General features: G+C 49.5%; 1 protein-coding gene across 1 annotated transcript; it reads left to right on the top strand.

Annotated features, from left to right (window-relative positions):
• Positions 1 to 24,044: 24,044 nt before the first annotated feature.
• On the top strand, positions 24,045 to 57,525 carry LOC130493995 (serine/threonine-protein kinase PLK2-like). The gene is made up of 15 exons (XM_056867626.1): positions 24,045 to 24,158; positions 32,062 to 32,169; positions 34,566 to 34,682; positions 36,154 to 36,283; positions 38,809 to 38,896; positions 40,351 to 40,446; positions 42,016 to 42,214; positions 44,974 to 45,112; positions 46,877 to 46,956; positions 50,337 to 50,433; positions 51,480 to 51,560; positions 52,637 to 52,799; positions 54,858 to 54,987; positions 56,261 to 56,371; positions 57,340 to 57,525. The coding sequence occupies exons 1-15, from the start codon at positions 24,045 to 24,047 to the stop codon at positions 57,523 to 57,525; spliced, it is 1,839 nt and encodes a 612-aa protein (XP_056723604.1).
• The last annotated feature ends 13,669 nt before the right edge of the window (positions 57,526 to 71,194 follow it).

Raw genomic sequence — 71,194 nt, 5'->3', positions numbered from 1 at the left:
GCAACCGGCAGGAGATTTTGGGGGCGGAGCCTGAAGAGGGCAGGGTTTGGGAAGGGGAGGGACTTCAATGCCATAGAGTTCAATTGCCAAAGCAGCCATTTTTCTCCAGGCGATCTGATCTCTATCGGCTGGAGATCAGTTGAATTAGCAGGAGTTCCTGACTACTGTCTAGTGACTAGTGGAGTTCCTCAGGGATCTGTGCTGGGCCCTGTGTTGTTCAACATCTTTATAAATGATTTGGATGAAGGAATAGAGGGGATGCTTATTAAATTTGCAGATGACACTAAATTGGGAGGGGTAGCAAATACGGTAGAAGACAGAGCCAAGATGCAGGATGATCTTGACAGGCTGGAGAAATGGGCTAGAACTAATAAAATGCACTTCAACAAAGACAAATGTAAAGTTCTGCATTTAGGTAGGAAAAATCAAATGCATAATTATAGGATGGGGGAGACTTGTCTGAGCAGTACTGTGTGTGAAAAGGATCTTGGGGTCTTAGTAGACCAAACACTGAACATGAGTCAGCAGTGTAATGCAGTAGCTAAAAAGGCAAATGCAGTCTTGGGCTGCATCAACAGAAGTATACTGTCCAGATCACGCAAAGTGATGGTATCGTTTTACTCCGCTATGGTTAGACCTCAACTAGAGTACTGCGTTCAGTTTTGGGCACCACAATTACAAAAAGATGTAGACAAGCTGGAACGTGTCCAGAGGAGGGCAACAAAGCTGGTGAGGGGTCTGGAGACCAAGTCCTATGAGGAAAGGTTGAAGGAGCTGGGTATGTTTAGCCTGAAGAGGAGAAGACTGAGAGGGGATATGATAACCATTTTCAAGTACTTGAGGGGCTGTCATATTGAGGATGGTCCCGAGTTGTTTTCTGTTGCCCAAGAAGGTCAGACCAGAACCAACGGGTTGAAATTAAATCAAAAGAGTTTCCGTCTAGACATTAGGAAGAATTTTCTAACAGAGCGGTTCCTCAGTGGAACAGGCTTCCTCGGGAGGTGGTAAGCGCTCCTTCTCTGGAGGTTTTTAAGAAGAGGTTAGATGGGCATCTGTCAGCAATGCTGATTCTGTGACCTTAGGCAGATGATGAGAGGGAGGGCATCTTGGCCATCTTCTGGTCACTAGGTGTGGGGGGGGAGGTAGTTTTGAATTCCCTGCATTGTGCAGGGGGTTGGATTTGATGACCCTGGTGGTCCCTTCCAACTCTATGATAAGGTGAACTGATCTTTATCGGGTGGAGATCAGTTGTAATAGCAGGAGATCTCCAGCTATTACCTGGAGGTTGGAAACTACATGGAGTCCAATTGCCTAAGCGGCCATTTTCTCCAGGAGAACTGATTTCTATTGCCTGGAGATCCATTGTAATAGCGGAAGATCTCCAGCTACCACCTGGAGGTTGGCAAGCCACGAACTGGGGTGTGCTGTTGCCTCTTGCCCTGCCTGCAGGCTTCTGAGATGTTTCTGGCTGAAAATAGGATGCTGGATGATCCAGCCGGGCTTTTCTTTCGCTTCACAGTCTCCGCTGTGGGACAGAAAAGCACAGCCACCCAACTGACATTCTGGAACAAGAGAATTAATCCTTGAAAACAACAGATGCTAGTACTTAGATGCTGGGCACAGGGAGGGTCAGCATCCAGAGTTTTGCTTTCAAGTTCCCCCGTGAGCACAGCTCATTCTCCAAATTTGGTCCCATCAGAAACCCAGAATGCGTCACTCTCCGGCCCTGGATGCTTCCTTCTGGGAAAGGCAATGGAGTTGTACAGAGCCAAGTTCCCATTGCTGCCCCTGGGGCTACAAACAGAGTGAACTCTTTGCTTCCCAGAGAGAGCTCGGATGGCTTGGATGCAGGAAATGGGTGGGGACTCTGCCGCTTGGGGAGAAACAGAGAGAGTAAATCCAGGCAGGCTTGGCGAGTAGGCACAAGGCCAAAGAGTAGGGTCGCCAACCTCCAGGTACTAGCTGGAGATCTCCTGCTATTACAACTGATCTCCAGCCAATAGAGATCAGTTCGCCTGGAGAAAGTGGCCGCTTTGGCAACTGGACTCTATGGCATTGGAAGTCCCTCCCCAAACCCTGCCCTCCTCAGGCTCTGCCCCAAAAACCTCCTGCCAGTGGTGAAGAGGGACCTGGCAACCCTACCAAAGAGGTGTATTTATTTCTTGATCAATGGGTGAGGGAGCATGCTTTAACACAGGATTCTCAAGAGGGAAACCGTTGCAAAAGACAGGGCAGCACAACAGCACTGAAGCTGAAAATGAAAAGGATGAGTTCCCATCTTAAGAAACAAATTAGGTGCAAATGGAAGGTGAGGGAAGACTCTCCAGAACCTCTTGAAAAGGGCCTGGCTCCCAAAAGCACCAACACTTGATGGCATATCTTGGGGAGGGTTTCCACAGCAAACAGTCTTTCTTCAGTGGCCATCAGCCTTATGGATGATGAGGCTTACAGATGCTCCTCCCAGTGTCCCCAGGACCAGAATTCAGAGGGCTTTCTAGGTAAGTGTGAGCATTTTGAACTGAGCCCTGAAGCAATTGGACAACCAAAAGAGTTCCAATAGTTGGCATTTTGATCTCCCTGCCTAATGGAATGAAAGTAATTTAACGGCCTGTATATAACTACGGTTGCCAACCTCCAGGTACTAACAACAAAACAAAGCAGCCCGCAGGCTCTATCTAAACACTGTATAGGCACACAATGAAATCCTAAATGACGTATACATAAGAGAAGGTGGAGTGACTATAAACAAACATGAGCAAACATGAATGCTAACAAACACATACAAATAAATAGTACATTCATAAATTGCGTAAACACGCTTGTAACATCTGGCTAGTGATAACAGCCCCGAAACAACATGCGGGTGCAAAGTTCAAGGGAACAAATATAAGGTCCGCCACGCATTCGTTTGGAAATTAACAGTTGGAACCCTCGGAGGTCTAATCAAATGAGACTGATATAGAGACAGTTTTTGTACCATTTCATCTTGTAAACGGACAGCTGAAGAAGATTACCGAAACGCTGGAAAATATCTAGAATCCGCGTCTTCCTCTTTTGGATTGGATCTGCGTGGCAGACCTTATATTTGTTCCGTTGAACTTTGCACCCGCATGTTGTTTCGGGGCTGTTATCACTAGCCGGATGTTACAAGCGTGTTTACACAATTTATGAATGTACTATTTATTTGTATGTGTTTATTAGCATTCAGGTTTGTTCATGTTTGTTTATAGTCACTCCACCTTCCCTGATGTATACGTCATTTAGGATTTTATTGTGTGTCTATACAGTGTTTAGATAGAGCCTATGTGCTGCTTTGTTTTGTTGTTAGCTTGGCTGGTGCAGAATTGTTTGTTTTTGTTGGGTTGCCAACCTCCAGCTACTAGCTGGAGATCTCCTGCTATTACAACTGATCTCCATCCGATAGAGATCAGTTCACCTGGAGAAAATGGCCACTTTGGCAATTGGACTCTATGGCATTGAAGTCCCTCCTCTCCACAAACCCCGCCCTCCTTAGGCTCTGCCCCAAAAACCTCCCGCTGGTGGCAAAGAGGGACCTGGCAACCCAAGCTACATCCCATTAATGAGATTTCCCACTGCTCCTTGAAAAAGAGTTGTCTTGCAATTAGAATAAACTTTGCAAGAGCTGAGCTGCAGCAGCTTCTGCCCTCCTTGCAAGAGCTCAGTTCTTCTTTGGGTTATGATAAACAAGGAGCTCATTTCTGTGTCCACCAGCTGAAAACAAAAAAAAAAGACACAACGGGGCCGGAGTGGAGTATAACGCCTTTTGTCCAAATAGAGGTGGCGAAGACAGGGCCTTTGTAGTGACATAAACTTGGCAAGAGTTCAGCGGCTAGTCAGTGAAGCTTTGAATCCGCAGAGCTGAACGCGGCAGCGGGGCAGGGGGAAGCGTTGACTGTTGTACGTGTCGGCAAATGGCAATAACATGCTGCAGGTTTCTGTGAGATCCAGATCAAAAACGCGTGAGGTCGATTTCTTTGCAGGGCACGGCGATGGGGGATTTCTAGGTCAAAGGGAAGGCGCCGGCAACCGCTCCGTCCTCTGCGTTTCCAAACGGCGACCTGCAGATCTGGATCTCCCTCCAGGTTCTTCAGCCGCCGTAGGCAGAGTTTCCACGAGCCACCAGCCCCCCTGAATCTGATCCCCACAGATACTCTCCATTGTTGTCTCAGCATCCCTGGTTACCTGTCCCCGTCCCCCCCCCGCCAAGGAGAAGATGAGGGAACATACAGCCCTGAGGAAAGAGAAACAAAAAGGGTGGTTTTGGGTTGTGGGGTGGGGGGAGGCAGCCATGACAGGGAGTGTCTTGATTCATTTCCAGTCCTTCGTGAAAGAGTCCAGGAACTTGACAGAACCGCTGCCAGATAAGATATTGGTGTGTTTTTTTTGGCTTGGGCTGGTGATAAAGAAGATGAAAAGAGACAGGAGAGGGGTGGTTGGGGCCTCCGGCACTTTCTGAGAAACAGGCCAGGGAGCACCTGTAGGCCTCAAAATCCACCCCCCCCCGGGGGTCGTTTCTTCAGGAATCAAACAGAAAGGGAAACTGAGGGATGCAGGGGGGCAGGAGAGAGAGGATGCACCCCAGTCTCATGAGGGAAGAGGAGCAGAGAGGGAAGCACTGGGAGGAGACCCAGGCCATTTTTGCATGGTAACTAGCAGCGCGTCCCAGACTGAATTGCCACTGGGTTTTGTTTTGTTTTTGCACGCTGAACCGTCACTCTGGAAGTGACTGCGAAGCCGCGCTTACCTGCTTCGCATTACAAAAGAGCCCGTTTAACGCAACGTTTGGTGTTTGCCGCGAAGAAACCCCCTCAAGGAACAATGCAAAACAACAGAGGCGCGTTAGCTCTGCATATGCTAATGGCTATGCAATCAAGGAGCCGGCGAGCGGGGGAGAGTGGAACTTCTCCTTGCAGCGTCGGGACATTTTGAAAGTCGCATTTTAAAAAAGAGCTTTGAGCGAGCGTCAAAATTGACCATGCAAAAATGGCCCCAGAGTCGATCTCTAGCTAGTGGAGTTAGAGACTGGTGGTCCAGGATCTAGCCCTAAAAGGCAGGGAGGGGCTGTCCCAGGGGAGCTGGCACATGGCAACATCATCTAGAGTGGAGTCCTCAGGGGCAGGTCCATCAACTCGGCCCATCTTTGTATTTAAACATCCAGAACTGCTGTGGTATGTCTAAGCTGGTCCCCGATCCAACAAAGTTGAGAGTGTAAAATACGACGACACGGACAATAAATGGGCCGTGCATTCTTAAGCAGGCCAGCTACAATCCTGCATCAGCACTTCGGTGATCACAGCCCCTACATCACATGGATAATGCTCAGCGTTTGCTGTACCATGGCTCTTTTTCCACACAAGAAGAAGAAGAGTTGGTTTTTATATGCTGAATTTCTCTACATTTTAAAGAGAACCAAACGGCTTACAGTCTTCTTCCCTTCCTCTCCCCACAACAGATACCTTGTGAGGTAAGCGAGGCTAAGAGAGTTCAGAGAGAACTGTGACTAGCCCACTGGCTTCATGTGGAATCACAGAATCATAGAGTTGAAAGGGCCACACAGGCCATCTAGTCCAACCCCCTGCTCAATGCAGGATCAGACTAGAGCAGGGGTAGGGAACGTCAGGCCTGGGGGCAGTTTAAGGCCCTCGAAATCATTTGGTCTGGCCCTTCGTGGGTCCTGGCAGATCTCTAGCTCTGGCTGGGGGTGGAAGTGGTGACAATGGAGGGGTTAAAGGGGGCAGAGCCCCAACCATGCGGAACAGGCACAACTCCGGCGTGCGGCTGGACGGCTACGCCTGGCTGGCGCAACAGACCATCCTACGCCACCAGGTGGCAAGCGCGCCACTAGTTGGATGCCTGCCTGCTTGCCCGCGCAGGGGGGTGTCATCTGGGGCAGCTGCCTGCTTGGGGCTTGGTCGGCTAATTTTTAAATGGATAATTTTGTATGGCCCACGAATGATGTTATAAACATCCAAATGGCCCTTAACAGAAAAAAGGTTCCCCACCCCTGGCCTAGAGCATCCCTGACAAATGATGAAGGAAGTCGTCGGCCAGGCAGGTGAGGAGTAGGGATACAAACCCGGTTCTCCAGATTAGAGTCCACAACTCTTAACCACTACACCACGCCGGTCCCCGGTCCCTTTAAAAGTGGGAACAGAGCTCCATATTCTGCAGAAAAAGAAGCATCTGCGCATGTATGCTTATGCCGAAAATACAAAATGGACACAAGGTAAACATCCCATTAAAAAATTATGTTGATTTGCCAAATGTATATAATTTAATCCAGCTGCACCCTCTCTGTTAGGGCCGCCTTGGGTTTTCCAACACACAGGCAATCTGTCAGGGTGGAAGGCATCCAGCCATTCTGCAGCAAAATATAAACATACGCCCAGATAATATGGTTTGGGGGTGTAGGATTCTGCGGGGGGTGCGGGCCTCTGAAGCACGATCAACTCGGGTTAGAAGACAGAAGCCCCACCTAGCAGCAAGGATCCTGACAGCTCCAAAGAGGACAGAACCTCTTTAAAAGGGGGGAAAGAAAACCAAACCAACCCTCCAGCATTTTTTTTCCAGCTTCTAAGGCTGCAAGGATAGGTCCGAAAGATCAGGAGGGCAGCTTAAAAAGGACTAGAGCTTTTGCTCGATTGCAAATATACAGGTCAGGGAGTACAGCGTGGTGTAGTGGTTAAGAGCAGTGGTGTAGTGGTTAAGAGCGGTGGTTGGAGCGGTGGACTCTGATCTGGAGAACCGGGTTTGATTCCCCCACTCCTCCACATGAGCGGTGGAGGCTAATCTGGAGAACCGGGTTTGTTTCCCCACTCCTCCACATGAAGCCAGCTGGGTGACCTTGGGCCAGTCACAGCTCTATTAAGAGCTCTCTCAGCCCCACCTACCTCACAGGGTGTCTGCTGTGGGGAGGGGAAGGCGATTGTAAGCCGATTTGAGCCTTAAGTGGTAGAGAAAGTCGGCATATAAAAACCAACTTTTCTTTTTCTATACCCGCCATCTTGTAGCTTCCCCCTGGGGGTTCCTCTGGGGCATCCATGGGGGGAAAACTGGTTCAGAAGGCCCACATCCCGCCAAGCTTCTCCGCGAGCTCTTTACAAAGGCAACATCTGGTCTGGATGCTGATGGAAAGAAGTCCTGGAGCCGGAGAGGCCTGACTGTCCAGACAGACAGAAGGTCTGGCATTCATGACTTGTCTGGCATCCAATAGACATTTTCTTTGGCGCAGGGGAACAGTTTGGGTTTGCAAAAAAAAAAAAAAATGGCACCTGTGTTGCAAGGGACAAAGCAAAACAACTCCCCCTCCAAACCACACAATAATTGTGCGGGAAGGAATTCGTCTACAGATCAGAAAGGTTCCCTTTTTCTGCTCTGCAAAGCAGAACCTGCATCTCCAATGCTTATGATTGCGTGAGAACATGTGTCCTGGATCGGATCACATTTGGTCCATCCAGTCCAGCATCCGGTTTCCCACAATGGCCAGCCAGATGCCCGGGAGGCACCCACAAGCGGGGGCACAGAGGCCAAAGCCTCTCTCTTGTGTTGCCCCCGCGCCAGCAACTGGTATTCATAGGGTTGCCAACCTCCAGGTACTAGCTGGATATCTCCTGCTATTACAACTGATCTCCAGCCAATAGAGATAAGTTCACCTGGAGAAATGGGCGCTTTGGAATTGGACTCTATGGCATTGAAGTCCCTCCCCAAACCCCGCCCTCCTCAGGCTCCGCCCCAAAAATTCCCACCGGTGGCGAAGAGGGACCTGTAAACCCTAGGTACTCAGAGGTATATTACCTCTAAACATGGAGGGCCTGTTTAGGTATCATCGATGATAGCTGTTGATGAATTTGTCCTCCTCCATGAATTTGACTAAAGCCACTACTGCATCCCACGAAAGTGAGTCCTGCAACTTGGCATTTGGATACAGCAACAAAGTTTGACTGAAACTCACAACTTACAATGCAATCCTAAATGGAATTGCAACCTTCCAAGCCTATTGAGGCCAGTGGATTTACAAAGGTGTAATTCTGTTTAGGATCACACAGTTTATCATGCACTGTGTGAAGCAGGACTTCCGTCAGATTCAGTGGGCGACCCCAAGTTTGAGTATGATGAGAGAGGGAGAAAAGGTTCTCTCTGTCCACTTTCTTCACAACATGCAAAAGTGGTGAGAGCCAGTGTGGTATAAGAACATAAGAAAGGCCATGCTGGGTCAGACCAAGGTCCATCAAGTCCAGCAGTCTGTTCACACAGTGGCCAACCAGGTGCCTCTAGGAAGCCCACAAACAAGACAACTGCAGCAGCATTATCCTGCCTGTGTTCCACAGCACCTAAGATAATAGGCATGCTCCTCTGATACTGCAGAGAATAAGGATGCATCATGACTAGTATCCATTTTTTATAGTAGCTATGAATAGCCCTCTCCTGCATGAACATGTCCACCTCCCCTCTTAAAGCCTTCCAAGTTGGCAGCCATCACCACATCCTGGGGCAGGGAGTTCCACAGTTTAACTATGTGTTGTGCGAAGAAATACTTCCTTTTATCGGTTTTGAATCTCTCACCCTCCAGCTTCAGCAGATGACCTCATGTTCTGGTATTATGAGAGAGGGAGAAAAGCTTCTCCTTGTCCACTCTCTCCATACCATGCATCATTTTATAGACCTCTAACACGTCTCCCCTTAACCGCCTTCTTTCCCAAGCTAAACAGCCCTAAGTGTTTTAACTGCTCCTCATAGGGCCGTTGCTTTAGTCCCCTGATCATTTTTGGTCGCTCTTTTCTGCACCTTCTCAAGCTCTGCAATATCCTTTTTGAGGCGTGGTGACCAGAACTGTACACAGTATTCAAGCGTGGTCTCACCATAGATTTGTACAAGGGCAGTATGATAGCAGCAGTTTTATTCTCTGAATTGTAGTTAGAGTGTAAGACTAGAATCTAGGAAGATCTCAGTTCAAATCCCCTCTCTGCCATGGAAGCTTGCTGGGTGATCTTGACCAGTCACACATCCCACCTAAGCTACCTCACATGGTTTGCTGTTGTGAGGATAACATGGAGGAGAATGATTTAAGCCGCCCGGGGTCCTCAATGAGGAGAAAGGTGGGGTATAAATGAAGTAAATAAATAAATAACCCAATCTTTGTATGGTCAACCCCTCTGTCCCTCATGTAAACTGGAAAGCGTTTCCTTGCAGGGAAGGCACCCCAACCCACCCTCGGTCTTTTCTGTTGCCCTTTTCTGTCCCTTTCCCAGCTCTACAAACTCCTTTAGGGATGGACTGGAATGATAAAACAGTCCTGGGACAAGGTGTGCTAACTGGCCCCAGCTAGGGTTGCCAACCTCCAGGTACTAGCTGGAGATCTCCTGCTATTACAACTGATCTCCAGCCAACAGAGGTCAGTTCACCTGGAGGAAATGGTTCAATTCCCTACTCCTTCACATGAGCGGCGGATTCTAATCTGGAGAACTGGGTTTGATTCCCCCACTCGTACACAGGTAAAGGTAGAGAAAATCAGTATATAAAAACCGAACTCTTCTTCTTGTGTGGCCTCAGCACTTTAGCCTAGTTTCTGAGCTAACCACCTAGGTGTTACCTGCAATGTTGTCATTTGGCAAAGGGGTCCCTCATCCTGTTGAGCTGAACCTAACTGTGCTGTTACAGTTCCCCTTCTCCCCACCCCGCTCTCCCCCCATATCTATGCCAAATTGAACACTTTATTCTGGACCAAACCACTTATGGGGTCTGGAGGCATCCCAATGGGATCTGGAAGAAAAACCTGAGGCGATAGAACCACGCAAAAAAAGCCAGGAACGCCACTATGCAGATGGAAACCTCCCGAACGCAGCTGAAGGAGAGTTTTCTTTGTGTGGGGAAAAAGCCAGTGGTGCAGCTGCACAGGGTCAAAACAGGCCTGGAAATGCAGCTCAGGTCTCAGGTCAGCCTGAGGAAAGAGGGCCAAGGAAGCTGGACAGGAGGACTAAAAATATAATCACCCCAAACAGCCTGGGGTCTGGAGACCTTAAGGATCGTCCTGTACTCTACGCACAAAGATCAGAAAACCCCTTTCTGTATTCCACCGGGGCAAATATAAGTGTGCTTGCAATACCCCAGTTCTTGTACCAAGGTTCGCCTCCGAAGAAGCTTTTCTCCCTAATAATACCAGTATGCGGGGTCATCTGCTGAAGCTGGAGGGTGAGAGATTCAAAACAGATAAAAGGAAGTATTTTTTCACACAGCACATAGTTAAATTGTGGAACTCCCTGCCCCAGGATGTGGTGATGGCTGCCAACTTGCAAGGCTTGAAGAGGGGAGTGGACATGTGCATGGAGGAGAGGGCTATCGATGGCTACTAGTCAAAATAGATACTAGTCATGACGCATACCTATTCTCTCCAGGATCAGAGGAGCAGGCCTATTACATTCAGTGCAGTGGCAGGACAATGCTGCTGCAGTCGTCTTGTTTGTGGGCTTCCTAGAAGCACCTGGTTGACCACTGTGTGAACAGACTGCTGGACTTGATGGACCTTGGTCTGACCCAGCATGGTCTTTCTTATGTTTTTATGGAGTCGTTCCCTCCCCTACCCCCAGCAATTGCTGAATACTCCAGGCAGCAAAATTTCATTCTGCAATAGTCAGTCTTTCATGCATTGAAAAGCCAAGAGGGTGTTTTGTTCTTTTGGCTAAAGATATGCTAGAAAAACAACTGTCCGCACATGTGCATTCACCGTTGCGGCCCCCACCTTTTGGAACGGCCTGCCTGAGGTCAGGAAGGCTCCCACTCTCCTGGCTTTCTGCATACTATGCAAAACTATTCAAGCAGACTTCACTACACAGATGTTAAGGCTGTACTGTAACAAAATGGTTTAGAAAATACTTGGGTAAAGAGTTAGGGACTATGGCAGGGGTGGGGAACCTTGTTTCCACCAAGTGCCATTAGGATATTTATAACATCATTTGCGGGCCATACAAAATTATTAACTTAAAAATTAGCCGACCAAGCCCCAAGCAGGCAGCTGTCCCAGATGACCCCCCTCATGCAGGCAAGCAGGCAGGCATTCAACTGGTGGCGCACTTGCCCACCTGGTGGCACAGAATGGTCTGTTGCACCAGCCAGGTGTAGCCATCCAGCCACAAGCTGGAGTTGCTCCTGCTCCACATGGTTGGGGCCGGATTCTACAGCCGGCTCCGGCTACCTCCGCCTGCAGGGATGAAATGAGGACACACTGGCTAAGAACTCCCCGCATCCGCGCATTCTGGCCCTGCCCCCTTTAACCCCTCCACTGTCGCCACTTCCACCCCCAGCCCTCTTGTAGTATGTTTCTTGTAGTATGGGAATGTTTCTCCATGGCCCGGGTGGGAAAGGGTTAACACAGTTTCTTGGGCAGTCCTAGCAGCTCCCTAGCTAACGACTCCTCTGCAAGGGAGAAAAAGGGTTCCTTTTCTCAGCAAAACAAACTCACATCCGCCTTGAATAGAGGCTATTCCTGTCATGAGTTTACACACAAGTTGCCACTCTTACTTGGTCCCCATGGAGAATCTGTGAAAAAGTAACATACAGCTTGACCCTGAATATGACCCTAGGGGCATATAGTCACTCCCTGAGGAGGAGGAGGAAGAGGAAGAGGAAGATGAGGAGGAGGGGAGGAGAAGAAGAGGTGGTGGAGGAGTAGGAGTTGGTTTTTATATGCCAACATTCTCTACCACTTAAGGAAGAAACAAACCGGCTTACGATCACCTTCCCTTCCCCTCCTCACAACAGACACCCTGTGAAGTAGTTGGGGCTGAAAGAGTGTGACTAGCCCAAGATCAACGAGCTGGCTTTGTGTGTAGGGGTGGGGAAACAAATCCAGTTCACCAGATTAGCTTCTGCCGCTCATGTGGAGGAGTGAGGAATCAAACCCGGTTCTCCAGATCAATGCCCACCGCTCCAAACCACCGCTCTTAACCACTACACCACACTGGCTCTCCTGAGACCATCTTACGTCAGGAAAATGGCAGAGGGGGTGGGTTAATTATTTCTTTCCATATGCCAGGGTCCTAATCCGAATCACACGTCCGCATGCCTAGGAATGAGTTCCAATCAGAAAACTACAGACACTGCATCTGTTCATATTCCACGCGTCAAAGTGATCTCTGGGTACATAAATCCACTCTTTATCTCCCTACCAAAGGGCAGAGCCCTTCCTTTTAAACCTCTCCCATCCCCACCCACATTCCCTCGTGGATGGAAGGTTACTACCCAGACATCAAATAGTTGGGCGTCACATGGAAAAGTGCCATTCCTTTGCTAGCTATCTTACACCCCTGCATGAATCCGTGGTCTCCTGCTGACTTTAACGGACTGTAGACAAGGCAGCAGGGAAAGAGGAAGACCCAACAAGAGATGGATGGACTGTATAAAGGAAGCCATGGCCCTCAGTTTGCAAGACCTGAGCAAGGCTATTAGGGATAGGACGTTTTGGAGGACATTGATTCATAGTGTCGCCATGAGTCGGAAACAACTTGATGGCACTTAACACACACACAGAGAGACAAGGAAGACAAGGATCTGTTTGGGCCACCTAGGAAGGTTGTTTTTTCTTAATAAATTTCTGCTTGAGGATAAAAATTCCGCTATATCTTATGAGGTAGCTAAATTTTGTTGGAAGCCATTACCAAAAGGAATGTACAAAACAAAAAGGGTTATATTATTTGTGATGCATCAGATGATGAGTGATGGGTGAACCAAGGTATAATGTTTATTTTTTATTTTTTGGGTGTTTTTTTACTGGTATTTTAATATGTTGATAAAATTATTTTAACATGTCCTTTTTAGGATATCTTATTCTATTCTCTCTGCTTTCACTTAATGGTATATATGTTCCTGCACTGTTTTGTAATTGTATGCTTGCCATGTCATAGAGTCCAGTTGCCAAAGCAGCCATTTTCTCCAGGGGAACTAGGGTTGCCTTCGGCGAGAGGTTTCCACAGAGCTCTTGTATGTGTCTGTGCATGTCGGCACACGCCGATGCAGCACTTCCGGTTGTAAACTGGAAGTGCTGCCTCGCAAGGAGCCTTAGACCACTCAAACTCTTAGTTTGCATACAGAAGGGCTAGGGTTTCCAACCTGCACGTAGTGGCTGGAGATCTCCCGCTATGACAACTGATCTCCAGGTGACAGAGATCAGTTTCCCTTAGGGTTGCCAGGTGCCTGCTGGTGGCGGGCAAACCCCCGGTAATGTGCCCCTCTGCCCACCGACCAGCTGAGGGCCAGCGGGCAATCGTGCACGCGCGCCGACCCTCATGGTTCGATGAGATTGCCCCAAGGTTCTGACTACCTGGGCAAAGCCACTGATTCGGAAGAAGGTCTCGTGTACTGTTTTGGGTAGTGCTGAATAAGTAGAATTGGGTAGGCAAGTAAATCACGCTGAAGCATAAATGCTCGATTTGCATTAATTTGTGATGACGGCAGAACAAGGAGTCATCTGCTTACACGGTTTGGCCAGGCGGGGGGCACGAGACTCGCACAGATTGCTGGAGTCCTGCAGTTGAGTTCTCTCTGTACTCCGCCTACCAAAAATGTTGTTTTGGACCTTTGAGGGGCCTGACCCACCAATAGTTAATATTTAATAAGACCCCCCTCTTGGGAGATGAGGCAGGGGCTGCCTTTCAAGCACAGCTGTCCATAAGCCCCTGTTTTGGCTGCATGCCAAGACTGCGATCATCTCACTCCCCAGCTGCTGTGACATCAATTCCCAGAGGAAAACCACTTGGGAGAAAAGGGGACCTCTTTCCTTGCCTGGATATTTCTTTGGGGGTATCCCACACTGTCCACCCCTAGCTTTAGGCTGCAAAATATTAATAGATGTTCTAGGAGTCCCAGATGCGAGACACATTTTGCATAGGGCTGCCAACCTCCAAGTGGTGGCTGGAGATCTCCTGCTTACAGCTGCTCTCCAGGTGACAGAGGTCAATGCACCTGGAGAAAATGGTCACTTTGGAAGGTGTACTCTACGGCATTGCACTAGGGTTGCCAACCTCCAGGTACTAGCTAGAGATCTTTTGCTGCTACAACTGATCACCAGCCGATAGAGATCAGTTCACCTGGAGAAAATGGCCGCTTTGGCAATTGAACTCTGTGGCATTGAAGCCCTCCCCAAACCCCGCCCTCCTCAGACTCCACCCCAATAACCTCCTGCCAGTGGTGAAGAGGGACCTGGCAACCCTACATTGCACCTGCCAACTCCAGGTTGGGATATGCCTGGAGATTTTTGGGATGGAGTCAGAGGATGGCAGGGTTTGGGGAGGGGAGGGACTTCAATGCCATAGAGTCCAATTGCCAAAGCAGCCATTTTCTCCAGGTGAACTGATCCCTGTTGCCTGGAGATCAGTTGTAATAGCAGGAGATCTCCAGCTAGTACCTGGAGGTGGTCAACCCTATTCACACCCCAGGTTTGTACACAAAAGAGTCCAGACCAAATCTCTGGCATCTCTATAGTTAGATTTATGCAGAGGTGGCAGGCATCTGCATTGCCACCTTCACCAATGCTAGATTTATCAGCTACAACGGGGGGGGGGGGGGTTTCCGCACTAATTATTTGTAATGTTCAATGAAATGTCATCTTTTTTTGTGTCCGCACCAGTTCCTCTCTGGTTTGCATCTCTGGTGAAACAGTGACCCCTAGAGGAGTTCATGCTGTACTCCTGCCAGGTAGTCATTACACTGGATCCAAAGGTCCCCTGCCTATATCGTTATTTTTATTTACTTACTTTATTGATACCCCCCACTTTGCTCCTCAGTCGGGACCTTAAATGGCTTACAACATTCTTCTGTCTCCATTTTATCCTTACAACAACCCTGTGAAGTAGGTTAGGCTGAGAGTGTGTGTGACTGGTCACTGGCCCAGGGTCACTCCCCCCACCCCGTGGCAGAATGGGGATTACGATTGCCAGGTCCCTCTTTGCCCTTGGCGGGAGGTTTTTGGGGCAGAGCCTAAGGAGGGCGAGGTTTGGGGGGGAGGGACTTCAATGCCATAGAGTCCAATTGCCAAAGCGGCCATTTTCTCCAGGGGAACTGATCCCAATTGGCTTGATATCAGTTGTAATAGTGGGAGATCTCCAGTTGGTACCTGGAGGTTGGCAACCCTAATGTGTATTCACACATGGGTCTCCCGGAAACCCGGCCGACACCCTAACCACTACACCACAATGTCTCTCAGCCACACTAGCCTTTGTCCGTGCACACTCCCAAGAGTAGTTACAATCTAGTTCCACTCCCAGAGCAAGATCTGTGGAAATAGCTTTGTTTCAGTCTGGCCTTCCTCCTGTCCTACATTTTGATCGAACTGATTCTCACCCGCACCAATTCTCCCTCCTGCACTTCATGCGGAGAAAGGGGAGAGGGAAAAGATCTGCTTTCTCACATGCAAGCTTGACCCGCAATAAAGGTCTTCTGCAGAGGAGAGGCTGAGGCAGCAGGGATCATACATTCAAAGTCATCCCTTGCTCGGCAACAACTGACGCCCGAGTGGACCCTAATCTACAAAAACATCTGCCACTTCTGAGTGCCACTTTAAAAAAATAATTCTTTATTTTAAGTTTGGCTTATAACAACAACAACAAAATAAAAAATCAACAACAGTAGGTTAAACATACTAGTACAGTCAAGATATCTTCCAATAAAGGTTATCCAGACTGCTTGGGACCAGAAGTGGTCCGTATTTCGGATCTTTCTGTATTTTGGAATATTTTGGAATTTTTGCATATAAATAAAAAGAGATTTTGGGTATGGGACCCAAGTCTAAACATGAAATTTATGTTTTATATATACTTTATACATGCAGCCTGAATGTAATTTTAAACAATATTTTAAAATAATTTTGTGTACATTGAACCATTAGTGGCGCTGCTGAGGGCCCGTAAGTAATGCCCGTAAGTAATGTCGGCTCAAAAGGTCCGGTTTTCGGATCAGTCCGGATTTTGGATGTCCAGAGAAGTGATACTTACATTGTCTATTATACATTAATATTTTTACATACCATTTGTTGCTTTCACTTAGCAGAACTTAGTAAATACAAAATCATGCAATAGTTTTGTGAGCACTGTTTATTTCGTGATGCTTCCTTCTCCACATATTTGGGGAGGGGCCGTGGCTCAGTGGCAGAGCATCTGCTTGGCATGCAGAAGGTCCCAGGTTCAATCCCCGGTATCTCTAGTTAAAGGGACTAGGCAAGTAGGTGATGTGAAAGACCTCTGCCTGAGACCCTGGAGAGCTGCTGCCTGTCTGAGTAGACAATACTGACTTTGATGGACCGAGAGTCTGATTCAGTATAAGGCAGCTTCATGCGTTCATATGTGTTATTCTGGAAAAGGTAGCCATCTGTTTTAAAGTTTGTAGAGTAAGATAAGTTGCTACGTTAAGTTGTGATGATATCTAAAATTAGAAGGCTCCACACCTTCTCATACCACTGCCCAATGAAAGGTATCCTAGCTTTTTTTCCAGTATGAGGCAATCAGAAATGTTGCTGCCAGTAGCAATATCAAAATCAGTTCCCTGTCATTTTTGGGTTTGTCCTCTACAAACTCAGTAACCTTTCCCCCCGGAATTAGTCAGACAGCCTAGTAATACAGCAAGGTAAACGTCCCCTGTGCAAGCACTGGGTCACATCCCGACATTTACTAGGCAAACTTTTGTTTTACGGGATGGTTTTCCAGTGCCTTCCCCAGTCATCTTCCCTTTACCCCCAGCAAGCTGGGTACTCATCTGACCGACCTTGGAAGGATGGAAGGCTCAGTCAACCTTGAGCTGGCTACCTGAAACCGACTTCCGTTGGGATCGAACTCAGGTCGTGAGCAGAGCTTGGACTGCAGTACTGCAGTTTACCACTCTGTGCTACAGGGCTACTAATACAGCAAGAGACCCACCTAAAAGTCATGCTGGCTGGCCCTCTTGCAGTTTCCCTTTAGACCCCCACTGAGGCCATTTATGCTTGGTAATTAGCAGCGCGTTCCAGGCTGAAGTGCCCCACAGCTTCTTTTGAGTTTTTCACACTGAACCGTCATTCAGGAAGTAACTGAGAAGCCAGTGCATACCTGCTTCGCATTTCTTAAGAACCCCTTTAATGCGACCTTTTGTGTTTGCTCCGCCCCCGCCGCAAAGAATCCCCTCAAGGAAGCATGCAAAATTCACAGCCGCGTATGCAAACGGAGGTTGCTAGTGGAAGGAATGAAGGAGCAGGCGAGTGGGGGTGGTGGCATTTCTCCTTTTGCATCGGGACAGTGAATAAGCATTTTAAAGGTCGCACTTAGAAAAAGAGCTTTGAATGAGCATCAAAACTGACCCTGCATAAATGGCCTGAGAAAGCCAGCGTGGTGTAGTGGTTAAGAGCAACACACTCTAATCTGGAGAACCCTGTTTGATTCCCCAACTCCTCCACGTGAGGGGCGGACTCTAATCTGGTGAACCTGGACACCTTTTAAAAGCATGTCATAGCTCAAGTCCAGGACAAACAAACATGACCGACCACACCATCAAATGTTGCTGACCTTTCCCCCCCACTGCCCCTCAGGTTGGTTGTTGAGTCGCCTGCTTTCTCTCTGAATCAGAGATTTCTTTGGAGATCTACAGCAAATGGGTTAAAAGCTTTGTTTAATTGCATCCTTTGTTAGTATTCTCAAGAATGTGACCTCAAATCATACGATGACAAATGTGTTTTAATCCAGCAGCTTTACTATGAGGGTTTGGATCATTCTGCTGAGGTCCTAGCCGAGGGCAGCCTGTTATAGTCAGACCAAGGAGATCTGGTTCAAATCCTCAGGCAGTAAGCTCAGGAGGGAACCTATGGCCAGTCAATAAAAGGGGGTTAGTGCTATGATTAGGTTAATTCATGCCATTGTATTCCCTATTACTATGTATGGGTGTGAAAGCTGGACAATGAAGAAAGCCGACAGGAAGAAAGTAGACTTCTTTGAAATGTGGTGTTGGAGGAGAGTGTTGCGGATACCGTGGACTGCCAAAAAACCAATCAGTGGGTTATAGATCAAATCAAACCTGATCTGACCCTAGAAGCTAAAATGACTAAACTGAGGCTGTCGTATTTTGGTCACATTATGAGAAGGCAAGAGTCACTAGAAAAGACAATCATGCTAGGAAAAGTTGAGGGCAGCAGGAAAAAGGAAGACCCAACAAGAGATGGATCAACTCTATAAAGGAAGCCAGAGCCTTCCGTTTGCAAGATCTGAGCAAGGCTGTCAAAGATAGGACATTTTGGAGGACTTTCATTCATAGGGTCGCCATGAGTCGGAAGCGACTTGACGGCACTTAACACACACCCAGACACAGTGCTATGATTCCACTGGTGAAGCACCCTCACTCAAAAAATCCAGACTTTTAAAGTAACGTTTGCAAGAAAACAACAACACAACAACTGGAAAAATGTTGAGGGAGGGCAGATGTGCAGAGGTCTTGGGCTCCACGATTTTGAGGACTACAGATCAACTGCTAAGAAAAGCAGGAATAAGTTGCGTGTGCGGACTTATTCCCACCCTTTCTCTCAGTCTAACCTACTTCCCAGGGGTGTTATGAGGATAAAACGGAGAAGAGAGACAGAGTATGCTCCAAGGAGCTGGGCAGGGCAAAAATGTGATAATCTTGTGTGCGTGTGAACCACTGGATCATTCGTTGGGAGGTGTATTTATTTGTTCATTCCGAGGAAGGGATTTTGAAAATGCATCGTTGTGTCTATAAAAAATTGATTTGAAAACTAAGTAAAAACAGAGGGTTCTTTTTGTTAAAATGGAGTAATGATCTTCCTGCCCTTCGTCCATAGCTCCCTAGCACTGCCACTGAGGCCAGAGCCCCTGAGACAGGCGGAATATGGGGGACAAAATGTTGGGGAGGGGAAAGGAAAATAACCCACTTGCTTCTTTAGGGGGTAATATCCCAGCACTGACCAGGTGCAGAATATTCCCCCTCTTTAACAGCAGAGTCCTCAAACAGCTGACTCTACGGATGTGGAGGAATTCTGAACAGCACACGTTATCAAATGTTCAAGAAAAAACCGTTTTAATAAACATTCATAGAGCCACTCAAAACAAACATCCTTTTTCTCCGGAGGCTTTTGTAACTTTTACCTCATTGTGACAAAAACAGTGTAAGAGCTTGAGAGAGTGAGCTAGAGAGTGTCTGTACAGGATCGAACGCACGTTTGGAGAAACACATGCGTTCGATCCTGGCTGAATCCTGGCTGAAACAGGGAATAAAGGAGGCTACAGCGACCGTGCGGTTTTGTCCAGCGTCAGTCAGTTATAACTGTCAGCAGAAGGGAGGGGCTAATTCCTGAGGAAGGAAGAACCCTCTGTCACTCAAATTAGGCTCCAGAGATAGAATCATAGAATCATAGTTGGACAGGACCACCAGGGTCATCTAGTCCAACCCCCTGCACAATGCAGGAAATTCACAACTACCTCCCCCACACACCCCCAGTAACCCCCTACTCCATGCCCAGAAGATGGCCAAGATGCCCTCCCTCTCATCATCTGCTTAAGGTCATAGAATCAGCATTGCTGACAGATGGCCATCTAACCTCTTCTTAAAAACCTCCAGGGAAGGAGCGTTCACCACCTCTCGAGGAAGCCTGTTCCACTGAGGAACCACTCGAACTGTTAGAAAATCCTTCCTGATGTCTAGACGGAAACTCTTTTGATTTAATTTCAACCCGTTGGTTCTGGTCCAACACAAAATTCTGGGGGGCCATGACATTGGTCAAGTCATGTGTTTTTTTAAATATGCAATTGGGCTGGGCCTGAGAGGTCAGAAGGAGCCCAGAAGGAATCTTTCCTTGGGGGCCCTTGAGAATGCTAGGCAACCCAGAGGGAGAGACAGCTCAAGCCAAGCTATGGAAAGGAAGGAATGCCTGGAAATCCTACTCTAGAGCTAGACGAATGGAACTTCCATGCACAGCATTGTCCTGGTAACAGGGGCACCTGGGCAGTCACCCCTGGACTACCAGTTGGCTTGGCTGGACTCTGCCTAAAGTTTGCCTGACACCCTCTCCTCCCACATGATGTCTAGGGTTGTCTGCCTCCAGGTGGTGGCTGGAGCTCCCATTATTACAACTGATCTCCAGGAGACAGAGATCAGTCCCCCTGGAGAAAATGGCCGCTTTGGCAATTGGACTCTATGGCATTGAAGTCCCTCCCCTCTTCAAACCCTGCCTTCCTCAGGCTCAACCCCCAAAATCTCCAAGTATTTCCCAACCCAGAGCTGGCAACCCTAATGAATGGCCCATATCATGCAAGGCTTTGCACACCGCAGCTGCGCATGGCTTTCTTCGAAACTGGTGCAAAAGCTGTTCACTTTTGGCCTTGCAAAGCTGCTCACATATCTGGACTCTGATGCATGTCCGTGGATTCTCCATCTATCCCTATTTACCACGGACTGTCCCTCGTTTCTGTTCCCTGCCCCTTGAAGCAGCAGGCAGTGGAAGAGAGGAACAGCAGCATGCTAAGCAACCACAGACAGATGAGGCTTCCCCGTATCTACAACCGCCTGGCAAAGGGGACATACCTGTGTTAAAGGGCCAGCCGCAGGCACCGTCACCAGAGAGCCCCCCAACGCTGCTGCAGCAGAGGTGCCAAAGGCTTAGAGCAATACTACACAATTGTAGGAGTGCTAGACTGCAAGCCCAGCGAAGAACACTCCCTGCTGACAGTGATGAGGCTAATGAGCTCCACCAGGCAGGGGATGCTGAGAAAGAGGAACAAGCAACAGCTGGTTCACCATAGACTTATTTAAGCAGGCACTTGCATCCTGGCCAGTGTGGGAATAATGTGTTACCACCACTCTGTGCTTTCTTTGGACTTTGATCACTCATGAGACTCTTGTGGCCTTGACCTTGGAATGGATCTTGACCTAGCATTTGGACTTCGCCTCTGATACTGAAACTCTCATGGCCTTGACCTCAGAATGGACTTTGACTTGGCTTTTGGACTTCGCTTCTGATACTGACCCTTGAGATATTGACCCTCAGACCACTATCTGACTATGCTACCCACCTGTTGCCCTCAGATCTGACAGCAGTCAGGATAGGCGGTGAGGCTCTGCAGTTGGCGCTAAGTGTCCTCGTTAATATTCAGGGTGTTCAAGATAACTCCTTTCACCTTGGCATAGTCCACAGTATCGGTGACTGGCAGTGCGTCTGCCAATTCTTGGGCTGGACCCGTCAGGTAAGGGGTCAGAATCAGGACCCAATGACCAGGGCCCCAACCTGCTGCCTGGGCAACCCTTTCGACCGTATAGAGGAAGACTCTGGATCGTCACCCAATGCTACCTGGGCCATCATCTCAACCGTATGGAGGGAGGCCTCTGGATCGTCACCCAATGCTGCCTGGGCAACCCTCTCAAATGTATGGGGGAAGACCTCTGGATTGTCATCTGACTCCATTTTGGCCAACTTTGGGTGAAGGCCAGGTGCTGCTCCTGGTGGCCCTGGGGTGGCTTCTGTGGGTCCGGGCCATCTGTTGCTCAGGGGCACCCCACCATTGCCTTTGGGCCTCTTGTTGACTGATGCCTGTTCCAGCGCCTCCTGCTGCTCGCCCATCTGCTACTCAGCAAGTCCTGCTTCAGCCACCCCAACTGTACCTGCTGAGGCCCTACCAGTTTCCATGGGTGAAGTCCCCAACACCTCCCCCACTGTGGTAGCCAGGTCCTTGTCGGGCCCTGCCCAAGAAAGGGGTGGTAGGGTGGGCGTACGCAGCAGGCTGGGGAGTGGTCCGTCCTTCCATGACATCCCTCATGAGAACCAGTGTGGTGTAGTGGTTAAGAGCTGTGGTTTGGAGCGGTGGACTCTGATCTGGAGAACCGGGTTTGATTCCCCACTCCTCCACATGAGCGGCAAATGCTAATCTGGTGAACTGGATTTGTTTCCCCACTCCTACACATGAAGCCAGCTGGGTGACCTTGGGCTAGTCACAGCTCTCTTAGAGCTCTCTCAGCCTCACCTACCTCACAGGGTGTCTGTTATGGGGAGGGGAAGGTGATTGTAAGCCAGTTTGAGTCTTCCTTAAGTGGTAGAGAAAGTCGGCATATAAAAACCAACTCTTCTTCTTCTTCAAGGACCAGAGGCGGTAGGTAAAGCAAACTCACGACGTTTATTCCTGAGCACTGCCCCAGTTCCTGTCTCATAGGAGAGTTGCGCCACTACCTGCACCACACCTGGTTCCCTCATCTGCCACATGCCATCGGGGACATGTGTCACAGTGAAGAAGAAGAGTTAGTTTTTATATGCTGACTTTCTCTACCTTTTAAGGAGAATCAAACCGGCTTACAATCTCCTTCCCTTCCCCTCACCACAACAGACACCTTGCGAGGAAGGTGGGCATGGGACTGAGAGAGTTCAGAGAGAACTGTGTCTAGCCCAAGGTCACCCAGCAGGCTTCATGCGGAGGAGTGGGGAAACCAACCCGGTTCCCCAGATTAGAGTCTGCTGCTCATGTGGAGGAGTGGGGAATCAAACCCGGATCTCCAGATTAGAGTCCACCACTCTTAACCACTACACCACGCTGGCTATACTTGAGTCACTATCCAAAGGGTTCCAGTCCTTTTCCAGGATCTCTAGAACAGGAATCTTAAGAGTAAGGACTGGCTGCATCTCCTTTAGCATGCGCACATGAATATGAATGCTAAGGCAATCTGCGGCACACCTCCTGCAGTTTCACAAGCATTTTTTAATTTAATATATTTTGAACTCCCAGTAACAGATTATCGAACCATCCCATTTTCCTAATGCATATTGAAGCGAGCTGATGGCACTTAACTCACACACACACACACACACACACATTTAACTAGAGTCAGCATGGTGTAGTGGTTAAGAGCAGTGGACTCTAATCTGGAGAACCGGGTTAGATTCCCTACTCCTTCACATGAACCTTGGGCCAGTCACAGTTCTCTCACAACTCTCTCAGCCCAAGCCGAAAGCAGGCCATGGCAAACCACCTCCAAACGTCTCTTGCCTTGAAAACCCAACGGGGGTTGCCATAAGTCAGCTGTGACTTGAGGGCTATCAATGGCTACTAGTAAAAATGGATAATAGTCATGATGCATACCTATTCTCTACAATATCAGAGAAGCATGCCTATTATATTAGGTGCTGTGGAACACAGCAGGACAATGCTGCTGCACTCGTCTTGCTTGTGGGCTTCCTAGAGGCCCCTGGTTGGCAGCTGTGTGAACAGACTGCTGGACTTGATGGACCTTGGTCTGATCCAGCATGGCTTTTCTTATGTTCTTATGATGGTACGCACACACCTGCACACACACATTTAATTACCTAACGCACATTCTTCCAGATTTTAAATAAAAGTGCCTATTGCAGAGTGCCTGAATGCAAAAGGCAGAACTGAGCCTGCAGCATAGTTGGTGGTAGGGTTGCCAGCTCCAGGTTGGGAAATACCTGGAGATTTTGGGGGTGGAGCCTGAGGAGGGCAGGGTTTGGCGAGGGGAGGGACTTCAATGCCACAGAGTCCAATAGATGCCAAAGTGGCCATTCTCCAGGGGAACTGATCTCTGTCGCCTGGAGATCAGTTGTAATAGTGGGAGATCTCCAGCCACCACCTGGAGGCTGGCAACCCTAGTTGGTGGTGGTGTCGGGCATCCCTGTTATAGGAAGAGATCTGTTCCTTCCCTGTTCCTGTACAGAGGGGAAGGAGCACAAATAGTCATTCCAAGAGGGGAAAACAGACTTTGCTTCTTCAGTCTTCCATTCTGGCCACTGCAAAGCCATTGCGGTCCCCGCTGCTACAGTGCGCCCCAGCCTCCGGTCCCCAGCCTGCATTTCTCGCTGTCCCATTGGCAAGGCCCGGCCAGAGGAGGATCTTGCAATCCCCACGCCCTGTCTTGATAAGGAGCCCTGGCAGGGGCTGGCTGGGTCAGACTCTCCTCAGCAGCTGGAGAGAGCGGGGCAGGGGAAGGGGGGGGCTGGGAACGCGCTGGGAAGAGGGCGGGTACCCGCTTGGCTTTTGCATTGGAGGTTTTGCCCAGGGCTGGCCATGGGGCAGACGGAGTATACATCCTGGAAGAAAGCCGAGCGGGAGAGCCTGAAGTACTTCATTGAGGATCCCGGCACGGGCACGCTTTACAAGAGAGGCCAACTTCTGGGAAAGGTAAATCGACGTTCTGGTTTGTTGGTTTTTGTCCTGGCTGAAACTGCGGTCTTTAGAGGACGACAGCTCCTGATGATTCTGAGCTAGTGTAGGTAGCACCCCCTCTAACCCCACACGAACATCCCCTCCCAAAGCGAGAGGACTGGCTTTGGGGTACAGAGATGATGCTCGGTGGAGATGCTGCCTGGTGTGGACCAGAGACTCGGTGAGCGCAAAGAGACTTTCTTGGCGATCATGGTTCGAAGGGGTCGCCTGGTTGGGTTCTGCTGCAGCAAAATCAGGAGCCCAGGAGAACCATGAAAGACTAACCCTTTACGGAGGGAATACATTGCATGCATATTTAAGGTGCTACTGGATTCCTGTTCAGTTTCTCCGCAAGCGATATTAAGGCGTCCCTGCTGTGCCAAGAGGCGCCAGCAAATGCCCCATTCCTGTAGAACCCCAGAGGGGAAACTGAGGCACAAGTCGAAGGGGCTGTTCAAGGTCACTGGCAGATCAAGCCCCCCTCCCCCCAGTCTTCCAAGGCCCCTCTTCTGCTAGAGCTGCCTCCTGCATCCTGCTAGCCCTACCTTAACCAACGCTTTTTGGAGAGTTTTGCACCCCGCTCTGCCGAAAGAAAACCTAAAAGAATGGGAGAGGAGGGAAATTCGAGCCTGCCTCCTGGTCACTTAGGGACCTTGCCCCCCCCCCCCGCAAAGCATGTTTCCCCTGCTAAATCTTTGCATGCATTATTATGAACGTATTGATAAAGCGCCAAACCTGTACACGGGTCCTTGCAAAATTGAGAATTCCCGACGAGCTTCCCATGTAAAAATAAGCACCTGGGGGACTGGGAGGAGCACAGAAGGAAGGGAGAGAGAAATGGGGAGGGTGTGAATTCCCATAAAATTTGTTTTTAATGTGGATTCTGGGCTGGTGTTGCATTTGGTGGCCGATGAACTGAGTCTGCTTTTCGGGACCGTTTGCAAAAAAAGAAAAAAAAAGTTTATTCCCCAGGAATTCCGAAGGGGTTTTAATCGATGCAATGTCCCGTTTTGAAACAACGGCTCTTTTGGTCGAGTCTGCATTTGCCAGACGACGTGAGCTGCCAGGAAAACAAGCAGGGCGAACCCCTTAATATATAACACGAAATCCTGCGTATTTTGCAAGGGTTGGGCCACTACTGAGCAAAAATAAGCTTTATTTTATAAAGCAGAGCAAAAAGCTAGGAGATGGGCCGCGCTTACAGTAAAAGGAGCAACCTTTGCCCAAAGAATGCAAACCTCCCCCGAAAAAAAGTTACAATTGACATTACTCTGGGTTCGTATGGTTACCAGGTCCCTGGCGGGAGGTTTTTTTGGGTGGAGCCTGAGGAGGGCGCGGTTTGGGGAGGGGAGGGACTTCCATGCCGTAGAGTCCAATGGCCAAAGTGGCCATTTTCTCCAGGGGAACTGATCCCTGTCGGCTGGAGATCAGCTGTACTAGCAGGCGATCTCTAGCTACTGCCTGGAGGTTGGCAACCCTCGTTAGCTGCGGTAGAGCGCGCGTGACTGTTTGGAGCGAGCTCGCCTTGCACGGTGTTCCCCACCAGTGTTCTACCCCCTCCCTGCCAAGAGGGACAGCATCCGAGGCATGCTTACTCAGGAGTAAGCCTCTTGAGTCCCACGGGTCACCGCAAAAGAGCGGAGGGCTTCCAGCCTTCGAAAGAGAAGCCAGCGAGGAGAGGCTCCCTCCTTAAGGCGAGTCCTGAGCCCCCGTTTCTTTGGGGGGGGGACGTCCAGTGTCACGCCCCGCCTGTACCTAAGGAGCCAATCTGACCGCGGCCCCCAAACTCGGCACGTGAGAACCCTGCCCTCTTCCTCGGATCTGCACAGACACGTCCCGGGATCTTGCAAACATGCCCGGGCTAGTGACAGGTGGGAGAGGGGCGCTCCGCCCATTGGGCCGGCCGGCCAATCCTCAGGGAGCCGTTCGCGGGTTCTGAACCAAGGGGCTGACGTCATCGGGGGCTTTGGGGAAGGGTTCGATACCCGCCTGCGCCCAAGAAGCGGGCAGCTCGGGCAACAGATAATAGGCGCCGTAGCTAAAAGGGAACCTCCAGGCGTGGACGCATTGTATCTCTGAGTGGGGAGGGGCCGTGGCTCAGTGGCAGAGCATCTGCTTGGCATGCAGACGGTCCCAGGTTCAAAACCCGGCATTTCTAGTTAAAGGGACTAAGCAAGTAGGTGATGTGAAAGACCCCTGCCTGAGACCCTGGAGAGCTGCTGCCAGTCTGAGTAGGCAATACTGACTTGGATGGACCCAGGGGGGTCTGGTTCAGTATAAGGCAGCTTCGTCTGTTCCTGTCTTATGCTGGAGGCCAGCGGCCAGGGAGAGCCCCAGCCTCTCTGCCCTGCTTGTGGGCTTTCTAGAAACCACTGGCTCTCCCCTGTTTAGGGTTGCCAAAATCTTAAGTCATGGCTGGAGATCTCCCACTATTACAACCAATCTCCAGTCGACAGAGATCAGGTCCCCTGGAGAAAATGGCTGCTTTGGCAATTGGACTCTATGGCATTGAAGTCCCTCCTCTCCCAACACCCCACCCTCCTCAGGCTCCGCCCCCAAAATCTCCAGGTGTTTCTCAACCTGGATCTGGCAACCCTACCCCTGTTGGAAAAAGGAAGCTGGACTAAGTGGATCTCAGGTTTGACCCAGTCTCTGTTAATGCCCTTATATTAAGAAGAGACTGGTTACATTGGTGGAGGAAACACTTACCAAGAACTAGGAGAGTGAAATGGAACCTCCATGTTAAGAGGCAATCTACCTCTGATTACTAGAAAGACTCACAACAGGGGAGATCTGTTGCCTTCCTGCCCCTGGTTGTGGGCTTGGTGCAATGGGCTGAAAAGAGATGTGGACCATACAGACCCAACTTGGGCTATGAGGTTCCTAACTGCCTTGCTCCCGTGCATTCAACAATAGTCCAACAAGCAGAAATCCAACAGGGGAAGCACTTTCCATCCTTGAATCTCTATGCTGGGAAAAGCTGTCCATCTTTGCGTGTTCCCTGTGGCTACTAAAGCTGCAAGATCCTTATGAGGAACAAAAGACATTAAAGTGGGGTAGAGCGGACCAGGATCTGGGAGACCCAGGTTCAAATCCCCTTCAGGATTGCTTTGGGTCCCCATATGGGAAGAAAAGCAGGGTATAAATCAGGGAACCTTCTATGCACCATCCCTGCTCAGCTGCCTCTGCTCTTGAATACGTTGTGAGGGTGAAATCACCCAAAGCCCCTTGGAAGGAGGGGCTATGGCTCAGTGGTAGAGCATCTGCTTGGCATGCAGAAGGTCCCAGGTTCAATCCCTGGCATCTCCAGTTAAAGGCAAGTAGGTGATGTGAAAGACCTCTGTCCGAGACCCTGGAGAGCTGCTGCCAGTCTGAGCAGACAATACTGAATTGATGGACCAAGGGTCTGATTTAGTATAAGGCAGCTTCATGTGTTCATGTGCCCTTAAACACTTTTTGATGCAGGATGCACACGGTTTCAGAAAACCTTGCCTTTTTCCTACCTGCGGTAGGTGGGACCATTTCCTCCCAGCAGCGGCTGCTCCAGAAGCTGTGACTTTCCACCCTCATCTTAGGAAGCTCCGGCTGAGCTTTTCGATTTCCACTTGAAAATATCTGGGACGCTCAGCCACCTCCTGGCTTCTCTTCGCTTCTGCTGAAGCAGCACCTTGCTTAGCCAGAACACGGGACTCTAACACTGCCTTCCCGATAAACACGCGAGAGCCGCATCCTTTCTGCTGTTCCTTCCAGGTGTGAGAGTCACCTGCTGGTACCTAGAGGGAAGATGATATTCCTCTGATCGGGAACTGGCCGAGTCTCAATTTCTGTGGCCTTTTATGTAGGGATGTTTCCCCGCAGTCACCCCGCCGACTGCTTCGGGGCTTCTTTTTGATTAGGCATGCCTTTTCCGCCCATCAGAGGTCACCCCACTCTCCCTGTGCGTTTTGCCTGCATTTTCCAGATTCTTGCTAAAACAGCATCTGGAAAACACAGGAAAATGAACGGGGAGAGTCTGGCGACCTCTGACAGACAGAAAAGGCATGCATAATCAAAAGGAAGCCCCAAAGCAGTCAGTGGGGGTGACTGCAGGGAAATAGCCCTGCATAAAAGGCCTGTGTCTGACTTTTGTGAATGATCTTGCTGTTCTCTTTCATACAGTCAAGGTGTGCATGGAATATCATCTGCTGGACAATTGGCATACTGGCCCCACTCCAGACAATGCTCTTAGCTGAGGATGCACACATCATAAGAACATAAGAAAGGCCATGCTGGATCAGACCAAGGCCCATCAAGTCCAGCAGTCTGTTCACACACTGGCCAACCAGGTGCCTCTAGGAAGCCCACAAGGAAGACGACTGCAGCAGCACCATCCTGCCTGTGTTCCACAGCACCTAATGTAATAGGCATGCTCCTCTGAGACTGTAGAGAACAGGGATGCATCATGACTAGTATCCATTTTGACTAGTAGCCATGGATAGCCCTCTCCTCCATGAACATGTCCACTCCCCTCTTAAAGCCTTCCAAGTTGGCAGCCATCACCACATCCTGGGGCAGGGAGTTCCACAATTTAACTATGCGTTGTGTGAAGAAATACTTCCTTTTATCAGTTTTGAATCTCTCACCTTCCAGCTTCAGCAGATGAGCCTGTGTTCTAGTATTATGAGGCAGGGAGAAAAGCTTCCCCCTGTCCACTCTCTCTATACCATGCATAATTTTATAGACCTCTATCATGCAGCTAATGAAGTGTGCTTCAGTCCACACAAGTACCCGCACCCACATACACAAATCTCTGAGTCCTCAGAGGTGCCACAAAATTTTGGCTGCACCAGATAAATGCTTTCATTACAATATACTTTCAATGCACCTTAGTGATCATTTGCAAGTGGATTTTCCGCTTCATGCAGGAAAATCCACTTTCAAACTATCACTAAAGTGCATTGTCCTGGAATTAGTATATATGCCAATGGATGGTGCCTAAAAAGAACATGTTAGCGGAGGTTGTAAAATTGCCATCTTTTAACAGGTATTCCTGTTCAAATGCATTAATGTTCATAACAAGACCCAATTCTGGGGTGGGAACATGGGTACATAGTTTATGGGTACGGTTGCCAGGTCCCCCTTTGCCACCAGTGGGAGGTTTTTGGGGCGAAGCCTGAGGAGGGTGGGGTTTGGGGAGGGGAGGGGCTTCAATGCCATAGAGTCCAATTGCCAAAGCAGCCATTTTCTCCAGGTGAACTGATCTCTATCAGCTGGAGATCGGTTGTAATAGCAGGAGAGCTCCAGCTAGTACCTGGAGGTTGGCAACCCTATTTTGGGGGGTCCAAGATGGGGAGCCACCCAGAGCCGCAAGCCTGGTACAATGACTTGGTCTATTGATTACATTTGGAAATTAAATGGATTTAAAATACCAAGACCACGGGCACACAAACCGGATAACCTTCAAGAACCAATAAATGGATTTATTTCATACTTGCATGACTGTATGAATCCGATGGGATTGGAGAGGGGGCGGAGAATGGACGTTTGGGCCCTCTGCACGTATGCCAGAACTGAGCCCTACAGCACCCCTTGAGAACTGCTTTGGAGAGGGGGGTCAGCCAGGGCGGCCCCCAGTTCAGCAGTCTTTAAGTGATGCAGTACCCCTGGTTCAAAATCCCTGGTTCAGCAGTCTTTAAGTGATGCAGTACCCCAAACCTTCCCAAGTGGACCCTGTTCTGTAACACAGAACCATCCGGATCTAGTCTCCAAGCTCAGAAAGGGGTGGCGCGGTTCGTGCTGTGGAAAGCCGCTTACGGGGCAAAGAGCAACCTTGTGCGAGTTCTCCGAGTCACGGAAGAAGATTACAAACTGCTCTCTTTCCAATCACTGCTTTCCTCCCCAGACACTCCCCTTTCTTCAGCGTCTAACTAGATATTACAAACTGCGTGTTCACTATGGGGGCCAGCAGCTGTACTGTAGCTGCTAGTTCAGGGGCGGGGAACCTTTTTTTTCCACCAAGGGCCATTTGGATATTTATAACATCATTTGCGGGCCATACAAAATTATCAACTTAAAAATTAGCCGACCAAGCCCCAAGCAGGCAACTGTCCCAGATGACCCCCCTAATGCAGGCAAGCAGGCAGGCATTCAACTGGTGGCACACTTGCCCACCTGGTGGCACAGAATGGTCTGTTGCACCAGCCAGGTGTAGCCATCCAGACACACGCCGGAGTTACTCCTGCGCCGCAAGGTCAGGGCCGGATTCTACAGCCGGCTCCTGCTACCTCCGCCTGCTGGGATGAAATGAGGACATACTGGCTAAGAACTCGCCCCCCCTACCCACCGCATTCTGGCCCTGCCCCCTTTAACCCCTCCATTGTCGCCCCTTCTGCCCCCAGCCCTCTTGTGGTACAGAGGGAATACGTTTCTCCATGGTCCAGGTGGGAAAGGGTTAACACAGTTTCTTGGGCAGTCCTAGCAGCTCCATAGCTAAGGACTCTTCTGCAAGGGGGAAAAAAGGTTCCTTTTCTCGGCAAAACAAACTCACATCCGCCTTGAATAGAGGCAAATCCTGTCCGTGGGAGGGGGTGGATTGCCAGTCTTAGATCCTTCTGAGCTAGAGATCTGCCAGGACCCATGAAGGGCCAGACCAAATGATTTTGCGGGCCTTAAACGGCCCCCGGGCCTGACGTTCCCCACCCCTGTGCTAGTTCTTGGTGGCAACACAGCAGGGCCCGATTCAGATTGGGACCACTGCACAGGAGAGGGAGGGATTCCTGCCTTCGCCCCTTTGCTCTTTGCGGTCGCTGAAACACCCCGGGGAATGAAGAAATGAAGATCGTTTCAGACAGTAGCCATGTTAGCAGGGATGCCAGCCTCCGGTGGATTCCTGGGGATCCCTTAGAATTACACTTTATCTCCAGACAACAGAGATCAGTTCCCCTGGAGAAAATGGATGCTGTGGAGGGTGGGGCTCGGTGACATAGTACCCCACTGACGTTTCTGTCCTCCGCAGGATCCGATCCCCAAATCTCCAGGAGTTTTCCAACCTGGATCTGGTAACCGTACCACCCCCCCATCCCCCACCATTGGCCAGGGGGGACCTGGCAACCCTACGTGTTGGTCTGCCATAGAACAGCTAGAGGAGAACCGTAAAGACCAACAAAATTTCCTGTCTAATCCCTCCTCTCTTTTTTTATGAGATCTGATGAAGGGTTAGTTTTGCCAACCTCCAGGTAGTAGCTGGAGATCTCCTGCTATTACAACTGATCTCCTGCTGATAGAGATCAGTTCCCCTGGAGAAAATGGCCACTTTGGCAATTGGACTCTATGGTATTGAAGTCCTGCCCATCTCCAAACCCTGCTCTCCTCAGGCTCTGCCCCCAAAATCTCCAGGTATTTCCCAACCCGGAGCTGGTAACCCTACGAAGGGAGCTTTGACTCTCAAAAGCTTATAACCCTTAAAATCTTGTTGGTTTCTAAAGTGCCTCTGGACTCGAAACTAAATGAAGAAATGAGTATGTTTTCATTGAAGTAATTTTTTGGTAATCATCTTAGGTTGTGTGAGTTTTGGAGTATCACAGAAGTATTCATAACAGTTTTCTGCCTAGCAAAAGCATTCTGTGAAACCACAAAACTTGCACAACCGATTATGGCTGTAACTGGTGAGTGCAGTTAAGGGCATTCTGGTTTTTTGCAGGCAACCCCTATTCCAGTTTTTAATCTCCGCTACATCTTTATCTTTTGTATTACCAGTTCAAAACTATTTATGTATATATTTAATTACAATTTTTTGGGATATTTGATGGTCTATGAATACAAATAAAGTCTGATTCAGTCCACCCCTGCTTCCCAACAGAAGCCTGATTCCTGCCTAACCCCCCTTCCCTTTTTTTCACAGGGGGCATTTGGAAGATGCTACAAGTTCACTGACACATCTACCAACAAAGTCTATGCGGTGAAGGTCGTCTCCCAATCCCGGGTCTCCAGACTGGACAACAGGGGGAAGGTGAGCTGATTTTTGAGGTGTGGGGTACAGATTGACTAGAGCCCAAATGTCTATACCAGGAGTCCCTAACGTGGTGCCCGTTGGTGCCATGGTGCTAGGGTTGCCAACCTCCAGGTGGTGAAGGAGAAAAAAGACACCTCTGTACTATTATCAGGAGGATGAGAAAACCAGTACAGGAGCAATGCTGCTAACAATGCCAATGTATTACAGCTACATATACACTTTACAGTATGTGGTAATGAAACCACCAACAACACATACATTCAGTACAACAGTGGATGTACAAAATTTCCACAGCTCATTTGAATTCCATCTGGTAAGTATCAAATAACTCCTTTAAAGTAATTATCTTAGTCTTTTCTCAAAACAGATGCTGCAAGATGAACAGTCAAGGAGAATACGATCGTTTCGGAGCACAAGGGCTCAGTTCTTCATCAGTTCTTCAAAAGAAGTGGAAGGAACTCAGCATCTTACCCCTCTGGGGAAGTATTATGCACTTTATTCTGGAAAAGGTTATTCTTTGAAACCTGATATCATGGATGTTGATATAGGATTGCATGCATTGCATCTTTTAAAGAACTGATGAAGAACTGAGCCCTTGTGCTCCGAAACGATCGTATTCTCCTTGACTGTTCATCTTGCAGCATCTGTTTTGAGAAAAGACTAAGATAATTACTTTAAAGGACTTATTTGATACTTACCAGATGGAATTCAAATGAGCTGTGGAAATTTTGTACATCCACTGTTGTACTGAATGTATGTGTTGTTGGTGGTTTCATTACCACATACTGCAAAGTGTATATGTAGCTATAATATATTGATATTGTTAGCAGCATTGCTCCTGTACTGGTTTTCTCAACCTCCAGGTGGTGGCTGGAGATCTCCTGCTATTACAATTGATCTCCAGGTGACAGAAATCAGTTCCCCTGGAGAAAAGGGCCGCTTTGGCGATTGGATTCTATGGCATTGAAGTCCCTCTCCTCCCCAGCTACTACCTGGAGGTTTGGAAATCAGCACACGGGCGAATAATTATCACAAAGCGCAAAATTATTATTACAGAGCTACAACAACATACAAAATACAATCATGTACACTCACTCTAAACAATACATACACCTATCCTAATCCTAAACCTTTATGCCACATACAGCATCCAAATATGACTTAGTTCAGTGAGCAATTGTTTGCATCCATACAGGTAATGTATATCAGTTTCATTTATATTTGTTTGTTCTTTTCATTCACAGCTGTCCTTCACCAAGAAGAGAATTTCTGTCTTCTGATACATTACCTGTCTGGATGCAAACAATTGCTCATTGGACTAAGTCACAGTTGGATGCTGTATATGGCATAAAGAGACTGGACTACTGTTGTTAGGTTTAGGGTTAGGATAGGTGTATGTATTGTTTAGAGTGAGTGTACATGATTGTATTTTGTATGTTGTAGCTCTGTAATAATAATTTTGCACTTTGTGATAATTATTCGCCCGTGTGCTGGTTTCCAAATCTCTGTGATATATGCACAGTGGTGTCTGCTTTCTAGTAACTACCTGGAGGTTGGCAACCCTAGAAAGAGCACAGGTGTAAGAGGTACGTCCCCTCTCCATGCAGTCCTATTCAAAATCCCCCCCCCCAATGCACCTGGGAATTAAATTCCAGGCATGGAACTCCCAGAGCAGAATGGGTCAACAGGACTGGAAGAGGAAAGTGAGGGACACAAGGGCTTTGTAATGTGTGAATCTGCTCTTCTAGTGTAACAAAATGCTGCCTGAGATGGATCCCATCCAGGTCTGATCTGGCAGAGCTTTCTTACCATCCTAAGAAAGGTACCGACCAGTGAGAGAGGTTGAGGGTGAGCCACAGAAGCAGGAAGCCAGCGTGGTGTAGTGGTTAAGAGCAGTGGTTTGGAGCGGTGGAGTCTGATCTGGAGAGCCGGGTTTGATTCCCCACCCCCTCCACATGAGCGGCGGAGGTTAATCTGGTGAACTGGATTTGTTTCCCCACTCCTCCATATGAAGCCAGCTGTGTGACCTTGGGCTAGTCACAGCTCTCTTAGAGCTCTCTCAGCCCCACCTACCTCACAGGGTGTCTGTTGTGGGGAGGGGAAGGGAAGGTGATTGGAAGCCGGTTTGAGTCTTCCTAAGTGGTAGAGAAAGTCGGCATATAAAAACCAACTCTTCTTCTTTCTTTCTTCAAATTTTGAAAACAACAAAATGCCTCTATTGGTGCTCTCTCTTTTTCTCTCTCCTTGGAGGCATTTGACCTTGGCAGACTTTCCTCCATACCGTTTCAGCACTCTCGCTGACTCCAGCACCTGTGCCCCGTGACTTCTCGGCGGGGTGTGCACGCATGCATCTATTTCTGCAAAAAAATTCGTCTCGTCCCCCTCCTTTGCAGGTTGAACAGGAAATTGAACTGCACCGCCAGCTCAAGCATAGAAACGTCGTGGGCTTCCACCGACATTTTGCTGACCAGGAAAATATCTACATGGTGCTGGAATACTGTAGCCGAAAGGTGAGTAGCAGAAAATGGGAAGTCAAGAGTTTTCTTCGTGTTCACAAGTGCAATGGCTTAGACATGTGGCTGAAATTTCATCCGCGAGCTCCTACCTGCGGCCTTCGAACCTAATCTGCTAAAGGGGGAAGGAGAAGCTAGCTGAGTTCATTCAGCAGAGTATGAATCAAGTCCTTCTGCCAGGGAGTTTGGTAGGGTTGCCAGGTCCCTCTTTTCCATGGCGGGAGGTTTTTGGGGCAGAGCCTGAGGAAGGCGGGCTTTGGGAAAGGGAGGGACTTCAATAATAAGAAGGAGCATAGTTTGTACCAAGTCCTTCTCTCGGGGAGCTTGGAGAAGGGCTTTAGCCTCGCCACGACCTTGTGAGGTAGGCTGGCTCAACACCAACTTCCAGGTGGTGGCTGGTGATCTCCTGCTATTACAGCTGATCTCCAGGCAACAGAGATCAGTTCACCTGGGGAAAATGGCCGCTTTGGAAGGTGAACGCTGTGGCATTATATCCCATTGAAGTCCCTCTCCTCCCCACATCCCACCCTCCTCAGATTCCACCCCCCAAATCTCCAGGTATTTCCCAACCCAGAGTCAGCACAGAGGGTAGGTTTGCCAGGTGGCTTGGAACAGCGGACAATTGCCCACCAATCCATTGGCCGGCTCACAGCAAGGATCTTGCACACATGGCCCTAAGTAACGTGGTCCCTCCGGTTTACTTCTGGAAACATCACAGCGCGAAGGGACAATTTACCACTCCAACGGGGTGGTAAATCGTCCCGTTGCACTGCGGTGCTTCCAGAAGTAAACCGGAAGTAACGGGATCAAGTGTGTGATCCCCTCCCCAAAAATCTCCTGCCAGAGGAGAGGGGGACCTGGAACCCTGACTGAAGGAGACTTGTGCGGGGCCTCTTGGTGGGCTAGAATTTGGGAAAGGGCCCATAACTCAGTGGTAGAGTAACTGCTGAAGGTCCTTGGTTCAATCCCTCCCTATTCAAAGATAGACAGCAGTGTAAGATAGGCCCAGGAGAGTGATTTCCTGTTGGTGGTGTAGGGCTGCCAAGTCCCTCTTTGCCACCAGCAGGAGGTTTTTGGGGTGGAGCCTTGGGGAGGGCAGGGTTTGGGGAGGGGAGGGACTTCAATGCCGTAGAGTCCAATTGCCAAAGCAGCCATTTTCTCCAGGGGAACTGGGCTCTATCGGATGGAGATCAGTTGTAATAGCAGATCTCCAGCTACTGCCTGGAGGATGGCAACCCTATGGTGGAGACCGATGGACCAATGGCCTGACTGCATAAAGTAGCTTTGTTACGTTCCTGGGCTGATGTTCCAGCCCGGCCTCCTATGGAGCAGAGCTGCGCTTGGTTGCCCTTTCGGGGTCCTTTTGAAACCCAGGATCCCAAACATCGAATGAGTTGCAGGTGCCGCAACATCCTACGGGAAAATTAGCATTTTTTATCTCTTCTGCCTCTCCCCAACACCGCTGCAGTCTTTGGCACACATCCTGAAAGCCCGGAAGAAGCTAACAGAGCCGGAGGTCCGGTTCTACCTGAAGCAAATTATCTCTGGCCTGCAGTACATACACCAGCAAGGCATCATCCACCGGGACCTGAAACTGAGTAGGTAGAACGGTCTGAAGACGGGTTTGCTTTAGGGTGGCCAGGTCCCTCCGCCACCGGCAGGATATTTTGGGGGCGGAGCCCAAAAAGGGCGGGGTTTGGGGAGGGACTTCAATGCCAAGGAGTCCAGTTGCCAAAGTGGCCATTTTCTCCAGGTGAACTGATCTCGGATCTTCCAAGTCCCTCCCCATGAAAATGCAGCCTTGTTGGAGGGGGCGGGTCAGCTCTTAAAGGGACTGCATGTGCTTTTGCTGGTTATTCCTCCCCACCTTTCTTCAATAGCTCCCTGCTGGGAGCTGCCTTCCAACCTTTGCAGCCTCTCTTCGGTGTCTTCCTGCACATTTCATGAAGGTTTAACTCCCTCTTTTGAGCTTTGCTTTTGAGGGAAGGGGTTGGATGGGAGGGACAGACAGGTGGGAGAGCAAAGCCAAAATGGGTGTGGGGAGAGAAAGCCGAAGTTAAGAGCTACACATGAAAATAGGGGGAATTTGTGTTACTCTTGCCTCGAAGCAGTAATTAAATTCATCCTAAAACAGGATCCTAGAACTGCGGGGGAAGAAGGAGGCCAGAGCGAAGTCATGTCCGAATGTCAGTAAAATCATGAATAATGCAAAAGAAGCCTCGAAGCAGTCCAGCAGGGACTGCGAAGTAAATACCCCTGCATAAATGGCCACAGTAAAAGCCAGCTGCAAAGTGCATTGAAAGTGGATTGAAAGTGCATTATTTGGCATGTGTGAAAGTGCCCTAAATAGCCTTGGTAAACAAGGGACTGCCGAACAATGCCAGGGGAGTTAATCGCTCACGGCCCCAAATCCGCCCTTCGTCCCAGGCTCTCACAAGGCTAGTCTTCGGAGCAGGGATTTAAAATACACAGTTTCACGGCCGGCCGGCCGGCTGTCTCAAGCTGAGCCGAGGGGAATGCCTGTGGGGTGAGCTCATCCCGTTATTGCAGGCGGGACCTTGGGAGCTCTCTGGGCGTAGGACTCCGCTGGGGGAATGCAGCTCTAATTGGGCCTGTGTCGTGCAAGAATCTCTCTCTTTCACACGCACGCCAACCCAGCCCTCGGTCTGTCATCACACATGTTGCGTACCCAGCGAGCATCAGACAGAAGCAGAGAGGTGGGAAGGGGTGCACTGAAAAGAGTTTTTTTCCTGTTGTGTTTACAAGGATGTGTTGCACGCGCGCGCACACGTGACTCTTCTCTAGGGTTGCCAACCTCCAGGCACTAGCTGGAGATCTCCTGCTATTACAACTGATCTCCAGCCGATAGAGATCGGTTCCCCTGGAGCAAATGGTCGTTTTGGCAATTGGACTCTATGGCATTGAATTACCTCCCCTCCCCAAACCCCGCCCTCCTCAGGCTCCACCCCAAAAACCTCCCACTGGGGGCGAAGAGGGACCTGGCAACCCTACTCTTCTCTGAGGCTGCTTCTCTGCCTCCCATCCAGCAGTGAGCCATTACTAGGGTTGCCAATCTCCTGAGATTACAACTGATCTCCAGGCAGCAGAGATCGGTTCCTCTGGAGAAAATGGTTGCTTTGGAAGGTGGACTCTAGGGCATTATACCCCATTGAAGTCCCCCCTTCCCCAAACCCTGCCCTCCTCAGGCTCCCCCCCCCCAAAAAATTTCCAGGTATTTCCCAACCCGGAGCTGGCAACCCTATACATTACTGTCATGAAGCTGGTTAACTGTGTTGGTCTGCAGCAGATGAGCAAGATACGAGTTCAGGAACACCTTAAAGAGAGGGTTGCCAGGTCCCTCTTGGCCATCGGTGGGAGGTTTTGGGGACAGAGCCTGAGGAAGGTGGGGTTTGGGGAGAGGAGGGACTTCAATGCCATAGAGTCCAATTTCCAAAGCGGCCATTTTTCTCCAGGGGAACTGATCTCTATGGGCTGGAGATCAGTTGTAATAGCAGATCTCCAGCTAGTACCTGGAGGTTGGCAACCCTACTTAAAGACCGACAAGATTTCCAGGGTATACGCTTTTGAGAAGCAAAGCTCCTTTTCTCAGAGAGCTTTGACTCTTGAAAGCTTATACCCTGAAAATTTTGCTTCATTACTTCCAGTCTGTCTGGTGTAGGTGCCCACCTCAAACAGTTCTAGAGAGACAATGTATAAAATTATTATTATTTAGTTAATCTATACCTCATCTTTCTCCCCAGTGGGGACCCAAAGAGGCTTACATCATTCTCCTCTCCCCTATTTTATCCTCCCAATAACCTTGTAAGATAAGTTTGGCTGCGTGTGTGTGACTGGGCCAAGGTTACCTAGCAAGCTTCCATTGCAGAGTGGAGATTTGAACCTGGGTCTTCCAGGTCCAAGTGTGATAGTCTAATCACTCTGCTGTGCTGGTTCTCAGAGATTCTGATTCTGATTCTGGTTTCCTGGAGAACAGCTTACTCAATAACCTAATAAATGGCACGGCCTCGTGCAATGTCTTGATGTTTACTCTGTATTGGGGATGAAAATTGAGACCCTTTCTGGCTGGGATAAATAAAACACCCTTAACCTTTTTCATCCCCAGGTAACTTTTTCATCACAAAAAACATGCAGGTGAAGATTGGAGACTTGGGGCTGGCAACCCGAGAGGAACAGGCCAACAGGAGACGGGGGTGAGTACTGTGTAAAGGTGAAGCATGTGTTTCTGGAATTTATTTTAATTTTGATTCCTTATATATATCCTTCTGGGCATGGAGTAGGGATCACTTGGGGTGTGGGGGGAGGTAGTTGTGAATTTCCTGCATTGTGCAAGGGGTTGGACTAGATGACCCTGGTGGTCCCTTCCAACTCTACGATTCTAGGATTCCTGTCTTTCTACCCAACAGGGACACAAACCACTACACCAGCCAGCGTGGTATAGTGGTTAAGAGTAGTCGTTTAGAGTGGTGGACTCTAATCTGGAGAACCGGGTTTGATTCCCCACTCCTCCACATGAGCGGCGGAGGCTAATCTGGAGAACTGGGTTGGTTTCCCCATTCCTCCACATGAAGCTAGCTGGGTGACCTTGGGCTAGTCACAGCTCCCTTAGAACTCTCTCAGCCCCACCTACCTCACAGGGGGTCTGTTGTGGGGAGGGAAAGGTGATTGTAAGCCGGTTTGATTCTTCCTTACATGGTGGAGAAAGTCAGCATATAAAAACCAACTCTTCTTCTTCATCATCCTTCTCCTCTCCTCCATTTTATCTTCACAACATAGGCACCTTAGGCAGAGAGTATGTGACTGGCCCGAGGTCAACAGCAAGCTTCTGTGACAGAGTGGGGATTCGAACCTGGATCTCCCAGATCCTAGTCTGACCGGTACACCATGCTGGCTGTCACACTGGGAGGGACAAAGCCCCATGTTTCAAAATCAGAACACTTCTAAACCAAAAGGGGATTCCGTTCAGTTCCCTCTGGGGCCTTTTATGCAGAGACTTTTCCCCGCAATCAACCCGCCGGCTGCTTCGAGGCTTCCTTTTGATTATGCCTGCCTTTTCTACCCATCGGAGGTCTCCTCGCTCTCCCAGCATTTTGCCCGTGTTTTACAGGTGCTGTTTTAGCCAGAATCTGGAAAATGAGGGCAAAACACACGGGGAGAGCGGGGTGACCTCTGACAGGCGGAAAAGGCCTGTAAAAGGAAGCCCCGAAGCAGTCGATGGGGAAACGTCCCTGCATAAAAGGCCACAATCTCTGAAGTTAATGCTATACAAAGAAAACACTGAAGGAGAATTGGGACTCATTTGCAAACCGGACCATGTTTCTTGTGACTTGGTTAAGGACTGTCAGGTTCCACCAACAGGGAATCGGCTTCCATGGGCTGACTTTTTACTCCACTGAGCAGGGCCTGTCCCCTGTGCCTTTAGCCCTTAGCTTGCTTTTCCGGCTTTAGACAGGTATGCACCTTTGGAATTTGGCTCTTGCCCCTGGAACCTCATGCCACAAGAAAATAGCAGCAAAGCCTGTTGTGGGGGAGGAAGGGGAGGCGATTGCATGCTGCTTTGAGACTCCTTAAAGGTAGAGAAAAAGCGCGGTGTAAAAACCAGTTCTTCTTCTCTCTCCACCTGTACTCCCTTCCCTCACTTCCACAGAGTGGTCTGCGGTACCCCCAATTATCTGGCTCCTGAAGTCATTGCTAAGAAAGGGCACTCATTCAAGTCGGACATTTGGGCGCTGGGTTGCATCATGTGAGTAACTGGATTTTACCATTAGAATTTTATTGTTAGTATTTTATATTTGAATTTAATTTATATACTGTATGACTTGTATTGTGATTGACTTGATGTTAGCCACTCTGAGCCCAGCTTTGGCTGGGATAGAGAGCGGGATACAAGTTCAATACATAAATAAATAACTCCGAAGCAAATGACAAGCTCTGGGAGGGGGCAGCCAATAGATTTGCCAGGTCCCTCTTTGCCACTGGCTGGAGGTTTTGGGGGTGGAGCCTGAGAAGGGTGGGATTTGAGGAGGGGAGGGGCTTCAGTGCCATAGAGTCCAATTGCCACAGCTGACGTTTTCTCCGAGTGAACTGATCTCTATCGGCTGGAGATGAGTTGTAATAGCAGGAGATGTCCAGCTACTACCTGGTGGTTGGCAACCCTACCGGCCAACCCATGTACAGTGAACGTTTCCAGTAGGCTGATTGAGGTATTCCCAGTTGTTTTTATCTTTCTGCTGGCATGTAAGGGGGGGAGGGAGAGACGTCTAGTTTATCTGAAGAGATTAGACAAAAATATTTGTGCCTATAACTAGCTGATTTAGGGTCTTTTCTCTCCACCATGCTGAAGAACTCTGTCTCTCTCAAAAGTTTGCATATATATATATGTGTGTGTGTGTGTGTGTCTGTATACACACACACACCAGCAGAAGATAGTCCAGTAAGACAGAGTTCCCAATAGTAGCATTATATCTGTCCAATATTACAAATCCTGAATATCGCAGAGCCTTTATGCTTCTTCGGCATATCGCCCTGCCTTCCAAGTTCATAGATGGGATATATACGGTAATAAACGCCCATTAGAAGCACGTAGATGCTTATGCAAACAGGATTCTTTTGAAACCACCGAACACGTGCTATTTGAGTGTAAATTATATGATCATATCCACACAGGTTCATTGATCTCATTATTAGTGGACTGCCCCAGATCTCTGAGAAAACAATGTCTAGCGCGCCTCCTATCAGACACAATAGCTAACTTCTCTGCTAGCATGGTCAGATTTGTTTGGTTAGCAATGAAAATAAGGCAAAGATCGCTTAAGTCTATACAGTAGCCGAAGAAATTGAGAATGAGTAGACCTATTTCTGATAGACTTATTTTACCAAGCTTTTGCTATTATTAAGCATACCAATTTTAATAATATACAGCATTCGTTCTCTTCGATATTAACTAGCTATGTACCGCTGCATTTTTTTACATTTTAAGCATTTATATTTTAATTGTATTTTGTACTTGTTTTACTCTATATTATTCAGTAATGTAAACTCAGTTTGTTTGATGGTCTATGACTGCAAATAGAAGCATTGCTAAATCAGCATGGCAGGAGTCTGGGTATGGCAGATGTCCTGGAGGTAGAATTCAAGAAAGCGAAATCCCTCCCCCTCCCTTAGCATTTCAAGTGCCCATGCTGTGAATTCAGAATCTGTGCACAGCTGAAAGGATCTGTCCACATTTGATGGACTCCAGCAATACCACACTCTGCCACACAATAATCCAAGCAGAAATACCCCTGACTGGCTGTCTTCTCCCCACCCCCAGGTACACAGCCCTGACCGGTTGCTCCCCATTTGAGATTACCCACAAGCAGGAGATGTATCAGTGTATCCGAGAGGGCCGCTATCCGATGCCCAGTCACCTCTCACCCGCCGCCCGGGAGCTGATTGGGAAGTTTCTGGCTCCTGACCCAGCTGCCCGGCCTAGCCTGGAGGAAGCCCTCAACCATGTCTTTTTTACCCAGGTACAGGGGCAGGGTGATGGTGGCCATATCAGCTTGTTGGATCCCACATGGTAAGCTGGAATGGGAATGGGTTTAAGGATATGCGCCCCATGGCACAGAGAGGTAAACTACAGTACTGCTGTCAAAGCAAAAAAAAATATCGGTAAATTTCGGGTTCGGGTTTTTATCGGGCCCAATTTTTTTCAGTAAACCCAAAATAAGCCGAATTCCCATACCGATAAATATGGAAATTTGGTTTATTTCTGGGTTTCCCGAAAAAATTCGGGCATTCGCGCCTATGGGGATTTTGTGAAGCACCTTGGGGGCATTTTTTTTAGGTAGAGCCCCCAAATTTGCAGAGTTCATGCAAAAGGATTCTCCTTGCATGAACCCCCAGGTTTGGTGAAGATTGGGTCTGGGGGTCCAGTTTTATGGGGTCTGGAAGGCGTCACCCCCAACCAGAGAAAAATAGGGAAGAACCCATGGTTAGATTTTCTATTGCGAACTTTGCTATGTTTCTCTATGGAGGAGCCTGGCCGACTTTCCCACCATTAAAAGCAATGGCCCAATGATGCATTTTTATCCCACCTTTCCACCAAGGAGTTCAGGCACTATGTGCGCCTCTCTCTTCCCCTTTGTGTCTGCACAACAGCCCTGTGAGGGAGGTCAGACTGAGAGAGCATGACTGACTGAAAGTCAGCCTATGCACTCAGTGACAGAGTGGGGATATGAACTTCGGTCTCCTAGGCTGGCCCTCTAACCACTGTGCCACACTGGCCTGACCAGGTGGTGTGTCTTGCCTCCCTTTACAGTCTTTGTTATGGCTTACTTGCATAAGTGATTGGTAGTTTCTTGCATTTTAAGTCACCCTTCTGTGATTTACCCATTGCACTCCACAGCTTCCTTGCATGCTCTCTCTGCTAGTGGCACATCGTGGTCTAGGCTGCTAAGATTGACCCAGGGGTGGCCTTTTGAGGCAGATCTTGGCTGGATCAGACAGCTTTCAGATCCCGTCTAACCCAGTGATTCAAAGTATTTGGCTCAACTATATGGATTTCTCCCCCTCCCTCTCCCTGTGGTTTACTAAAGTCAATCTACCCATATACATTTGTTGCAATACATAAAAGCCTAATTTAAACCAGATTAATGGGATATGCTAATCCCCCCAAAAAACCTGTTATAGTTTATAGGTAACTGCCAACTGCCAGTCCAAATAAAGCAAGCCTGGGGTCATGTAAATCCCAGATGGGCACAGCTTTAGAGGCACTGCTTTAGAGGCATTGCTGATCTTTTGCAATTCTGGGGAAGAGGGATGGGTGAGATTTAAGGAGCTGGGTTTGTTTAGTCTGGAGAAAGGAAGGTTAAGGGGTGACATGATAGCCATGTTTAAATATTTGAAGGGATGCCATGTTAATGAGGGAACTAGCTTGTTCTCTGTTGCTTCAGAGACTAGGAAACAGAGTAATGGATTTAAACTAAGAGAAAAACGATTCCACCTAAACATTAAGAAGAACTTTCTGACGGTGAGGGTGGTTTGATGATGGAATGCGCTGCCTCCGAGGGTGTGTGGAGTCCCCGTCTTTGGAGGTCTTTAAGCAGAGGTTGGATGGCCATCTGTTGGGAGTGCTTTGATTGAGGGATCCTGCATGGCAGGGGGTTGGAGTGGATGGCCCTTGTGGTCTCTTCCAACCTTGTGTGATTTTGTGAAGTGCATTGGTTCTCCCGGGTTTCTATTCTAGACATGTTGGAATTCTCCGAAGAAGAGCCGTTTGCCACTTCGATTTGGCACATGCTAGCAGCCATTTCTGCCAATAAATCTACCAGTTGGTTACATACTCTTTGCACGGCCTCATCTTCATAATACTTAATAGAGGGGACAGAAAGCAAGTTTCTAGCTTTTAACTGTGGAGAAAACCAGCTTCTGCAAAAGGCACTGGCATCCAGGTGGCTCTCCGACTGCCCATACGTGAATCGTTCCTTCTTTCCTCCATGGCTTCCTAGCTCACACGCATTTCAGTATCCTTCACCCACCTTCCTGGCCTCAGTCTAGGCCCTGCTTTCCTTTCCTCTCCTGTTTAATTCTGTGCTTCTTTTTATTTGATTTCTATCCTGCTTCCACCCCTGATTAGTACCCAAAGTGATTCTTCCAAGACGAAATGAAATTTCCCTTGAAACAGAAGCTGTGCCACTTGTCCACGTTCCGTAGCTGACCTTTGCGCCTCTAGCAGCCGGCATGTTCTTGAGCATTTCACAGCAACCTGGAACTCGTTTTAGGGAAAGGGTCCCTCCCCCTTTTTCCGGTCTTTTATGAATGGGAGTTTTACCTGGGGTTAGAGGCTCTCTTGACCCACACTTTTCTGTCCCAAATCCTAAAAATGCTATCCATGTTGTTGTTTGCCCTGGAGAAAGTCCTGGGGTTTCCAGACTACTGCAGAATCACCAGCAGACATCAAGAAGCGTCTGAGTCCCCGCCCCTTGAAAATGCTGTTTTGTAACTGGCTGTAGTGCTTACTGTGAGAAAAACGTCACCCCTCCCCCAGCTCCCTTCTCTGCGCTTTGGCTTATGAATGGAAATGGGGATGATTTGACCCGGGCTGATCTCAGGGGAGATCAAAGAATTGCATTACAACAGGATCGGGAAAACCTGGCCATTGCGAGGGCTAGGCATGAGGTCATCTCTGAGGGACAGAAAATTCAGGCATTACCCCAACGATAAACCGAGTCAGAATGGCGGAGAAAGTAAAGTGCCCATGCATAAAAGACCTCTATCTCCCCAACAGGGTTTCACTCCCTCCAGGCTCTCCTCTCGGGCTTGTCATTCTGCACCCATGTTCACTCTTCCCAACCCTCTCAGCAAATTCTTCCAGAAGGCTGCCAAGATTTTCTTTCGGGGATCCCCCTGCCAAGAGTTGAGAACCGGTGAGTATTCTTAGCCTGAATATTATTAGCTGGAGGAGCCCAGAATAGGAGGGAGAGGCCAGTGAACTGTAGCAGGCGATAGTTTCCAAAACAAGAGGAGGGGGGCCTTTGGGGATAGCACAGACCTTCTGCTGAATCCCAGCTGTATAGAAAACTTGAAAAGCACTCAACCCATGCTCAGGGGCAACCTTGCTTTGTTTTGATCATCCCTTAAGTCCTGAGTAGGGGAGGGTCAACAATCCGCAGCTGTGCAGAGAAAGGAAAGCAGCCTGCATGTTTGGGAACCCGATCTGGATGAATCCAAAGTGCAAATCAGGAGTCAAATGAAATCAGTGTTTTTCACGTGGGCCTGTGCTTGATTCTGCATCATAAACGTTTTTAACAATACCATGCGTTACAGCCTGATGCGCTGCATTCAAAGAACGACAGTGGAAACAGTGCACATTATTTAAATGAATAATGTTGTCTCTGGTCCGTTTTGTTGTGGATGGGGAGGCTGCCTATTTCTTCAAGGCAGAAACGGTGAGGGAATGGGATATTCCACCAACGCAGTGTCCCTAATCAAAACCAAACCCCGCCTTAAATGCACCCCCTGTTGGTCCATGCATGTGTGAATGCGTAACTACCCTGTTTTAAGAAAATGTGCCCTGGGAATAATAAAATTCACCTTAAACATCACTGGCAACTGGGCTAGGTGGACTTAACTTCTTACCCCACCTTTCCTCTTATTGAGCTCTGTACCTGCAATTTTTAAAAAAAGATTTAATTTAAAACTATTAATTTGTTCCTAGTAAAAATCTATGCAAATAATTGGGGTGGGTGGAGATCCTGTTCTTCAGGTGCCAGATGAAAGCTGTCCAAATATAATTTTAAAATTATCATTTTTCGTATACTCGTAAGATCAAAGCTGTTGATTTAGTTCAGTTTCCTTCTGTGTGTCAATCCATGTCTTGTACGTAAGCTACTCTGGAGACTCTTAGGTCTTCTATGCATGGCTGTTTCACATGCCGTCACCTCTCCGACGACTTCGGGTCTTTGTCTTGATTATGCATGCTGTTTCCAACTGTCAGAGGTCGCCTCACTCTCCTCCTGCGTTTCCTCACGTTTTGCCCATGTTTCCAGGGCCTGTTTTATCTCGAATTTGAAAACGTGGGTAAAACGCGCAAAAACGCAGGGTGAGGTGACCTCTGACGGTCAAAAACGGCATGCATAATCAACACAAAAACCCAGGCCATTTTTGCATGGTCAATTTTGATGCTCACTCACAGCTCTTTTTTAAAATGCGACTTTAAAATGCCTATTCACGGTCACAGCGCAAAAGGAGAAATTCCACACACACCCCATTTGCCTGCTTCTTCGTTCCTGTTTGCATAGGCACTAGCATGTGCATAGCTAACGCACCGCTGTTATTTTGTATGGTTCCTTGAGGGGGATTTTTCATGGCAAACACCAAAGGTCGTGTTAAATGGGCTCTTTAGTAATGCGAAGCAGGTCTGCGCCGGCTTTGCAGTCACTTCCGGAACGACGGTTCAGCGTGTAAAATTTTAAAAAAATATATGCAGGGCGATTCAGCCTGGAACACACTGCTAATTGCCATGCAAAAATGGCCCCAAAGTCGTCAGAGGGGTGACAGGAGTGAAACAGCCATGTATAAAAGACCTTAGTTAGTGCAAAGGCAAGGTGTCGACTGAATACGTGTGCACAGAGCCCACTTGCTTTGCCAAGAAGCTGACCCGTTGCTGCACTCTGCCTTCCCCCACCCAGTGAGCCCCATCCTCCAGGAAGCAGAAGGGAGACCCCTGCAAGGATTGCCGCAATGCCCGGTGGAAGAGCACCCCAGCCTGGTAAGGGAGTGGGGGTGGGGGTGGAGAAAAGCAAGAGTGCATCCAGAGCTGTAGCAGAGAGTTTGGGAAGAAACCCCTCAACGATTGTGACGTATTGCAATCATATGTTTTGGATAAGAAATGGGGGGCAGGCTTCTCTCTAGGGTTGCCAGGTTCCTCCTGGCCAGTGGCAGGGGATTGGGGGGGTAGAGTTGCCAGATCCAGGTTGGGAAACTCCTGGAGATTTGGGGATGGAGCCTGGGGAGGACAGGGACCTCAGTGGGGTACAGTGCCATAGAGTCCCCCCTCCAAAGCATCCATTTTCTCCAGAAGAACTGATCTCTGTCCTCTGGAGATGAGCTGAAATTCTGGGGGATCCCCGGGTCCCACCTGGAGGCTGGCAGCCCTACTTCTCTCACAGTTTCTGCAATGTTTTGGTGCTTCGACACAGACCCAGAATAATACACTTTCAATCCACTTCCAGTGCACTTTGCAACTGCATTTGACAATGGCCCTTTATGCAGGGTCAATTTTGATGTTCGCTCAAAGCTCTTTTTAAAAACGCGACCTTTAAAATCCTTATGCACGGTGCCCATGCAAAAGGAGAAATTCCACCACCCCCACTCGCCTGCTCCTTTGTTCACTCCATTAGCCAACCGCCGTATGCATAGCTAACGTAAGGCTATCATTTCACATGCTTCCTTGAAGGGATTCTTCAGTGCGAGGGCGGAGCAAACACAAAAAGTTGCATTAAAGGCGCTCTTAAGAAATGCAAAGTAGGTATGTGCCGGCTTCGCAGTCACTTCCTGACTGACGGTTCAGCGTGAAAAACTAAAAAAATAAATATGCGGGGCGCTTCAGCCTGGAACGCGCTGCTAATTACCAAGCATAAATGGCCTGTGTGATATGGCAAAATCCACTTGCAGACGATGGCTGAAGTGGATTGAAAGTGCATTATTCAGCATGTGTAAAACTTTTAAGAATGAAATCCTCACGTTTCCCCGTTCCCATACATCTTCCCGAACACCTTCCTTACCTAATTCGTGAAACTACACAGAGAGACCCCCACCAAGTTTAGCCGAGTAGTGGGGGGAAGAGTCTGTCTTTCAGCCTGTAAGATAACAACGATCTATAAAATTGGGGTCCATGTCATGGTGGCCAACTGGAGCCCCCATGTCCAGAAGCAGTCTATATTTAGATACCAGATGCTGGAACAAACACTGTGTTTTTGTGGCGGCACTGTCTTTAGGCCCCGCTGGAGGGCCTCCCAGAAGCATCTTGGCTGCCTACTGCCAGAAACAAGATACTAGGCTAGATGGCTACACTTTGGCCTGACCCAGTGGAGCTCTCTTCTGCTTCTTTCTTCTGGTACCAGCAGCTATGAAGCATGACAACTAAGAGCCTTTCCAGCTCGATTTGCAGTCTCCTACGCTGCCCTGACCTGGATGGCCCAGGCTAGCCCGATCTCCTCAGATCTCGCAAGCTAAGCAGGGTCGGCCCTGGTTAGTACTTGGATGGGAGACCACCAAGGATGTCCACGTTGCTATGCAAAGGCAGGCAATGGCAAACCCGTTCCTCTCTTGCCTTGAAAACCCTACAGCAGGGGTGTCAAACATGAGGCCAACGGGCCCCTTGAGAGCTCTTATCCGGCCCATGAGCCAGCCAAGGCAGCCACTCACACCCTCCACCTCGATCTGGGCTGGCGAGGCATGGCCTGACCCGACCAGGTGACATTTATGTCTTATCCGGCCCTCGTAACAATTGAGTTCGACACCCCCTGCCCTACGGGGTTGCCATACGTTGGCTGCGACGCGACGGCACTTTCCACCACCATCCATTGTCTAGGGCAGCGGTTCCCAAACGTTTGGGGCCACCGCCCCCTCAATTCCACAAACTCAATCCCAGCGCCCCTGGCCCCTATCCTATACAAAGCATTATTCAAAACAGGGGTTTGCATGACTCACTAAAGAAGAAAATAACAATACAATTTCAAAACAGTGACAATTAATTGCACACCTATTCAAAATCAAATTAAAACTTATTAGTTGAAATTTATTCAACAAAACTGATGAACTTGATCCAGTGGTACCAGCTCTTCAAAGTCGGGGGGTGGGGGGAATTCGGATAGTTTCCACCAAATTTGCCAGCATGGTGCCATAGCTGGATCTATTGTAAATTAGTGAACAACGCAGTTGAAGGGGCCCGCCTCTAGCACCCCCCTGCTGTCCCCTTGCCTCTTAGTGCCTCCCTAGGTAATCCCACCGCCCCCCAGGAGGTGGTACTGCCCACTTTGGAAACCACTGGTCTAGGGTAAAGCTTCTTAAACTGTGCGTCGCAACCCCATATGGCAGGGGTGGGGAACCTTTTTCCCGCCAAGGGCCATTTGGATATTCATAACATCATTCGCGGGCCATACAAAATTATCAACTTAAAAATTAGCTGACCAATACATTTCTCCATGGCCCGGGTGGGAAAGGGTTAACACAGTTTCTTGGGTGGTCCTAGCAGCTCCATAGCTAACGATTCTTCTGCAAGGGAGAAAAGGTTCCTTTTCTCGGCAAAACAAACTCACATCCGCCTTGAATAGAGGCTATTCCTGTCCGCGGGAGGGTGCGGATCACCAGTCTTAGATCCTTCTGAGCTAGAGATCTGCCAGGACCCACGAAAAGCCAGACCAAATGATTTTGGGGGCCTTAAACGGCCCCCGGGCCTGATGTTCCCCATCCCTGCCATATGGGGTCGCATAACTGATTGTGGGGGTCGGGGGAAATTTGACAACAGTATGCAAATCTGCTTTCGTCTTTAACAAATGGTAAAATTATATGTGTACCAAAGAATTGTTTTAAAATAAATTTCTTTATGAGGTATGATTTATTATTAGTAAATGTTTCATTTGTATGCCTGTTTTATATACCTATATACCCGGGATCGCATAAAAATTTCTTGGGCGGAAAGGGGCCACGAGTGGAAAAAGTGTAAGAAGCCCTGGTCTACCGTTCTCATATGAGCCACCTGGTGCTTGTAGGGCAGTGGTTCCCAACCTTTTTTTGACCAGGGACCACTAGGACTTTTTTGTTCGGTGCAGGGACCCCAAGGTTCAAAATAAAAATTCTGAGAATTGGAAAATAAACTTTAATCATACCTGTTAGTTAAACATTAAACTTAGAATAATATTTGAATACATATTTTAATAATAGATAACTTTTAATTGAAAATATTAATTTATTATGGGTTTATAACTTTGTTTCGCGGACCTTAATTTAGTTCTCGTGGACCCCTGGGGGTCCACGGACCCCCGGTTGGGAACCAGTGTTGTAGGGGGATGTAGGGGTTTTGTTCCCTTTGGGCTACCGGATTCACAGACGGCTCCTCTGTTGCCCTGCTCCCTCCGCCTAACCCAGGAAGCAGAAAAGAGGGACGTAAACCTCCTGGAGGACCCCAGCAGCTTCCCTGTTCATTTGCTCATGAAGGGATCCTTGAACTGTGCTGAAGACCAGGGTGAGTGGACGAGGCCCAGGAAGCCATTGGGGGGTCAGGGGGCGGGCGGCGGAGAAGCTGGGGGGAGGTTCTCTTGGAATGAAGTGATAGGTGTGTGTGGGGGGAATTCTGTGGGTCAGGTTGCTGTTAAAGGCGCTGGGGCAGAGCCAGGGGAAAAGGTGGCCCCCAACGGTGGGAGGGACCGGGGTCAACGCTGAAACAGGAAGAGGTCACAACACTGTAGAATATTGTATTATGTGACGTTAAGTTGGTAGCTCACTAATAGATTAACCTCCAGGGACTAGCTGTGGAGCTCTCCTGCTATTACAACTGATCTCCAGCCGATAGAGATCCGTTCCCCTGGAGAAAAAGGGCCGCTTTGGCAGTTGGACTCTATGGCAGTGAAGTCCCTCCCCTCCCCAAACCCTGCCCTCCTCGGGCTCTGCCCCAAAAACCTCCCGCTGGTAGGGAAGAGGGACCTGGCAACCCTATGTACCAGTCTTTGGTTTGGCAGAGGGACCCTTGACGTATGGTAGAAGCAGAGGAGGTTGTTCTGCGCTCAAATTCAAGCTACCTTTTCGAGCAAGGATGTCAAACATAAGGGCCGCAGGCTGGATCCGGCCCTTGGAGGGCTTTTATCTGGCCTGCGAGCCACCGCCACCCACTCTCCATCTGGGCTGGCGAAGCATTGCCCGGCCCAACCAAGTGACATTTATGTCATATCCGGCCCTTGTAACAATTGAGTTCGACGCCCCTGCTTTAACACATGAATGTCTCCAATGTCACTTGAAACCTATATAATAGGATATCACAGCTTTTGTTTTTGAATCTGGGTCTTTTCACACAGACGATTCTCTATGGTTTGGGTTTGACAAACCTTTGACCAGACCTGGCCCCTATGTTCTCTTGCTCTCTAAGGAGGGTTGCCATGTTGTGATGGATTTGTACCCAAAAGATGTCCAACTCAAGAGGGCATGAAGGGAACTGAGAAGGAAATCAGGAACTCTGGCCTAGATCTCAGGGTTTTCTCCATGGCGTGTCATCCACCCCCATTTTTTACCCTTCAGGAGATGCTGAGTGGAGCCAGGGTGGTGCTCTGGACACAGTCGATCGAGTGCTGAGGACTTGTCTGAAGATGATCCCCCTGGGTAAGGCTGAAGTCTGCTTTGGCTCCCTTTTGAGACAACAGGCCTTGACCCTGGTCTGGGGTCTTGCAGGCCCCTCTCTGCCTTCTTTGGGCTTTTCACTGCCTGCAGTAGGACAGGAACTGGTTTCCTACTGATCTCTAGGGTTTGTGGGGTCTTTCTGAGGTAGGGTTGCCAACCTCCAGGTGGTGGCTGGAGATTACAACTGATCTCCAGCCAATAGCAATCAGTTCACCTGGAGAAAATGGCCGCTTTGGGCATTAGACTCTATGGCAGTGAAGTCCCTCCTCTCTGCAAACCCTGCCCTAATCAGGCTCCGCCCCCAAAATCTCCAGGTATTTCCCAACCCGGAGCTGGCTGCTAGGGTTGCCATCCTCCAGCTACTAGCTGGAGATCTCCTGTTATTTCAGCTGATCCCCAGCCAACAGAGATCAGTTCACCTGGAGAAAATAGCCGCTTTGGCAATTGGACTCTATGGCATTGAAGTCCCTCCTCTCCCCAAACTCCACCCTTCTCAGGCTCCACCCCAAAAACCTCCTGAAGAGGGACCTGGCAACCCTACTGGCAACTGTATTCTGAGGGTCAAGCAACCATCTCATACCTCTCTGCCCTCCTCTGGACACCTCCAGCTTGTCTACATCCTTCTTAAATTGCGGTGCCCAGAACTGAACGCAGTACTCTAGGTGAGGTCTAACCAGAGCAGAGTAAAGCGATACCATCACTTCCGTGATCTGGACACTATACTTCTGTTGATGCAGCCCAAGATCCCATTTGCCTTTTTTACTACCGCATCACACTGCTGACTCATATTCAGTGTTTGGTCTACTAAGACCCCAAGATCCTTTTTGCACACACTACTGCTCAGACAAGTCTCCCCCATCCTATAATTATGCATCTGATTTTTTCCTACCTAAATGCAGAACTTTACATTTATCTCTGTTGAAGTGCATTTTATTGTTTTCAGCCCAATTCTCCAGCCTGTCAAGATCATCCTGTATCCTGGCTCTGTCTTCTATCGTATTTGCTACCCCTCCCAATTTAGTATCGTCTGCAAATCTCATACCTCTCTGTTCTTGCAGCTGCGCAGAACCCAGAGAATCAGCGACGGACGGGTCCCGTTTGGATGGTCACCAAATGGGTGGATTATTCCAACAAGTATGGCTTTGGTTACCTGCTGACTGACAGGTCAACCGGGGTGCTCCTTGCGGATGGAACGCATATCGCACTCTGCCCTCGGCGCCAGTGGGTATCTTCTCCCTCACCCCGCACCGCTCTGTTTTGGGGTGCTTGTGCAAGGCTGTTTAATGGCAGTGTTGGTAACAGAAAATTCATGGAGGAGGAGAAGCCTATCAGTTGTGGTTTGCCTTGATAAATGAATGGAACTCACAGCTTCAGAGGCAGTCTACCTCTGAATACCAGTTGCTAGGGGGCAAAAATTGAGGGAGGGGCTGTTGCCTTCCATATTTGCTCGTGGGCTTCCTGTAAGCATCTGAGTGGCCACTATGGATAGCAGGAATCTGGACTAAATGGATCTTTTGTTTGAACCGTGTCCTTATTAAAGGGGATTAGATACAGCCATAGGAGGAGGCGAGGTCTGTCCACAGCTACTAGCCATCAAAGGCTAGATGGTGCCTGGGGATTTCAGAGTTTGGGGAGGGGCGCAGCTCAGCAGAGATATAAAAATGCACAGGCGCTTTAGCCTTTATTTCCTGTTTCAGCCAGGATTTAGCCAGGATTGCAGTTCGGCGAAAACACATGTGTTCGATCCTGGCTGAATCCTGGCTGAAACAGGGAATAAAGGAGGCTAAAGCGACCGTGCGGTTTCGCCCGGTCTCCCCTCCAAAGCTGCCATTTCCTCCAGGGGAACTGATATTTTTATATGAAGCCTGTATTCCAGGCCCTGTGTTTTTAACAATTTTATAGTTAGGGTTGCCAGGACCCTCTTCGTCATCGGCGGGAGGTTTTGGGGGCGGAGCCTGAGGAGGGCAGGGTTTGGTGAGGGGAGGGACTTCAATGCCATAGAGTCCAATTGGCAGAGTGGCCATTTTCTCCAGGTGAACTGATCTCTGTCAGCTGGAGATCAGTTGTAACAGCAGGAGATCTCCCACTAATACCTGGAGGTTGGCAATCCTATTTACAGTGTACACCTTGCAATAAATGTAATTATTTTGTTATAGTGTATAGTTTGTAGCTCAATCTTTCAAGCTCTTTCTGTCCGGAGGTTGGCAACCCTTCGTGCAGTGGAGCTGGTGGGACGGCTGTAGCCTTCAGGTCTTGCTTGGGACATCTGGGCTGTCCACTGTCGGAAACAGGAGGCTGGTCTAGGTGGATTCCTCTCGGTCCGCCACAGCAGGGCTCTTCTAAAGTCCTTCCCTACCCTCATCGCCAAAGGTCATGTATTAATATAAATAGTTACAAGCAAAGGCCCCAAAATGCCTACGGCCCCAAACAGCCTCTCCCACCACAATCTGAAATCCTGTGTGCAGGTCTGGCCGTCTTATCTCATCAAGGCCATTTACGCATGGCTGTTTGCTTGCGGTCACCCTGCCCACTTCTTCGGGGCTTTGCTTTGATTATGCATGCATTTCCCGACGATCAGAGGTTGGCTCGCTCTCCCCCCCACCCGCGTTTCCACACGTTTTGCCCATGATTTCTGGATTCGGGTTTAGCCAGCATCCAGAAAACCTGCGGGGAGAGCGAGGCGACCTCTGATGGCCGGGAAATGCATGCATAATCAAAGCAAAGCCCCGAAGAAGTCAGCGGGGTGACTACGAGGAAACAGCCATGCATAAATGGCCAAAGAATATATTGCAGAGCTGGGGAAAAGATGTCTGGGGGCAGGCACACCTTTCCTTTAAAATAAGGCTGGAGAGACTGAAACCTTTTAGTTTAGGATTAAAAATGGCTTCGGGACGACAAGATGCATGTGTGTGTTAAGGGCCATCAAGTCTAGGGTTGCCAACCTCCAGGTACTAGCGGGAGATCTCCTGCTATTACAACTGATCTCCAGCCGATAGAGATCAGTTCCCCTGGAGAAAATGGCTGCTTTGGCAATTGGACTCTATGGCATTGAAGTCCCTCCTCTCTCCAAACCCCGCCCTCCTCAGGCTCCGCCCCAAAACCTGCCACTGGTGGTGAAGAGGGATTTGGCAACCCTAGTCAAGTCACTTCTGAATTACTGGCGGTTTGTACGACGGGGGGCTTAGCTTCAGAGTGTGGGGCTGCTCCCCTAGAGGTGTTGGGGCTTCTGCTCCATCCCAGCCCTGTAATTTTGCAGCGCTTCCTCTTGCTCCACCTCAGGAACGTCTGTTACTGCTCAGAAGCCCAAGAGACAGTTTCCTTTCCACGGAAGGAGTTGCCCCCGTCCCTGACCACGAAAATGGGCATCCTTCATTTCTTTACTCAATACATGCAGCAGCGGCTGATGGAGGTGAGGAAGGAGGGGGGCAACTGGAGGAGGGGAAGAGCTTTGTCTCAGACTTCTCTTCGATCAAAATTTAGCAGTCTTAGAAATTTGAATTATTTTGCCATATAATTCAAGGTAGTAATCTTTTTGCCGTCCACCCTATCCTCTACTGAGTACTGGTCACACTGCCTGAGTAGAAGTTTATGTATTTTCTGTTCATATAATTTCTGTTCATGTATTCCATGCTATTTTTATGTAACCATGAACACATGAAGCTGCCTTATACTGAATCAGACCCTGGGTCCATCAAAGTCAGTATTGTCTGCTCAGACAGACAGCGGCTCTCCAGGGTTTCAGGCAGAGGTCTTTCACATCACCTACTTGCCTAGTCCCTTTAACTGGAGATGCTGGGGATTGAACCTGGGACCTTGTGCATGCCAAGCAGATGCTCTACCACTGAGCCATGGCCCCTCCCCATAAACATATGAACATATGAAGCTGCCTTATACTAAATCAGACCCTTGGTCCATCAAAGTCAGTATTGTCTACTCAGACCAGTAGCGGCTCTCCAGGGTCTCAGGCAGAGCTCTTTCACATCACCTACCTGCCTAGCCTCTTTAACTGGAGATGCCAGGGATTGAACCTGGAACCTTCTGCATGCCAAGCAGATGCTCTGCCACTGAGCCACAGCCCCTCCCTATGGCTCTCCAGGGTCTCAGGCGGGTGTCTTTCACATCACCTACCTGCCTAGACCCTTTAACTGGAGATGCCTGGGACTGAACCTGGCACCTTCTGCATGCCAAGCAGATGCTCTACCACTGAGCCACAGCCCCTCCCCAAACTGTTTTAACATTGGGGGTGTTCCCCCCCCTTCCCTGGCCTTTTACCATTGATTTGTTTTTAATGTATGGATTTCATTAGGGCATTTGTAGCATGTTAACACGTAGTGCCTCAATAAACAGTAATTCGGTTTTTTTAAAGAAAGAAATGTTGCAGCCTCTCGAGTCAGGGAAAGGCTCTTTGGAACTCATTGCCAGGGGATCTCGTGGACTCGGAGAGTGCGCAGAGGAAGGAGAGCTGAAACTTCCTAAAGCTGCTGCCCAAGGCGACTAAAAAGCCCTAGTTCAGAGCCCACATTCCTGGCTGGGGATATTCCCCTCTGGCCCTGTTGGTTGGGTTCAGGGCAGCATCAGGCAAGCTTGATAGGAAGGAGGCAGTCCTGGGGGGTTCCTCTGGGCCCTGCAGCCGCATGTCCTTGCCGTCTATGCCGGGGCATTGACCCTTTGCTTCTCTGCAGGGTGGGCACCAGCCGGCAGATCCAGCATGCTCCGCAGGCGATGTTTCCCTCCTGCATTTCGCAAAATCCGACGAAGCCCTGCTGATGCTTTTCAGTAATGGGATCCTGCAGGTAAGTTACCAGGTTTGTGGGTCCCCAGAGCTACGGTTGTCAGCTCCAGCCAATAGAGATCAGTTCACCTGGAGAAAATGGCCGCTTTGGCAATTGGACTCTATGGCATTGAAGTACCTCCCATCCCCAAACCCCATCCTCCTAAGGCCCCCCAAACCTCACACTGGTGGCAAAGAGAGACCTGGCAACCCTATTCTGTTCTGCTTTAGTACTGGGTGTTGTGGAGTCATTACAGCTTGGAGCACTCAAACAGCCTGGCCAGAGTTGGGTTTGTGTGTGTGTGTGTGTGTGTGTGTGTGCTGTGGTGGAGGAAAGTGCCACTGACTTATGGTGACCCCGTAGGGTTTTCCAGGCAAGAGACGTTCAGAGGTGGTTTGCCATTGCCTACCTCCACTTGAGCTGAGATAGTTCGGAGAGAACTGTGACTGGCCCCAGGTCACCCAGCAGGCTTGAGAGCCAATGTGGTTTAGTGATTAAGAGTGGTGGTATGGAGCCGTGGACTCTGATCTGGAGAACCGGGTTTGATTTCCCCACTCCTCCACATGAGCGACGGAGGCTAATCTGGTGAACTGGATTTGTTTCCCCACTCCTACACTCGAAGCCAGCTGGGTGACCTTGGGCTAGTCACAGCCCTCTTTGAACTCTCTCAGTGATTGTAAGCCAGTTTGATTCTCCCTCAAGTGGTAGAGAAAGTCGGCATATAAAAACCAACTCTTCTCCTTCTCCTTCTCCTTGAGGAGTGGGGAATCAAACCCGGTTCTCCGGATTAGAGTCTGCCTCTCTTAACCACTACACCATGCACTATACCATGCACTACACCATACACCATCCACTACATCAGGCTGGGTTTTCCTTGCTGCAAAAAAGATTCAGGGGGTGTACTCTTGTACCCGTGGCCTGTTCACACCCAACTGCTTTCCACCAGCCGACCTTTCTCTCACTGATCCTTTGGGGTTTCTCCCACCCAGGTTAACTTCTACCACGACCGCACAAAGATCGTCCTCAGTCAGCAAGCTGGAGAGCATCTCTTGACGTTCATAGACCGCCAGCGCCGGAGTACCACCTTCCCCCTGGACACCCTGGTGCAGGAAGGGTGGACGCTGCCTTTCCGAGAGCGGATGGAGTATGCCCTGCGCATGTTACACTGCCTGTAGCGCCCCCCACCCCGTGCTCCCACCCCTGGCTGCCGGAAACAGATGCAGGAATGTGAAGATCCACCTGCGAGATTCTCCCGCACCTGGGATGGCTTGCCAGCTCATGGGATAGATTCTTCACTCTTCCGCAGCACCTTTTTTTTCCCTCCCAAGAGAGGAGAAGATTGGCAATGAGGTTTATTTGGGACAGGAATATTTGGGACAGGAATATTTGGGACAGGAATATTTGAAGAAATATTTGGAACAGGAATCTCTCCAGAATGCTATTTGAGAGTCGATGGATGTGGTCAGTGATGGGGAATGTGTTGCAGAGCGGCAAATATGTATGGTGATGGTTAAGCATGCCACAGGAATGACCTCAACATCTGGGCAAGATCCCTGTGGCTGGAAAGAGGAGGGAAAGAGGAGTGAGAAAGCTTGGGAAAGAAGGTGGTTAAGGGGAGACAATATAGAGGTCTATAAAATTATCCATGGTATGGAGAGAGTGGACAAGGAGAAGCTTTTCTCCCTTTCTCATAATACCAGAACGCGGGGTCATCTGCTGAAGCTGGAGGGTGAGAGATTCAAAACATATAAAGGAAGCATTTCTTCACACAGCGCATCATAAAAGGCCTCTATTTGGTCTACTCTGACTGACAGGAGCTCCCCAAGGGCTGGGGCAAAGAGAGGTAGCAGGTCCTGGGGGGAAAACCCTGATATATTTTTAACTGAAATGCCGGGGACTGAAGCTGAGATCTTGTGCGTGCAAAGAAGCAGGGACTGTGCCATTGCCACCAAGGTCTTCACTCCTGGACTTCAAGATTACGGGCAGAAGGTGTTCAGTGCAAAGCAAAGCAAAATACTCCTGAACAAAGGCTTTAGGAGAGGGCAGCCTTAATCCCCCCCCATCAACACAGTTACAAAGAAGAGAAGCTTTATGGAGGGGTGATAGATTCTCATGTGTGAATTGAGGTCAGTTTGGAAAGGTGGAGGGGGAGAGATCATAGGAATAAAGTGTCTGTTCTGGGGAGGGGGGTTGATGGAAGTGGAGGATGTTTTTCTTCAGCTGAGGGGGAAAGGAACATTGCAGAATGGAAGAAGGAAGCAGAATGTGGCTTGAGGTTAGTTCTACTGGTACAGTGCTGGTTGCTGGCCGAGTCAAAAGGAAATAAATATTTGGGGTGGGGAGTTTCACGACAAGCATGAGGAAGGAGAAATGCGTGAGTTTTAGAAGAAGGATGTTCCTGGCAGCTGGGTTTCCAGCGAGGTGTGGGCAGAACGGGATTCTGGCTCATAACCAGCTGTTATGCGGAGCAGGACCCAGGCTGGCTTAGGGTAGACCTTCCCACACCACCCGTCGCAACGCTGTTGCTCTCTTGATTGTACGATACTAATGTGGTTTGTAATTAAAGGGATATGAACACATGAAGCTGCCTTCTACTGAATCAGACCCTTGGTCCATCAAAGTCAGTACTGCCTACTCAGACAGGCAGCGGCTCTCCAGGGTCTCAGGCAGAGGTCTTTCACATCACCTACTTGCCTAGTCCCTTTCACTGGAGATGCCGGGGATTGAACCTGGGACCTTCTGCACGCCAAGCAGAGGCTCTTCCACTGAGCCACGGCTCCTCTACCACTTACATTAGCCATCTCTGCTTTGTCAATGGTGAGTTAAGGAAAGAGCGAGCTGGAGAGGCATCGGATTCAGCTCGCTTGTATGTTTCTCTTTGTGCGGGTTGCTCCGGCGAGGCTCCTGGGCTTACAGGTTAAGAAGAAGAGTTGGTTTTTATATGCCGACTTTCTCTACCACTTAAGGGAGACTCAAACCAGCTTACAATCACCTTCCCTTCCCCTCCCCACAACAGACACCTTATGAGGTAGGTGGGGCTGACAGAGCTGTGACTAGCCCAAGATCACCCAGCTGGCTTCGTGTCTAGGAGTGGGGAATCAAACCCAGTTCACCAGATTAGCCTCTGCAGCTCATGTGAAGGAGTGGGGAATTGAACTCGGTTCTCCAGATCAGAGTCCACTGCTCCAAACCACTTCTCTTAACCTTCACCACGCTGGCTCTCAATCGGACCCAGCAGACCAAAGGGCTGCCCAGTCCAGAATTCTGGCTGCCCAAAGTGGCCAGCCAGAGGTCTACAGGCAAGACAGGAAGACCACCACCCTCTGTGGCACACCACTTTGCACTTAGAGGTAGACTGCCCCTGAGCATGAAGGTTCCATTTGTTTGTTTGTTTGTTTGTTTGTTTGTTTGTTTGGTGTATATTTGACCCCATCAAAGGAACTGAGGACAGCATACATAGTTCTTCCCTTCCCGTTTTAGCCTTAAAACAAACCTGTGTGGTATGTTAGGCTGAGGGAGAGCTACCGGCCCAAGGTCACCCAGCAAGCTTCTATGGCAGACTGTGGATTTGAACCTGGGTTTCCCAGATCCTGAGCCCTGGCCTGGATGGCCCAGGCTAGCCTGATCTCGTCAGATCTCAGAAGCTAAGCAGGGTCGACCCTGGTAAGTATTTGGATGGTGGATCTCCAAGGAATACCAGGGGCATGACACGGAGGCAGGCAATGGCAAAACCACCTCTGAATGTCTCTTGCCTCAAAAACCCTACAGGATCGCCATAAGTCAGAGGTGACTTGACAGCATTTTCTACCATCATCTCATCCAACACACTATCTACTATATCACACTGGCTGGCATGACAAATGACTATCGATGGCCCTCTCTGTGAATGTACCTTAATCCCCTTTCAAGCAGTGGTCCCCAAGCGTTTTGGTACAATGTGTCAGGCACTAGCCTGAGCATGGTATGCTGTGGTTGAGCCAGATGCCAGCCAAGGCCAACTTATTATTCCTCTTCCTAGGTGTTTTGACTTTCTTCTGTGGGAACCTCCAGATCGCTCCAGGGAGGGGGGTTCCCATGGTACCCTGAGCTATCTGTCTTTTGATTATCTATATATGCCATGCAATGGACAATTGAACCTCACTAGTATCTTAATGTGAGCTCTAGTCCCATGATAATCCCATAAACAGACTCAGCAGGCAGGGAATCCTACCAAAGCTGATTTATTAGGAAAGATCAACTAGTAACAGAAGCCAAGAATCAAGAGGACCAAATTCTCTTCATCTGGGAGTGATTACAAAGAAAAGCACTTGCCAGCTGAAGACATACACTCTGAATTCATAACATCGCATATCTTTAAAAAATAAATTAAAACCTATGAAGGGCAGGAAGGATAATCTACATCTGAAAATCACCAGAAATTGAAGCTGCCTACTCAGACCGGCAGTGGCTCTCCGGGGTCTCAGGCAGGTCTTTCACATCACCTACTTGCCTAGGCCCTTTAAATGGAGATGCCGGGGATTGAACTTGGGACCTTCTGCATGCCAAGCAGGTGCTCTACAAACTGACCCACAGCACCTTCTCAACAGGCATTCATTTATGCAATCACAATTAATCACGGAATGCTTAATACACCATCTGCGCAAAAAGCACCAAAGAGATCTACTTTTACACAGGCCTTTCTGGAATTACTTATTGGCTTTAAGGTACCAGAGAATGCTTTTTGTAAGCATAAATGCATGCACACACGGAGTAGCTAATGGGGTTCTTGGCTCTGGTTTGGGAAAGGGTTTGGAGAGGGAAGGGACCTCAGTGGGGTATAATGCCATATACTCCACCCGACAAAGCAGCCATTTCCCCCAGGCGAACTGTTCTTTTGTAGTCTGGACTCAGTTGTCATTCCGGGACATCTACACCTTCACTCGGAGGTTGTAAACCCTTGCTATATACGAAAAGACGTCAGTTCTCCACTAAGCCCCCCGGTAGCTGCAAGATACTCTGCACAAAACTTCTCAAGGTGCTGGAAGCAAATTCTTGGATGTTGAAGAGAGGGGAGACACAAGTCTTCATGACCAGTTGCATGGGAATGGCTTGAACAGCAGCAAAAAGAAAGGGGCATCTTGTGGCACCTTAAAAGTTAACACGCTTTTGACTAGAGTCTGAGCCTCTTAAGTCTTCTATGTGCCACAAAACTCCTCATTTTTGCAGCAAAGGACAAATGCAGTGACCTGTCTGGAATTATTCAGGGGTGTTCAGATCATCAAGCTGGGAAGATGTGTCTGAAGGAAAAGAGAACACACTCTAAGTCAGGGGTGTCCAAACCTTTTTCATAGAGGGCCAGATTTGATGAAGTGAACATGCGTGAGGGCCGACCATTTTGCCTGACATTCTTTGAACCATTACAATTAAATTAAACATTAAATTAAATTGAAATTAAAAATTAAAATTAGCATTTAAAATTAAAATTAAATGCTAATTAACCTCGCTCTGCCCTTTTCCTTCAGGGTGGAAGTCCCGCTTCTTCCTGGTTCCTCTGTGACCTTAAGCCAGTCATGTCCAAAGTCCAGCATCTTGGCCATCTTCTGGGCATGGAGTAGGTCACTGGGGATGAGGAAGGCGGTAGTTGTGAATTTCCTACATTGTGCAGGGGGTTGGACTAGATGACCCTGGTGGTCCCGTCCAACTCTTGGCCATCTTCTGGGCATGGAGCAGGGGTCACTGGGGGTGTGGGGGGAGGTAGTTGTGAATTTCCTACATTGTGCAGGGGGTTGGACTAGATGACCCTGGTGGTCCGGTCCAACTCTTGGCCATCTTCTGGGCATGGAGTAGGGGTCACTGGGGGTGTGGGGGGGAGATAGTTGTGAATTTCCTACATTGTGCAGGGGGGTTGGCATCCGTGCCGTGCTCCCGGGGTGCGGCGGCTCCGTGCCGGTCTCCAGGGGGAGGGTCCCCGCCCCCAAGCCGGCTCCTGGGGCGCGCCGGCTCTGCCAGGCTCCCGTGGTGCTGGGCGGTGCAGTTCGGAGACCCCCGCCCCCAAGCTGGCTGCTGGCTCCGTGCCAGGCTCCTGCAGCTGGGGGGAGGGCCGCCGCCCCCCAGCTGGCCGGTGGCGTCCCAGCCGGCTCCCGGGGTGGCCCGGCTCCGCACCCTGCTGCCGTGGCTGGGGGGGAGGGCCCTTGCCCCCCAGCTGGCTGGCAGCTCCCGGGGCGGCCGGCTCTGTGCCCCGCTGCCGCTGCGCTGGCTGGCGGCTTTAAAGCCAGCTCCCCTGGGCGGCGGCTGGGAGGGGCCTCCTGCCCCCAGCTGGCTGGCGGCTTCCTAGCCGGCTCCCGGGGCGTGCCGGCTCTGCGCTGGGCTGCCACAGCCGGGGGTCGGCCGTGGCTCCCAGGGCCTCTCGGCAGCTTTGCCCTTCTCCCCGGGGGCCGGATTCAACCGGTCGGTGGGCCGCAATTGGCCCACGGGCCGGACTTTGGACATGCTTGCTCTAAGTATTTGAAGGGCTATCGCTTAGAGGAGGGCAGGGAGCTGGACAAGCACTTGTCAGGGATGCACTAGGCTGATCCTGCATTAAGCAAGGGGTTGGACTACAGGGCCTGGACGGCCCCTTCCAACTCTGATTCTATGAAACGAGCAGAGAAATAAGTCCAGAAAGGACTCTGAATGGCTCAGTCTAGTCTTATTTCTACACCACACTGGCTCTGGTATCTTCATCACCGTGGACAGTTGCTTCCAGGAAGAGAAGAAAAGTAGGTTTTTATGCCTCGATTTTCTGTACCGAAAGAGTCTCAAACTCTCTTACAATCATCTTCCCTTCCTCGCCCCACAACAGACACCTTGTGAGGTAGGTGGGGCTGAGAAACTTCGGAGAGAACTGTGACTAGCCCAAGGTCACCCAGCAGGCTTTATGCATAGGAGTGGGGAAACTAACCTAGTTCACCAGATTAGTGTCTGCCGCTCATGTGAAGGAGCGGGGAAACAAACTCGGTTCTCCAGATCCGAGTCCACCGCTCTAAACCACCAGGCTCACCAGATTAGAGTCCATCGCTCATGTGGAGGAGTGGGAAATCAAACCCGGTTCTCCAGATTACAATCCGCTGCTCAGGTGGAGGGGAATCGAACCCGTTTCACCAGATTAGAGTCCACTGCTCAAGTGGGGGAGTGGGGAATCAAACCTGGTTCTCCAGATTAGAGTCTGCCGCTCCTAATCACTACACCACACTGGCTCTCGAAGGGGGTTCTAGGCCAGGGAGCTCTGGCCCCCTGAGCAGTCTCAGTAGAAGCAGAAGGCCCCTTGGGTCAGTGCACTGCCGCACTTCACCGGCTGCTGGTCTCGCAAGAGATCTGACAGGCACAAGGTCCTGCTTGTTTGCGCCCCCCTGAGTGGCACTTAGCCTGTCCCGCTGGGTGGATGACCCCGACACTGGTGGACAGACCAGGATCCAGGTATGGGATTCCCCTGCAGGCTGTTTTTCCCTATAGGGCAATGCTATGCACCCTCTCCAGGATGCCCCAGAGCCAAGATCATGGGGCTTGTCCATCCCCCCAGTTTGGAGATTAGCCTTTTGAGTGCAACAAGGTCCCATGGACGAGGATTGTCACCACCTTTCTGAAAAACATGACAGGAGAATGTGACACTTCCCTGCAGGCATGAGAACGGCTCAGCTAGCCCAAGGATGGGAGAGGGTGAGAAGGGGTCGGAGATTCAACTACGGTAGGCCCTTCTTGCCTCTCCTCTAGTTGCAATTGCCTCTTACCCCAGGCCTGCCTCTGAGCTCCGTGTCCCACTTGTACCTGGCTGCTGTGAGCTACCCACTCACACAATACCCTCCCCAACCTAAACCTAATTTGGTCTTAAAAGTTCATTTATGCACCGGAGTTTTACCTGAGGTTCGTTGCTTGCTGAACCCACATTTTCCTGTTGGGAATCTCTGCACCAGCGGTCTCCAAGCTCAAATCAAGTCCCAGCCCCTTGAAATGGTCCAGGTTTCAGTTCAACCACCATCTTTTTTTCTCTACTGTGAACCTACATTGGGAGAAGAGAGAGCTGGCAGAGATCTTACCAGACCCCCCATTCCCCACCCCTCCCCACTCCAAGCTGCACTGCTTAAAGTCCCCCCCTCCCAGCTGTCCAAATGTCCCTGTTTACCAGGGACATTATTTGGGTCCCCGCCCCTAGAAACAATTTCGCCTTTTGGGATGGTGTTGGAAAACACGTTTAAAAAATGCTCGCACACATGTGTTCGAAAGCTTCAATCCCCCATTCTAAGCACCTCGATTGAAGTTAAAGCTATGGGTGGGGTACAGGGAACAGATGTACTTTGAGATAGGCGGCCCTGATGGACAGAGTTGCAAAGGCAGGCGCCCCGGGGATATCCAATGCCAGCGCTCTGCTTGGTTGGTTGGTATTTTTTTTTTTAAATATGCCCACTTTCTCTGCCACTTAAGGAAGAACCAAAGCAGCTTACAATCACCTTCCCTTCCCCGCAACAGACACCCTGTGATGTAGTTGGGGCTGAGCTCTAAGAGATCTGTGACTAGCCCAAGGTCACCTAGCTGGCTTCAATGTGTAGGAGCAAGGAAACAAATCCAGTTCACCAGATTAGTGTCCACCATTCATGTGGAGGAGTGTGGAATCAAATCCGGTTCTCCGGATCAGAGTCCACTGCTTCTTTCTCCCTCGCAACATCCCAGACAGTGGTTAGAAATAGATAAAGGCAGCTCAGTCATACAGCATCTGCTTGGCACGCAGGTCCTGGGTTCAATCCCCGCACCCTTAGGTCGCAGGTGAAATGAAAGACCTCTGTCCAAAACCCTGGGTAGCTTCTCCCAGTCAGAACAGACAAGACTGCCCTAGATAGACCCAAGGATCTGAGTTTGTATAAGCCAACTTTGTGCATTCCTCTGCAGCAGCTCTATAAAAAGTGCTTCTCGGTCCACTGGGAGGCGAAATTTTAAGAAAGGGGATCTCAGTTTACCAAATACCTTCCTGCTTCAGAAGCTGATGGAGGATTTGCTGAGTGCAGCACAGAGCAGGTGGGAAAGAGGCTCCAAGAATGTCATAATGATAGCCATATTTGACATTTCATCTAGCGGGTCCGAGTGCACAACCTGTTTCACACACCTTGTCTCGCTGCGGTCCCTGCAGCAACCCTGGAAGCTAGGCGAGCGGTCACCCCTGAGATCGCCAGCTAGTGGGCTTGTGGCAAAGGCGAGATCTGAGCACAGCTCCCTGTCTCAGGCATGATGCTGGATGCTGGGGAGGCTCACTGGATGCTGGGGAGGCTCAGGCTGCGCGTCACGGGCACACGGAACTCACTGCCACAGGATGCAACGACGGCCAGCATCTCAGATGACTGCAAAAGGCTACGAGCCAGGTTCATAGAAGATGCATCAACAGCGACTGGGCAGGGGTCCCCAACCTTTTTGAACCTGAGGGTACCTTTGGAGTTTTGATACAGGGTGGGGGGGGGCACAACCACTAAATGCCTGTCACAGGAGGTACGGCCACACACACATAGGATGCCTGGGGAGGGGCTGTGGCTCAGTGGTAGAGCATCTGCTTGGCATGCACAAGGTCCCAGGTTCAATCCCCGGCATCTCCAGTTAAAGGGACTAGGCAAGTAGGTGATGGAAAAGACCCCTGCCTGAGACCCCGGAGAGCCGCTGCCAGTCTGAATAGACAATACTGACTTTGATGGACCAAGGGTCTGATTCAGTAGAAGGCAGCTTCGTGTGTTCATGTCATGCCAAAGTGCAAGAGAGAAGAGGGATATATATATATATTTAATATACTGGGAAAGAGGAGTGAAAGAGAATAAACCAACCCTGTGGTTAGGGTTGCCAACCTCCAGGTACTAGCTGGAGATCTCCAGCTATTACAACATCTCCAGCCAATAGAGATCAGTTCCCCTGGAGAAAATGGATGCTTTGGCAATTGGACTTTATGGCATTGAAGTCCCTCCCCTCCCCAAACCCTGCCTTCCTCAGGCTCCGCCCTCAGGCTCCTGCCTGTGGCAAAGAGGGACGAAGCAACCCTACCTGTGGTGGCAGTTGCCGCTGACACAATGTTCTTTTAATGGGCCCAGCCCATTGGATCACCAGTGGCCCATAAGAAGCCCTGCTGGGCAAGTGCCCCACCTGGCCCCCGCCCACTTCCTAAAAACATTTAGTGGGCACCAGGATAGGTGTTGTCGGGTACCATGTTGGGGACCCCTGGACTAGTGGCACCTCCACGCTCAGACCAGATGGATCTGCCGTGGTCTGGTCAAGAATCTTCTTAGTTTCTTAGACCCCTGCTAAGGGGGACCTGACTGTGAGACATGGTGTGTGTGTGTGGGGGGGGGCACGTGCTTGCTGGGGTTGCCAGGTCTCTCTTTGCCACCAGCAGCAGGTTTTTGGGGCGGAGCCTGAGGAGGATGGGGCTCACAGCTTCACTCTGCTACACTTTTCTTTACCCTATGTGGGAATTGCTGACTATCCTGGAATTTGTTCCATGAAGATTATGCAGACAAATAATAAACTTTTGAAGGACTGATGAAGAATTTTCAACCAAGAATTTGAAACGGCCGTATCCTCCTTGTGAAATTTGGCATCATTCTGTGCATGTTGTGAACTACATGGTCTACAATGGTGAATGTACTCTTACAGAGACTTTTGAGAAATCCATACAACTGAGGTTGACAGGCTTGCTGCACCTTGTTGTTCTTCATAGGATTGTGGATTTTTACACGTTGCACATATCTTGGTTGTTGTGTTAATTTTGTAGCATTCATGATAAATTTTGTTGCACTTTGTTAATAATTTTCGCTCCTGTACCGATTTTCTAATCTCTGTGATACTGGTACGGTGGTGCCTATTTACCCTCCCAGTACCTGAAGGCTGGCAACCTTAGTGCTTGCGGTTGTCTTTTGGTGGCTGGAGCAGGGTGTGGGGAGAAGAGAGCAGCTGGCAAAGCCCCATCGTGAACTCCGTCTGAGCACGGCTAATTTGGGTGCTGCTATTTAAAAATCAGAGACAAGCTTGGGGGGGAAATTAAAAGATCAGACATGATAAATAGGCTTTGAGGTGGGGAGGGAGAGGAGAGGGTGCTTGGCGGGCCCCCAGCCGCAGAAGCAGCCACGGAGGCCCAGCTGTTGGGCTCAAGAGAAGGCAACTGTCTCACTGCAATGCTTTAGAGGGACCCCCACCCCCAAACAGTTTAGGCCATGCTATGTTTGCTAGAGTCGTGTTTCTGCTGCAAGTGCTCTTCTGGGGTTAGCTTTGCTCTGGAGCTCAGATCCCCGGCAAGGTCTCAGCCTCTTTAGCGATGTGGTCTGCCCATGGTATGCTATTTGTGAGCCATCCTGCTTTCTCATCTAGGAAAAAAAAATCGGACTTTGGTGCACACACTTGGAACTCCAGGCCAACCAGAGCAGAGCTTTTGTGGCACACAGGCCACATCTCTCTGGCCGTTCAGCATCTGGGACTTGGTGCGAGATGGAGTCCAGTAGCACCTTAAAGACTAACAAGATTTCTGGCAGGGTATTAGCTTCTGTGAGTCACAGCTCACTTCTTCAGATACCCGAAGTGAGCTGTATCTGAAGAAGTGAGCTGTGGCTCATGAAAGCTCACACCCTGCCAGAAATTTTGTTAGTCTTTATGGTGCTACCGGACTCTTGCTCTTTACCACTGCTACAGACTGACTGACGTGGCTACCCATCGTGATCTATCTTAATGGGCAGAGGCAGTCCCACAAATAAGAAGGGACAAGACCATGAAGGGCTTTGTATGTGATAGCCAGTACCTTAAACTGAGCATGGGAACAGATGAGCAGCCAATGGAGCATCTGCAGAATGGGACTAATATGCACGCTCCATCTAGCTCCTGTTTATAACTGAGCCGTGGCATTCTGCACCAGTCGAAGTTTTCATCATTTCTAGCTAGATCTGAAGAAGTGAGCTTTGGCTCATGAAAGCTCACACCCTGCCAGAAATTTTGTTAAGTCTTTACGGTGCTACTGGGCTCTTGCTCTTTACTACTGCTGCAGACAGACTAACACGGCTACCCATTGTGACCTAACGCCTCAAACAGCATCTATGGAGGTATCTTTCTGCCAGGAAAGGCTCAGTGGTCAGGCAACTGCTTTGTATGCAGACGGTTCCAGGCCTGATCCCCAGTTCAAGGATCCCTAGGTAGAAAGGACTTTCTCTGCTTGCTTCCTTGGAGATTCACCGCCAGCAAGGGGAGACAACTGATACTAACTGGAATAATTTCACAAGGGCCTTGGAAGAAACTACAATGTAAGCACCCATTCCAAAAATACCCTGGCAATGGGGGTTATGGTGGGGGGGAAGGACAGGGTGGCAGCCTGCTTGATTGGACAATATAGGGAGGGAGGAGGACAATATAGCCAGAAAGAGTGGGAACCCCACGGGTCAAAACAGCAGGGGATGAGACGGAGAGCCCTGGAATCTGGTCGTGCCACCAGTTTAGCCCCGTCTGTCTGTCCAGAAAAGGCCTCCTGTGGTTTGCGCCAAAGAGTTTATGCTGGCCGCTGCACAAGGTAAACTTGATCCTACACAGACTCACGCCGTCTTATTTTAATAAACAGGTTTGAAAATAGACCCAGCCCTAAAATTAACCCTGCCCCGTCACCTATTTCTGGACACACCCTGAAGCCCCGGATATCTGGTTTCTGCAAACAAAAGAAAGATATGCGCGCTCTGGCGCATGACTCCTGCAACGCATGGCATCTTGGGGTGGCAAATGGCTCCAGGCTGACCCCCGGGGGCAGACGCTGGCCCTGCAGGCAAGCACCAAATTCTAGAAAGGGCACTGTGTGCCGTCGGCTCAAGCGAGGCATAAATAAATGAAGTTTCTTGTGGTTAGGGTTGCCACGTCCCTCTTTGCCACTGGCGGGAGGTTTTTGGGGCGGAGCCTGAGGAAGGCAGGGTTTGCCAAGGAGTCCAATTGCCAAGGCAGCCATTTTCTCCAGGTGAACTGATCTCTATTGGCTGGAGATCAGCTGTAATCGGCTGACTTTGGAGTTCACACAATCCTTCCCTCCCTCTGGCCAGAGTTCAGCAAGCAAAACCCACTTCAGGATTCAACTTTTAAAACTTTATTGGTAGTATCCACCATCAAATCGAAAATCCAGTCACTGTAATAAGAAGGAAGGGGGGTGCGTATGCATGTAAGCATTTATAAAGCGGAAGGGTGCGCACAGAACTTCCAACCCACAATCTAGTTCTGATTAGGAATAAATGAGGATGAGAACTTTGCAGTAAGCTGAATGCTCAGAACCAGCACCTCTTAGTTTCCCCCTAAAACCTCTACTGTAGACCAGTAACGTTTATGCCCTGTCCTGCCAGAAATTCCTGAAGGCAGCTTGAAACTTAAGCTTCGTACGTGCGGCAACTCCGGTTTAAGCACAGAGGATATGGCTCAGTGTGAATTTTAGTTTGCTCTGTCCCACTAAAAACATCCAAAAGGTAAGCCACAGCAAAGAAAGCTCAAACCAGGATATTGAAGACAGAAAGCAGCAATCAAACCACGCCAGCGATTACCCAGGAGAGACCGACATGTGTCCACGTGAAATAGATGGTGAGCTGACCGACAGACACCCCAAGCCAATCAGCGCGCACAGGGGAAAAGGGTTGCGCCTGCAGGTGTACTCTATGCCACGCATCTTGTCGCAACAGAACATTACAGGCTTGTTTAGGCAACGGGAGATGGCTACCTTAGGGTCGTGATCCTGAGATAAATCCTAACTTAGCAAATACCAAAAATCCCCCGATTTACTATCCTAGATTATTCAGGGGTTCTACGGCTTCTAGAGCTGAAACGGCCGGTAGGTACTATCTTGATTTTTTGTCCTTCTGCTGTTGGGCAGATTGAGAGTGTGAGGTGTCACTGTTTCTTCCCTGGCAGGCACCTCTCTCCTTTCCCTGTCAGCTAAGAAGCAGCACGGTTCTCTAGCAGTCCCATTTTCACCTTTGCGGCATCAACGTCTCGAGCCTTGGAGGGGTGACATTGCCGACTCTCCTCCACTGAGTTGCAGCGGCGCCGTAGCCTGCACGGATCTGGCCCGAGATGTCTCGGCCGAGGAGAATTTGCCCCTTCCCCGAGCTCAAGAAGTCGGCCACCCACCAGAAAGAACTATCCTGATAATGCGGGTCGCATTACGAGAGACAAGCTGTAATCTTGCTAAGGGCTGCCTAGCAGGTTTGAAGGTACAATTTGCCCATAGGTTGGGTTGCAGGGTTATTACCTGATGGTGCAAATGACTCCCTGAGTTCCAAGAAGTATTTTTGGAAACGGTGTGTAGGGCTGGATCCCACAGACTCGTTCCGCGTGTCACGGTGCTTCCCTCCAGTGCGAGGAACCGTCCCTTGATGCTCTCTCTTATCAAGGGAAAACTCTAATGGCCATTTATGCATGGCTGCTTCCTTGCAGTCACCCCGCCAACTACTTCGGGGCTTTGCTTTGATTATGCTTCCATCTTCCAACTGTCAGAGGTCACCTCGCTCTCCCCGCATGTTTCCTCCACATTTTCCGGATTCTGGCTAAACGCAAATCCGGAAGACACGGACAAAAGGCCCGGGAACGCGCGGGGAGAGCGAGGCGATCTCTGCTGGTTGGAAAATGCAAGTCTAATTAAAGCAAAGCCCCAAAGTAGTCAGCGGGGTGACTGCGAGGAAACAGCCCTGCATAAATGACCCCTGTGTTGGAGGAAAATGCCCCCATAAGCAGAATGGGCCCAGGGTATCCAGCCTGATTCATGTCCTTCACTGTCACCGTCCCCCTCCTTCTGGCTCACCGCTGTGCTACCAAAAGGTGCTGCTTAAGGCCATTTTGTACCCGCCAACTGACCGT

The sequence above is a fragment of the Euleptes europaea genome, chromosome 2 (genome assembly GCF_029931775.1).
Source record: "Euleptes europaea isolate rEulEur1 chromosome 2, rEulEur1.hap1, whole genome shotgun sequence".
In the NCBI taxonomy this organism is placed as follows: Eukaryota; Metazoa; Chordata; class Lepidosauria; order Squamata; family Sphaerodactylidae; genus Euleptes; species Euleptes europaea.
This window is presented reverse-complemented; position numbering and strand designations above follow the sequence as displayed.

What these genes read in the sequence shown, in the direction of transcription:
- LOC130493995 (XM_056867626.1), top strand. Translation starts at nt 24,045, where the DNA reads ATGGGGCAGACGGAGTATACATCCTGGAAGAAAGCCGAGCGGGAGAGC. An exon ending in TGGAATACTGTAGCCGAAAG is followed by an intron (nt 34,683 to 36,153) that starts GTGAGTAGCAGA and finishes ACACCGCTGCAG; the next exon opens with TCTTTGGCACACATCCTGAA. An exon ending in TCAGTAATGGGATCCTGCAG is followed by an intron (nt 56,372 to 57,339) that starts GTAAGTTACCAG and finishes TCTCCCACCCAG; the next exon opens with GTTAACTTCTACCACGACCG.